This window comes from Vigna angularis, chromosome 8 (assembly GCF_016808095.1).
Source record: "Vigna angularis cultivar LongXiaoDou No.4 chromosome 8, ASM1680809v1, whole genome shotgun sequence".
Lineage (NCBI taxonomy): Eukaryota > Viridiplantae > Streptophyta > Magnoliopsida > Fabales > Fabaceae > Vigna > Vigna angularis.
The window spans coordinates 6979234-7049972 of record NC_068977.1 but is presented as its reverse complement, the minus strand read 5'-3'; the positions used below and the strand labels follow the sequence as shown (position 1 = coordinate 7049972).

General features: G+C 34.8%; 9 protein-coding genes across 13 annotated transcripts; 6 read left to right on the top strand and 3 right to left on the bottom strand.

The window, feature by feature from the left end:
• The first annotated feature begins 8112 nt into the window (after positions 1-8112).
• Positions 8113-9767, top strand: LOC108344518 (receptor-like protein kinase FERONIA). Its single transcript, XM_017582948.2, has one exon. It carries the CDS (start codon positions 8444-8446, stop codon positions 9521-9523), a length of 1080 nt encoding a protein of 359 aa, XP_017438437.1. The 5' UTR covers positions 8113-8443; the 3' UTR covers positions 9524-9767.
• Positions 9768-18002: 8235 nt separating this feature from the next.
• Positions 18003-20343, top strand: LOC108345831 (receptor-like protein kinase FERONIA). Its single transcript, XM_017584622.2, has one exon. It carries the CDS (start codon positions 18160-18162, stop codon positions 20338-20340), a length of 2181 nt encoding a protein of 726 aa, XP_017440111.1. The 5' UTR covers positions 18003-18159; the 3' UTR covers positions 20341-20343.
• Positions 20344-20567: 224 nt separating this feature from the next.
• On the bottom strand, positions 20568-23318 carry LOC108345832 (PI-PLC X domain-containing protein At5g67130). The gene is made up of 8 exons (XM_017584624.2): positions 22820-23318; positions 22605-22727; positions 22145-22282; positions 21930-22028; positions 21528-21831; positions 21144-21367; positions 20947-21033; positions 20568-20857 (listed from the first exon to the last, which is right to left on the bottom strand). Exons 1-8 carry the CDS (start codon positions 22904-22906, stop codon positions 20816-20818), a joined length of 1104 nt encoding a protein of 367 aa, XP_017440113.1. The 5' UTR covers positions 22907-23318; the 3' UTR covers positions 20568-20815.
• Positions 23319-34430: 11112 nt separating this feature from the next.
• Positions 34431-35432, top strand: LOC108344519 (probable receptor-like protein kinase At5g59700). Its single transcript, XM_017582949.1, has one exon. It carries the CDS (start codon positions 34431-34433, stop codon positions 35430-35432), a length of 1002 nt encoding a protein of 333 aa, XP_017438438.1.
• Positions 35433-36008: 576 nt separating this feature from the next.
• Positions 36009-38593, top strand: LOC108345135 (PI-PLC X domain-containing protein At5g67130). Its single transcript, XM_017583709.2, has 8 exons — positions 36009-36238; positions 36331-36453; positions 36829-36966; positions 37083-37181; positions 37320-37623; positions 37711-37934; positions 38041-38127; positions 38209-38593. The coding sequence occupies exons 1-8, from the start codon at positions 36152-36154 to the stop codon at positions 38248-38250; spliced, it is 1104 nt and encodes a 367-aa protein (XP_017439198.1). The 5' UTR covers positions 36009-36151; the 3' UTR covers positions 38251-38593.
• A 2510-nt stretch (positions 38594-41103) lies between these two features.
• On the bottom strand, positions 41104-44211 carry LOC108344701 (uncharacterized). Of its 2 annotated transcripts, XM_017583155.2 has the most exons (3): positions 43926-44211; positions 43595-43803; positions 41104-42294 (listed from the first exon to the last, which is right to left on the bottom strand). In XM_017583155.2, exons 1-3 carry the CDS (start codon positions 44109-44111, stop codon positions 42198-42200), a joined length of 492 nt encoding a protein of 163 aa, XP_017438644.1. In that variant the 5' UTR covers positions 44112-44211; the 3' UTR covers positions 41104-42197. The 2 variants fall into 2 exon arrangements, with proteins under 2 accessions (XP_017438644.1, XP_017438646.1); XM_017583157.2 differs by lacking the exon at positions 41104-42294 and having other exon boundaries at positions 43291-43803; positions 43926-44208.
• A 1682-nt stretch (positions 44212-45893) lies between these two features.
• On the bottom strand, positions 45894-48979 carry LOC108345538 (receptor-like protein kinase FERONIA). The gene has a single exon (XM_017584127.2). It carries the CDS (start codon positions 48798-48800, stop codon positions 46125-46127), a length of 2676 nt encoding a protein of 891 aa, XP_017439616.2. The 5' UTR covers positions 48801-48979; the 3' UTR covers positions 45894-46124.
• A 4068-nt stretch (positions 48980-53047) lies between these two features.
• Positions 53048-60077, top strand: LOC108345537 (uncharacterized). Of its 4 annotated transcripts, none has more exons than XM_017584125.2 (9): positions 53048-53287; positions 53484-53553; positions 53729-53836; positions 54057-54502; positions 54909-55094; positions 56414-56521; positions 56840-57043; positions 57132-58963; positions 59472-60077. In XM_017584125.2, the coding sequence occupies exons 3-9, from the start codon at positions 53761-53763 to the stop codon at positions 60019-60021; spliced, it is 3402 nt and encodes a 1133-aa protein (XP_017439614.2). In that variant the 5' UTR covers positions 53048-53287; positions 53484-53553; positions 53729-53760; the 3' UTR covers positions 60022-60077. The 4 variants fall into 4 exon arrangements, with proteins under 4 accessions (XP_017439614.2, XP_017439611.2, XP_017439613.2 ...); XM_017584122.2 differs by having other exon boundaries at positions 53476-53553; XM_017584124.2 differs by having other exon boundaries at positions 53048-53291.
• Positions 60078-66805: 6728 nt separating this feature from the next.
• LOC108345119 (polygalacturonase QRT3) lies at positions 66806-69310 on the top strand. Its single transcript, XM_017583690.2, has 3 exons — positions 66806-67109; positions 67262-67498; positions 68105-69310. The coding sequence occupies exons 1-3, from the start codon at positions 66888-66890 to the stop codon at positions 69104-69106; spliced, it is 1461 nt and encodes a 486-aa protein (XP_017439179.1). The 5' UTR covers positions 66806-66887; the 3' UTR covers positions 69107-69310.
• The last annotated feature ends 1429 nt before the right edge of the window (positions 69311-70739 follow it).

Below are 70739 nucleotides of genomic sequence, written 5' to 3'. Positions count from 1 at the left end.
ACAGCCTAAGACAAGCGCAAAAATGCCTAAAAGTCACTTCTTTTTCCAATGGTGACCCATGTTCACCTGACTGAGTACCTGTGATGGACTTTTTGTACAAAATCCAATTTTCTCTCGGGTAATCGTTTACAATGTCCTCGTAATCGATTACATACTACAATAATTCGTCCATGGGGTACAGGGAATTTAAGGCGTCTCCAGTCTTACGGGAAATGAACCACAAATACACCACTGGTAGACAACATAACATCTTTCCCTCTTTAAGTTCGTAACAATGATTAAGGGTCCCATAAACTTCAGCCAGGACGGGACATGGGTATATTGCCCGATTTAGTTGTATAGAGCTTTGGCCTCAAGACTTGCATTTAATATTTTCCCAAATTCTTCCCCTCTGACAAACTCACCAAATTCTTATACCCCTTGACTCAAATTCCATGTTAATTTCCATTTTTAGCTTAAGGGCCTTAATCACAACTTTATAATTTTTGACTAGAATCCACAAAATGTGACAAGACTATGAAGAAAAACAATGAGCGAAGAAAAAGGAAAAAGCAAAAGAAAGAAAGAGAAAAAAAAAAAAAGACAAAGATATATGATGATATGTACACGGTGCGTGATTTTTATTAAGCAAACATGAGGGTTATAAGAATACACATTTCTCCCTTTTGTGCCTTATCAAAGGTTGGATGACTGAAGTTCTAAGGCCAAATATATGCACTCACAAGGATAGCTTCCTAATGCTTAAATTAAGGCCACCAGAGCTATGGCTCTTTTCACCGTTTCTCCACAACAGTCAGAGTAATCAACTAGATGTGGAGACACAAATGAAGAGAACAGACTCTGGCTGGGGTTCTCACGATAGCCAAACAGGAAGTATGTCCCAAATGACACCGCTACACAACCCCTCTATTTCTAAGTTGCGCTCAGACCCGGGTATAGGGCCCCACTCATGATATGCATAATGTTTGTGTGTGAAGGGAGAATGCAATCGTACACCCCAAACCCTCACCTGCAAAACAACCAGAAAAAATCCCAGGCAGATATAACATGTTTTCTACCCTAGGGTTCAATATAATCAAAACAAACTCACATACAATTATGACAAATATCAAATAAGGACAAAGAAAGAGGGAAGAGAAACACAAAGAAAAACCACATTGAATTCGCACATCTAATTAAATGGCCTGACTCTCTGGCCGTCCCCAGTGGAGTCGCCATCTGTCGCAACCGGAATCGCGACGGGACGACGATCCAATAAAAAAAGAGTAGATAAATTGTTTTGAAAAGAGATTTTGGAGTCGCCACCATAGTTTATTCTGGAAAACTACGGAAAAACCATAAAATGATAAGGCATGGTCAAATTGAACCAGATTCTTGGTTCGGGAGTCGGTTACGTGTAGGGAAGGTATTAGCACCCTACAACGCCTGCCCTAAGGCAGTACCTTTAACTAAATGTGCGAATGTGGATGTGGTTTTCAAAGTATTTAACTTCCCCTTAAAATAAAATGCTAAAGAAAACAAACAATATTTTTTAGCTTTTTTGGGCCCGACAAGGATTGCCCTTGCTCCTACGTATTCTCATGCAGAATGAGAAATCAGGGTTCCGTAGTTCATTTAGAAAACTGCTTAAGAAACTTGTTTGAGAATTGTTTGAGAAATTGTTTTGGATAAATTTTGGATTTTTGGGAGAATGAGCCTGACAAGGACTGGCCTTGCTCCTACGTATCTCCACTTTTGATGGAGAATCAAGGATCACGTAGTTCTGCAACGATATTGTTTGTAGTTTGAAAAGTAGATGTTTTTTAGTTTTTGAAGATTTTATATATTTTTGTTATTTTTATTTAGGAAAGAGAAAAGGTTTTTGGCACAAGGACGATGCGTGCGATCACACATGTGCCTAAACCTTTAAAACGTATTTTTGGTATTTTGAAGAAAGAGAAAAGGTTTTTGGCACAAGGACGATGCGTGTGATCACACATGTGCCTAAACCTTTGAAACATATTTTTTTTGCGTTTTGGATGAAAGAGAAAAGGTTTTTGGCACAAGGACGATGCGTGCGATCACACATGTGCCTAAACCTTTGAAACATATTTTTGGGATTTTGAAGAAGGAGAAAAGGTTTTTGGCACAAGGACGATGCGTGCGATCACACATGTGCCTAAACCTTTAAAACATATTTTTTGGTATTTTTGAATAAAGACAAAAGGTTTTTGGCACAAGGACGATGCGTGCGATCACACATGCGCCTAAACCTTTAAAACGTATTTTTGGGATTTTTAATTCTAGAAAGAGAAAAGGTTTTTTGGCACAAGGACGATGCGTGCGATCACACATGTGCCTAAACCTTTGAAACGTATTTTTGGGATTTTGTCAAATTCATTATTATTATTATTTTATTTATTTATTTTTTGTGATTTTGAGAAAAATTATATTATAAAAGCAAACATGTCAATAAAATTTAAGAAAACTATTTTTATGAATTTACAATTTTTATTTAAGAAAGACAATATTTACAAAATGAGAACAATATCAAAGCTTTAAAGATTATTTTTGATTTTTATTTTATGAAAATGAACGTGCCAGGGCCCAAACTCTTCTTCATGTCAGAAACGGGCCGAGAGACGCGTTAGGCTTGGTCGAATAAGGTGGCTGGTGTCGGGTTTGGTTGAGAAGCAGTGAGCTGGTTGGTTAATGGCGTTGAAGACTGCAAGGTTCGAATGGGAGATATCCCGGCGAGGTCACTGTGTCGGGGCGCAGCCGCATGGGGGGGGGGGGGGGGGGGGGGCCCGTGGTAGTGAGCCAGTGGAGGGAGCACGGTGGTCGGAGGTGAAGTTTGAAATGAAAGCATGGAGAATAGTCGTTGATGGTGGCAGGGAAGTTGAAGTAGAAGGTTGGTGTGAAGAGATGGTGACGGGAAGGTGGCCGGCGTGGTCTCAGTAGGTGGCTTGAGTTGCAGTGGCGCCAGGAGGAGTGGGGAAGCAAAGGGGGTGACCCTCGAGTGGTGGAGTGGTGTATCAGAGGTTAGAGGAAGAAGATGGTCCGGTGAGGTCGATGGTGTAGTTGGACGGAGGAAAGGCTTTCGAAGATGATGGTAACGATGTTAGTAGGGGAGGCGACAGCATCTCACGATGAGACGCTCATGGTGGTGCCCGCGATGGAAGGGTGGCGCCGAAAGCAGAAAGGTGGCGCCATGGTGGCAGGAAGCTTTGGGTTCTTAGTAACTCACGGTGGTTTGAGCGAGGGGATAGGCGGCTAGGTTTGGAACTGGGTATTGGCGTGGAGGAGAAGATGGATCTGCGGTTTGTATAGGGAACGGTGAGGGAAGAGAAGCGCATCGAGGGTGAGGTTTGGAACGCGGCAGCAACGAGAGTTTCACCATTTGCGGAAAAGAAGGAGAGGCGAGCTTCACATGGCGGTGGTCTCGGTGGTGGCTTTTCTACGTTCACAGTGATGAGGTTGATGATCAGAGAGTGAATGGGTGAATGGGATTCCTGGATTTATTGTTTGCAGGAGGGGATGCATGAATGATGTAGTGGTTGCTGGTGAGCGTGATGAAGCCGGTGGCAACGGTTTGCCTCGCTCACAGTGGCTTGCGGCAGTTGAAGGTGATGAAGTGAATATAAAGATGGTGGAAGCAGTTTGAGGAGATGATGGAGTCATGCAGAGGGAAGTGAGATTGGGGTCCGTTTTGCTTCATGAAAATGCTTGCTTTATGACAAATGCGTCTGCTATTCTAGTTTGCTTTTATTTGCATTTCTTTGCGTGCTTTATGGGTGCAGTTTTGATTAACAGAGAAAAGGCAAACAAATTTAACCATATACATTGCTTGAACATCAATCATTCATCTCTACGCATGCATAAGGAAAACATATCTATGAGGAGCATGACCAAAGAGCTTAGGTAAACAATAACTTACCTTTTCAGCTTCAAGATGCCCTTCCTTTCTTTGCTCTTTAGTGGTGATCACCCTCTTTTCTGTCTCGGGTTCTTTTTTCTCTTTTTTCGTAGCTTCTCCCCCTTTGGTGCTCTATCCTTTTTGCAGCCCCCCTCTATTCACGAACGACTATTTGCTTTTGTAATGGTGAAACGATCATGGAGTGTCGGCTGCCCCTCATGATGAATGATCATGCCCACTAAAATGGTGTGCCTATGATGCATTGAGTAAGTGGTGTGTGCCCAAGACCTCCACTCAGAATCCGCTTGCAGACAAAGGACCTCCATGTAGAATAAGATTGGAGACAAAACAGTAGGTGGTGGAGATTTCTTTTTTATTTTAAAATTATTTTATAATTTTGTATTTTGATTTTTAGTTTATTTGAATAAAATAAAATAAAATAAAAACAAAACAAAATAAAATAAAGATAAAATTAAATTAAATCAAAACGAAATTTATTATATTTTTATTTGCTCTTTTTTTTTTATAAAATACATTAAAAATAAAGATAAAACAAAAATGAAGATAAAAACATACAAAGTTTGATACATTGATTTTTTTAATTTTATTACAATTACCCGGACAAAATTGGGTGTTGACAGCATGGCTTCCAGCAACTAGTACCCTTGAAGCCCTTTTAGGAAGAGGGAGAACCGGTTGAACAACAGTGGGGAAGGATGAATGCTTTCAGCAACAGTGAGGAAGGACGAACGGTCACTATTTGGACGAACGACCTCATAGAGGACGAACGTCTGATCCCTTTTTTTTATTTTTTTATTATTTATTATTTTTTTCTTTTTATATACACATTTTTTTTAATTTTTCCTTTTATGAGGATAAAATAATAAAACAAATTATTTAGTCAATCCGGACGAAATTGAGTGTTGACAGTAAGCAACTAAACTCTCATATAATTTGTATTATTTATATTTATATGTCTTTCCATTCAGTATCAATTTTGTTTTTATGCTCATTATTTATTGTGGTTTGATCACTTATAGCTTGATATTTAGTTATTGAAAAATATTTTTATAATTAAGAATTGAAGCAAAATACCTAATGAAGCTTATGTCTAGGAATAAAGTTTGACTCATTAGTTGTCTTAATCCTTGTTGTGAAAGTAAATGAAACATCGCGAAACTCTAGAAATATGGGAAGCGGGGGGGGGGGGGGGGGGGTTGAGGGGTGGAATGTTGAATAGATATTCAAACTTTTTCGCAAGTAATTATTTTTGTAGTGGTTAGACAGTTTGTATAAGTGTTAAACACTTAATTTTTTCAAAAAGCATTTAGGAAAACTTTTGAAAACAGCAAGGAATAAGGCAAGCTTATTTTTATATTAATTCGCTTCAAAATGAGGTGCGTTCAGTTCTACCTTAAGCACTCTTAAGGGGTCAAAGATTACAACGAATTTTACCACTCCTAGTTTACAAACTATCCCAACTAGATAAACGAATTTCACCATTCTTGGTATACAACTAGTCCAACTGACTAGACTTCATTGAGTTAAACAAACAAGCATTTTGATTCACTTCTGTACTATGAAAATGTTTTCGAAGAACAAGTACATATTCAAAGCTCTCGTAGAGAGGATAAAAGATTTAATACAATCAAGTATGAAAACTTGTACTAAACTTTTCTTTTCAAAAGAAGATGCTAGATGATGAAAGCTTAGAAATAGAACAATAATGTAATGAATTATTAGAGTGTTATTCTTGTTTTCTTCTCTTCATGCTAACTTATTTATATATCCTTCTTCAAAAAATATGTGTTACTTAGACCTTTGAATTTATTGTAGAGGTGTAGCATTTTTGTACGAGGTCAGAAGCTATATTGTGTCTTGTAGAGACAACTATGTTTTATGTACGAAAGACAAGCAAAAGGTATGAAGGAAATATTCCTAGAATATTTTCTCATATCTTAATATTCTTCTGATTCTAATGCAGATTAATAAAGTTGTTGTACTGAATTGTTCTGCATAGAAAAGGAGAGCATAACACACTAGACAAAGAAATACTAATACTTACATGCTTTAAAGTGTTAGACGATCCTAAGCATTTAGACATTATACATGTGTAAGTGTTTAAGCACTACCTGTTTAAGTAACTTATAGCATTTAAGATATGATTAGTACAAAATAGTTAACGTTTTTCATTTTTATCCTAGATGGTTTAGCATTGTTAAATGTTATTTCATTTATAAGCTTTGTTAAACTTCAAAGCAAGGTATCTTAGACGATCTTGTCTTAATAGTAATTTCTTTTATTTGTGCTCAAGGAATTGACTCTTAATAAGGAATTGACTCTTAATAAGGAATTTACTCTTAATAGTACTTTTTTTAATTAGTGCTTAAGGGTATGCATATACAAGTAATCACAAAAGCTTTAAATAAGGATTTTGATCTTCACCAAAAAAAGGAAAGATTGTTAGCAACAAGGTTGAATTAAAGCCATAGAGATTTTAAGGATGAAGTGGTTGAAGACAAGAATTTGTTGCTCAATGCATTGATCAAATTAAAGCTTTTATAATTCTTAATTAGTAGTAGTGTAATAGGCTTACAATAGAAAGATGCACAACCATGTTCAAAGAAAAGCATTTGTTTTTTCAGAGACACACTTCAATAATCGATTATCACTTGGGATAATTGATTATCTCATTTAAAATAAAAAATGGCAAGACTTGCAAATAATCGATTATCACTTGGGATAATTGATTATCTTAAAAAAAATAATTTTGAAAAGATTTGTCAATAATTGATTATCACTTGGGATAATGGATGATAAATGGCAATTTTGAAAAGACTCTTTATCTTTTGACCTAATTTTGAACTAAGTCTATACATACCTTGTTTTTTAACACTTTAAATGTTACTTAGTATGTATGAGAACTCAAGTTTTTTTTTTAACTTAAGAACTCTCTATTCATTAAGTGTGAGCTTGTGAACCTTGTGTGAGTACAAGGAAGTGTTTAGTGTGTCTAAATGAGAACATATTTGTCATTGCAAGCTTAAGTTGCTCATCTTTTTATCTGTCAAAAGAAAGTGTTAATCATTTTTTGTGTGTCCAAAAGTGGTGAACTTTAAACCTTTACCTTACTATTTTATTGTAATTTTGATTATTTTATAATTATTGGTTAGTCACTTTTTTAGAGAGATTAACAGTTGGATGTAAGATTTATCTAAATTAGTATAAAATCACTTATGTAAGCTTTTCTTTCCGTACACTCTTTTATTTACTTGTTATTATCTAAAATACTTCTTTGTATTGTTAAGCTATTTCCTAAAAAAAGAAAGATTTTATAAAGAGCCATTGTGTTTATCAAGAAAGTCAATTCACCCCCTCTTGGTTATTGTCTGCCCACGAACATTTCGCTATTTATTTCCAAGAATAGATAAGATGCCTAAACAACTGAATATGTCAAAGATGAGCAAGGAAATCTCAGATAGTCCGGAGATTAGTAAGGAAAGCTCAGATTGCACAAAGAATGGCATGCAAAGCTCAGATTGTTCAGGGAGGTGTTTGAACAACTCACATAACTCAAAATAACGTATGAAGAGCTTAGTAGAGCATGTATAAAACTTGGTAGAGTATGTTGTTGCCAGAGTACCTTAGTGCATCAAGTGAAAGACTTAGATATCTCGGTGGTGAAAGGGCTAAGCTAGAGATAAAGATTAGTGGTGGAAGGGTCAAGTTGGAGATGTTGATTTATGGTGGAAGGGTCAAGCTGGAGTCGAAAAATCCGTGGTGGAAGGGTCAAGCTGGAGTTGGAGATTCGTGATGGAAATACCAAGTTGGAGTTGAAGATTCGTGGTGGAAGGGTCAAGCTGGAGTTGCAGATGCATGATAAAAGTATTGAGCTAGATCTGGATATCCCGATGGAAAGGTCGAGCTGAAGTTGAAGATCTACGGTGAAAGGGCCAAGCGGAAACTAAAATTCATGGTGGAAGAGTCGAGCTGTATTGATCTCATGGTAAATCATGCGCTCTCACACTTTATTACCATATCTTTTTTCTAACATTTATCCTCTTACCTCATTATGTAATTGAAACTCATACATGTCACTTTTTGTCCATCGTTGTAAAAAAGAAACATCTATGTTATTAAAAATTGAAATCTTAATATGTAAGCATCGTTAGACTAAGTGTTCATATATGATATCGAGAGTTGTTAATTTATTCATGTTTTCAAGTTTGCTCTCAAATAACGAACCTTCCTGTCTTCGCTGCTTCTTATCAACTACTACAAGCTTGTATTGAAGTCAATACTGATAACCAAAAAAATAATAGAAATAAATGAGAACAGGAAGTGTTCACAATAAGAATTTACCCACGCGTAGTCTCTCAGGTTCACGTTAGTTAACAATGAGGTTCAGCAGTATCTCACTCCCATAAAATTCTTCTTCCTTTACCTCTTTATATTCTTTACTCACCTACCTCCAAGCGTCACTCCTGTGAACAATTTCACAATCAGTTGCGGCACCACCACCGGAACACCTTACAACGGTGAAAGAACATGGGCAGGAGGGTATTCTTCTCCTTCTCGCTTCCTTGTTTCGTCTTTCTTGTGAGGGCAAGATCCAAGTCCAATCCATGGCCACTAAAGCTGCCAACCAACACGCTCATCCGACGCTTCTCCATCATCACGATCAAAGCCGTCACCAACAATTTCGACGACGCTTCCCTCGTCGGCTTCGGGGGATTCGGCCACGTGTACAGGGGCTTAATCCGCGGAATTTTCATCCCAGTGGCTCATAAGCACTTAATACAGGGTTCGAATGGCGCTGAAAAGTTCTCGAAGGTGGCTCTCAAGCGCCACAAACCGGGTTCAAAGCAGGGCGTTGAAGAATTTCTGAACGAGATCAAAATGCTCTCGCAGCTCCGCCATCGCAATCTCGTTCGACTCATCGGTTACTGCAAAACCGAGAAGGAGATGATCTTGGTCTATAAATTCATGGCACGTGGCAACCTCCGTGACCATCTCTACAACAGCGACAAACCTTCCTTGCCATGGAAGCGACGCTTGCAGATCTGTATCGACGTTGCGCACGCGCTGCATTATCTTCACTGCTGCGCCAATAAATTCTCGATAATCCACAGCGATGTGAAAACCACGAACATCTTGTTGGACGAGGAGTGGGTGGCCAAGGTATCGGACTTTGGACTTTCCAAAATTGGGCCCATGGGAGAGTCGAAGGTCAATGTCTGCCCCACCGCTGTGAAGGGTAGCTTTGGATATATAGATCCAGAATATCATAGACGACAACATTTGACGGAAAAGTCTGACGTGTACTCTTTCGGGGTAGTGTTATTCGAGGTACTGTGCGCTCGCCCGCCTCTCATTCGCACGACGGATCCGAGACAAGAATCACTCGGTAATTGGGTTAGGTACTGTTACGAAAATGGAACCATGGCAGAGATAATGGACCCCACGTTGAGTGGAAAGATTGCGCCTAATTGCTTTAGAATGTTTTGCGATACTGGGGTGAGTTGTTTATCAGAAATTGGGACACAGAGACCGTCTATGAACGACGTCGTTCAGATGCTAGGGTATGCCCTACTACTACAAGAAAAGGCAGAAATTAGTGTGTATTAAAGTGTAATGCAAATTCTAGAAAAATGTAGAAGCTCCTTAGATAGAAGAATTAACATGTAATACAAGTTCTAGAATATTATAGAAAAACCTAAGATAGGAAGAAAAATCAAGAATATTCTACATAGGTAAAAATCTAGAACATTCCACATAAGTTGTGGCTAGTATGTTCTAGAATAATCTATGGGTCTATAAATACCCATGAACTCTACCATTTGCAAGATGTAGCCAACATCTATCATTTGTATGAACCAACATCTACTACAACTAAAGACAACTACAACACTTCTTCCAACTACTACTTCTACATTCAACTATCTCTACATTTTCTCTATCCCATCAACTACTCCTTTCACAACCTTAAAATACTAACAGTGGTACCAGAGCTACGTTCGGTCATCTACTGGACGTAGATAAAATTTTCAACTACCTCAAACAAAACTATAACTCATTCTACTACTCCCAAATATATTCTCAACAATGGCTACTACTAATCAAACATCATCAATTCCAGTACCTATTTTCAAAGGAGAAAGTTATGATTTTTGGAGTGTCAAAATGAAGACATTCTTCCGCTCTCAAGATTTATGGGATATCATAGAAGAGGGATTCACTATTCCAGAAGACACATCTACTCTTACTGCAGCTCAAAAGAAGGAGTTGAAAGAAAACAAGCAGAAGGATTCAAGGGCTTTATTTGTTCTTCAACAAGCAGTTGATGACACAATTTTTCCAAGGATAATTGGTGCCACAAGTGCAAAACAAGCTTGGAACACAATACAAGAGGAGTTTCAAGGAAGTGACGAGGTACGCAATATTAAACTTCATTCTCTAAGACGAGAGTTTGAATTATTAAGAATGAAAGAATCTGAGACCATTAAAGACTACTATTCTAGAATAAAAGAAATAGTTAGTCAGATGAGAGCCTATGGGGAAAATATTCTTGACAAAAAGATCGTTGAGAAAATTTTAATTTCTATTCCCCAAAAGTATGATGCAATCGCAACCGCGATTGAACAAACAAAAGATTTGGCTACATTGTCAATCACACAACTAATGGGCTCTCTTGAAGCTTATGAACAAAGATTGAAAAGGCATGAAGAAGACTCGGTTGAAAATGCCTTTCAATCAAAACTAAAATTACGGTCTCAGAATAAAGAATATGAAGGAGATAAAAGTAGAGAAGAAATTTCTAGAAATAAAGAAAATCCTAGAAGCTTCTCTATGACTCGTCAAGAAAAATATCCTCCATGTGGCATATGTAAAAAGACAAGTCACTTGGAAAAAGATTATTGGCATCATGGAAAACCTCAATGCCACTATTGCAAGAAATTTGGTCACATAGAAAAGTATTGTCGTAACAAAAATAAGCATCAAGCAAACTTTGCGGAAGAAGATAATCAAGATAAACTCTTATTCTACGCCAATCAAGAATCTCCTAGTAGAGAAGGAAGTTGGTACTTGGATAGTGGATGCAGCAATCACATGGCGAAAGATCAAAGCATCTTCAAAGACATTGATAAATCTGTCAATGTCAAAGTTCGGCTAGGAAATGGCACCACAGTGGAGTCACGAGGCAAAGGAACTGTCATGGTGGAGACAAAGAAAGGTACGAAATTCATCAAGGATGTTTTACTAGTTTCAAATCTTAAAGAAAATCTTTTAAGTATTGGCCAAATGATGGAGAATGGATATTCTCTTCATTTTGAGAAAGATACATGCAAAATTTATGACAGTAAAATGATAGAAATTGGCCAAGTAAAAATGGAGAAGAAAAATAGAAGCTTTCCTATAAGCTTCAAACCTGGAACTAATATTGCCATGAAGGTAGAAGTTGATGACTCATGGCTTTGGCATAGGAGATTTGGCCACTTCAACACACATGCCTTAAAACTTCTATATATGAAAAACATGATGAGAGATCTTCCATGCTTGAAGGAGAATAATGAATCATGTGAAGGATGTCTCCTCGGAAAACAACATCGATTACCATTCTCGACAGACAAAGCATGGAGAGCAAAAGACTTATTGGAGTTGATTCATACCGATGTTTGTGGACCGATGAGAACACCTTCACATCATAACAACAGGTATTTCATCCTCTTCATTGATGACTTCTCTAGAATGACATGGGTCTATTTCTTAAAGGCAAAGTCAGAAGTTTTTGGAGTATTCAAGAAATTCAAGGCCCTTGTTGAGAAGCAAAGTGGAAAACAGCTAAAAATACTTAGAAGTGATCGTGGCAAGGAGTACACATCTCGCGAGTTTGACAAATTCTATGAAGATGAAGGCATAGAGCGACAACTTACAGTCGCATATACTCCACAACAAAATGGCGTGTCAGAGAGAAAGAATCGCACAGTTATGGAGATGGCAAGATCAATGCTGAAAGAGAAAAGTATGCCTAACACTTTTTGGGCTGAAGCAGTCTACACTGCAGTTTATATTCTAAACAGATGTCCAACTAAAGCAGTCCAAGACAAGACTCCTATTGAAGCTTGGAGTGGGAGAAAGCCATCGGCTAAACACCTACGAGTATTTGGGTCTATTTGCTACATACATGTTCCTGATCAAAGGAGGCACAAGCTTGAAGACAAAAGTATACGAGGAATATTCTTGGGATATAACACACAATCAAAAGGCTATCGAGTCTACAACCTACAAACGAAAAAGCTCATCATCAGTCGAGATGTTGAAGTTGATGAAAATGCTTCTTGGAATTGGGAAGAAGAAAAAGTTGTTAAAAGCAACATTTTACTTCCAGTGCAACAATCTCAAGAAGAAACTCAAGAAGAGGTAGAAAATTCAGGTATGCTTTCTCCACCTCCACAACAAGATTCTTCACCTGAATCTAGTCCAAGAAGAGTAAGATCTTTGGTAGACATATATGAAACTTGCAATATGGCCATGATTGAGCCTAACTGTTATGAAGAAGCATCAAAGCAAGAAGTATGGGTCAAGGCTATGGAAGAAGAGATTAAAATGATTGAGAAGAATAACACTTGGGAACTCGTAAATTGCCCTCATGGAAAAGACATCATTGGAGTCAAATGGATATATAAAACAAAGCTCAATCCTGATGGAACTATACAAAAGCATAAAGCAAGATTGGTTGCCAAAGGCTACTCACAGCAACCAGGAATAGACTACAATGAGACATTTCCTCCAGTTGCTCGCTTAGATACAATTAGAGTTTTAATAGCTCTTGCAGCACAAAAAGGATGGAACATCTATCAACTGGATGTCAAGTCAGCCTTTCTAAATGGGGTGCTCGAAGAAGAGATTTATGTTGAACAACCACAGGGCTTCATCAACGAAGGCAATGAAGGCAAAGTACTAAGACTTAAAAAAGCATTATATGGCCTGAAGCAAGCTCCTCGAGCATGGTATAGCAAGATTGATAAATACTTCATCGATCAAGGATTCAGGAGGAGCAAGAGTGAGCCAACACTATATATTAAGGCACAAGGTCAGTACCATCTCATTGTCTCTATATATGTCGATGATCTTATCTATACAGGAAACAATATAGAGATGATGAAAGAATTTAAAGAAGACATGATGAAGACATTTGAAATGACCGACCTTGGCTTGATGAACTATTTCCTCGGTATAGAGGTGAAACAAGAAAAGGAAGGTATATTTATCTCTCAAAAGAAATATATTGAAGCTCTATTAAAGAAGTTCAAGATGAATGGTTGTAAACCTGTCACTACTCCACTGGTGGTAAACGAAAAGCTACAAAAAGATGATGGAGCACAAGAGGTAGATGCATCATGCTACAGAAGCTTAATTGGAAGTCTTCTCTATCTCACAGCCACACGACCAGACATTATGTATGCTACAAGTCTTCTATCAAGATTCATGCAAAACCCAAGTCAGATTCATTATGGAGTAGGAAAAAGAATTTTAAGATATCTACAAGGCACAAAGGAGTTTGGTATATGGTACAAAACCGTGACTAACTCAAGGATGATTGGCTACACAGATAGTGATTGGGCAGGATCAGTGGACGACATGAAGAGTACGTCAGGATATGCTTTCTCACTAGGATCGGGTATTTTATCTTGGGCATCAAAGAAGCAAGCAACCGTGGCACAATCAACAGCAGAAGCAGAGTATGTAGCAGTTGCTGAAACCATAAGTCAAGCAATATGGCTACGAAGAATACTTGAAGAAATGGGTGAACCACAAGTTGGACCAACTATTATCTATTGCGACAACAAATCGGCAATAGCAATAGCAAAAAATCCAGTCCATCATCAAAGAACAAAACACATAGCCATTAAATATCACTTCATTCGAGATGAAGAGACAACTAAACAAATACGACTCGAGTACTGTCCAACAGAAGACCAAATTGCAGATATATTTACGAAGGCATTACCAAGACCAAGATTTGAACTACTGCGCACAATGCTTGGAGTTACCGAATTTGCATTAAGGAGGAGTATTAAAGTGTAATGCAAATTCTAGAAGAATGTAGAAGCTCCTTAGATAGAAGAATTGACATGTAATACAAGTTCTAGAATATTATAGAAAAACCTAAGATAGAAAGAAAAATCAAGAATATTCTACATAGGTAAAAATCTAGAACATTCCACATAAGTTGTGGCTAGTATGTTCTAGAATAATCTATGGGTCTATAAATACCCATGAACTCTACCATTTGCAAGATGTAGCCAACATCTATCATTTGTATGAACCAACATCTACTACAACTAAAGACAACTACAACACTTCTTCCAACTACTACTTCTACATTCAACTATCTCTACATTTTCTCTATCCCATCAACTACTCTTTTCACAACCTTCAAATACTAACAGTGCGGCACATTCTAGTGACAAAATTTCATTTTTCTAGTTAGGCGAATTGAATTATTGAAGGGTTGAATAAGCATTATTGAATTGAATTACTTCTTAATTTCTAAGATCAATTGTTTATGAGTCGTTTCAAACGACTTGTTTAGGAGTGTAAATGAACATCTTTTTTATATGGCCCATCATGTGAATACAAGGGTTAAAGTATCATCTTTTAAATTTTTACATGTTTAAGTTCAGTGGATTATCTTATTTTTCTATGGAAAAGAAATATAAAATATATTAAAATGTAATAGGATTTGAAATCTGTAACAAGTTTAAGTATGTTTTCTTAACTACTAGTTATGCTTAAAGCATTAAAATTATTTATTTTTCTTTAATACACTTTCAAGTGTAAAAAACTAAATTGTATAAATAATTTAAAAATGGATGGAATAAATAAAATATTTAGTTATCAAGTGAGGAAAAAACTTTTATTTTCAATTCTATAAATTTTAGAGTTTATCAATTAAAATATCATTTCACAAATTTTTTTATTTGTTCACCAATTTTTTTAAATTATAAATCGAGCTTTATAAAGTCTTTTTTAATGATTTATGATTTATAAAGTCTTTTTTATTTCATAATCATCTAATTTTGGTTCTTATAACATGAGTCATATTTAATTAAGTGTAAAACTCATTGAAGTTAATAAGAATCTTTTTGAAGATGAAATTGTTTTGACATTTAGTTTTGAGAACAATATTGTTTCGATCGAATCCGTGAGGATCCTGTTAAAACACACAAGTTTGTCGAAGACCGGACGGACGATCACGAACGGTAAAGGCTGGCGGACGAACAATGAAGCTGCTACGGTCCGGGCAGACGCCTTCTCTCCAGCTGATGGTAGATCGAGCGGCTTTGGCGCAGGGGACACTAGAAGCTGACGCAAACCAGACGGTCATTGCTGAATCCCACGACCTGAAGAAGGCCGGGCATGTGTGTGGCGGACGGCATAGTGACGGGCTGACGCTGCTCCACGCTCTAGATTGGAGGTCGGGCGGGCTTTTCCCTATGCGCTCCTAGTGGCAGTCCTCCTACTCCAAGCCGGGCGGTCGGGTACCTGTCAAAGGCACTCCGACGCTCAAGTCAGTAATATGACAGAGCAGTTTGTGATGCATGTATATATTGCATCGTAAGGAATATGGTCCAGAACTCATACCTGGAACCTTTATTTATACTGATTGTAATGGGCTTTTACCTTTAGTGGGCCTGATAACGGCCTTTTTACCTTTAGTGGGCCTGATAACGGACCAATCACACCTTAATAAGTCATTAGCGTTTAACCGTGTAGTTGACCAAGCGCGGGTCGGTTGGGAAGGATGGTCGGCCAGGGATGTCAACCTGGGTGGGCGGCCATCTGGTTCTGCTGTCCAGTCACACTGGACGCTCGGTCCTGATTGCCCACCTGGGTGGACATTTGGTTTATGAAAGGCCGACCTTGGAGGGTCACTCGGTCCATGTGCGGCCGGGCAGCGTTAACTTGGACGCTCGGTTTCGGTGCTCGACCCGGGTGGATGTTCGGTTCATGAGTAGGGAGTACCGGTCGGTACATAATGTTAGTTTGGACGCCCGGTCTTGATTGTGACCTTGGTGGGCGGCATTGTGTTAACCGCTCGCTCGGTCTATGTGCCGAGAGGACCGGTCGGTAATCCAATAACACCTTGGTGGGCAGTATTGTAACGCGGGCGGCCGGTCCGTTTGGTGATCCTAATGACGTGGATGTCCTTCCATACGGCGTCAGGTCCTGCTGGTACAAATATTAATGTCATTTTTAAGAAAAGTGAAAAGGTAAATGATTAGTCATGGAGTTCATAATAAGTTATCATAATAAGATTAAATTTAAGTTTTTATAACTCAAAACTCTATAAAGTTTTATAAAGAGAACATAATTTTCTTTCTAAATTTACATATCTTCCTTCATTGAGTTTTTTAAATTTGCTGATAATATTTTTAGTTAAATTCATAATTAAAATGAGCATCAAATTTTTCACAAAATCTGACCGAAATACTTATTATAAATTAAATGAAGATGAGTGACAAGAAGAAGAGAAAAAGGAAAAAGGAAAAAGAGGAGGAAGAGATGTTGACGGGTGGAAATGACAATAATGTCAATGTTGGCATTAATGATGGTGGAGGAAGTATATGAATAGTCAAAGGTGGTGAATAAACAATGACAACAGGGGACCAATAATTTGATAAAAGAAATCATATTGATTCATAAAGAAATTTGATCAAATTAATAACATACATAATAACGCACTATTATATGCAAGATTTTTTATGTCAACTGAATGAGGCTTACTATGACAATAATTTTGACATCATAGTTGTGGACGATATATAAAATGTGCGTTGTTTATGATGTGCGAAAAGTCTAATATAGTAAGTTGAATTTAGTATGTTAGGTGTACAAATATCTGACATAGTAAGTCAAGTTTCCATCACTATCTATCTCCTTCACTTTCTCACTTCAAACTGAAAGAGAGAGATTCTTCTAAAATTTTCATATATACGGGGATTGAGAGTTGTCACTCCACTCCTCGCAACTTTCTTTTACTCTCAATACAACGAACCTTCCTACCTTTTTATCTGCTTCTAAGCATCTACTACATATAGTAAAAAAAGTTGTTATTTTTTAATATATTTAATGTTATATTTTACTATTTATGAACATGTGCTTTATAAAAAACAAGTTTACCTAACTAAAATTTCATAAATTTTCATTGTACATACATACACATAATTTTAAGAGTTTTGGACATCCTTAGGTAAGGTAGATAAAACGCCTTTTTGCCCCTCCCACTGCTAGCTTGCTACATCCTAGATAAAGTTTTACCAAACTCCATAATGGACATCAAATGTTCTTATTGGAATTAAGAGCGTCCGCCTTCCAACAAGTGGCAAAATCTAAATGGCTTGAATATTCCTAATGAGTGCTCTTGAGTGATAAAACATATATGAGTAAGAAGATCCATATTGGGGTCCTGAATGTTGAAACACAGAGGAAGATCCACATGAAAAATAGGCAGAAAAAACTCTGTGATACTTAAGTAGAAGAGTTTGGATCTATATATGAGTGTATAAGTGAGAATGAAAGTGTGTGTCATTCCTTAAAAGAATCACATGTATTTATAGAGTTTATAAACCCTTACAAAATTAGTCACAAAATCAAGAATATTAATAATAACACAAATTTATCATATAACTTAGGTTGAATATGATAATAAAAGATAATATAAACCAATTAAATACATCATATATTTTGTTTTGTTGATACATGATACTAAGGAATATTTGAAATATAATTAAATTATCATTTGAACATATATTACGATAATTTAACCAACAATATCTTTAGATATTATTAAATCAAATTATATTAAATGAGTTTTGTTAAATCAAATTCTTTAATATATTTGTTAACTAGATAGGTACACCTTATTATCCTAAATTATTTTATATTTAAAATAAAAAAGTTACATAATATTTAATAAAATTAGAATATTTTTACTTAGGTGATTATTTTAAATATTTTATTTTTTAAGTGAAAGAAATATTAAGCACTACTACTAGTGTTATATAGCATTTAATAAAAACTGAAATGTTAGTGTATCTGCATAATTAGACTAGATTTCCATATATGAGGATTGAGACGAAATTCCTTTCAGGTTTCGCTCAGTACAACGATCCTTCCTTTGTTTTGTGTGCTTCTCAGCAGTTACTACAAGCTTATAGTAAACGAGAACATCGAGCCAATACGACTTAACCCTAATAATGAGGTTCAACAGTGTGACCCCCTTCAAATTCTTCCTCCACCTCTTTACACTCTTTACGCACCTCCAAGCTCACACCACAGTTAACAATTTCACAATCAGTTGCGGCGCCACTGGAACATCCTACGACGGTGAAAGAACATGGACAGGGGACACAGGTTCAATGTTCTTCTCTAATCAAGACAACACCGTTTCCGCTAACCCAACACCACCACAACCTAATTCCACCCTTCAAGTACCCTACAACACGGCACGTGTGTCTCGTTCCCAGTTCAATTATTCCTTCCCGGTAACCCCAGGCTCCTATTTCCTTCGCCTCTTCTTCTACCCAGCTTCTTACCCTTCCTTTCCCCGTACACAAGCATCCTTCACCGTTCATTGCAACCAGTTCACTCTCTACAGTTTCAACGCCGACGCAGAAGACTCGGAAACCGTCTTCAGAGAGTACGTGCTCAACGTTCACAACAGTGAGACACTCAACCTCAGCTTCACTCCCTCACAACCTAACTCCCACGCTCTCATCAACGGAATCGAGGTATTTTCTATCCCAAGCGATCTCTATTACAGAACAGCGTGTATCAGGAAGAGATCATCTAAGTTGACTTGGGACTTCCCCGTTGACTCTGGCTTCTACTACTTGGTTAGCCTCCACTTTTGTAAACTTGACCAGAACATTACTAACATCGCTGACAGGGTGTTCTGCATTTACATAGGGAGCGACCTGGCTGACGATCACGCTGAGGTTATGAGATGGAGCAACCAAGGTAAAGGTCTCGCTGTGCAGAGAAATTTCGTCCTTTTGATTCCCAAAAAGGATACTCAGGAAAAGGTTAGTCTCTCGCTCCAATTGCATCCTTATTTCAATTCGAGCAATCTGTGCTTGAACGGTGTCGAGATCTTCAAAATCAGAGACTCCAACAACCTCGCCAGACCGAACGTGCAGAACGGTCTTGCGGTCGGAAAGAGAAGGAACGTCTTATCAATCGTAAACGGAACGAATTACACCACAAAACAGAAAATTATCATAGCAGGGGTGGTATTCGTCTTGGTCTCGTTTGTTGGTTTCGCCGTCGTTTGGTGCGTATTATCCAAGTTCAATTTACGCTCGTTCTCAACCAATGTATACCAACTGCCAACCAATGCACACGAATTGTCAACCAACACGCTCATCTGCCGGCGTTTATCCCTCGTCGAGATCAAAGCCGCCACCAAAAACTTTGACGACGCTGCCGTGGTCGGCGTCGGGGGATTTGGCCACGTGTACAGGGGCACCATCCGAAGAATTTTCATGCCGGTGGCACTTAAGCATTTCAGACCGGGTTCAAATGGCCCTACAAAGTTCCTGGACGAGATGGAGGTGGCTATCAAGCGCCACAAACCGGGTTCAAAGCAGGGCGCAGAAGAGTTTCTGAACGAGATCGAGTTGCTCTCGCAGCTCCGCCATCGCAATCTCGTTCCACTCATCGGTTACTGCAACAGCAAGGAGGAGCTGATCCTGGTCTATAGTTTCATGGCTCGTGGCAACCTCCGCGACCATCTCTACAACAGCGAGAAACCTCCGTTGCCATGGAAGCGACGCTTGCAGATTTGTATCGACGCAGCGCAGGCGCTTCATTATCTCCACTGTTGCGCCAAAACATACACGATCATCCACAGCGACGTGAAAACCACGAACATCTTGTTGGATGAGGAGTGGGTGGCTAAGGTTTCGGACTTTGGGCTTTCCAGAATTGGACCCATAGTTGAGTCCAAGGCTCATGTCTGCGACACCGCCATGAAGGGTAGCTTTGGGTATATAGATCCAGAATATTATAAACGGCAATATTTGACGGAAAAGTCTGACGTGTACTCTTTCGGGGTAGTGTTGTTTGAGGTACTTTGCGCTCGTCCGCCGCTGATCCGCTTCGCGGAGCCAATACAAGAGTCGCTTTGTAATTGGGTTAGGTACTGTTACCAAAAAGGAACCATGGCACAGATATTGGACCCCAGCTTGAATGGGAAGATCGCGCCCAAATGCTTTAGAATGTTTTGCAAGATTGGGGTGAGTTGTTTGTCGGAAATTGGGACGCTTAGACCGTCCATGAATGATGTGGTTGGGAACCTTAAGTATGCTCTGCAACTACAAGAAATTGCAGATATTAGCGAGGCGTATTCTAATACCAAAAACCCATTGTCTGGTTAGGCAGATTGAATTACTTCATTTCTTGGATCAACGATTTTGATGAGACGAGTTTAATACGATGGTTCTAACAAACGCAGATATTTTATTGTTGTTTTAGGAAGGTTTGAGCTTTTACAACCATTCTTTTTACGGTTGATTTCTTTATGTTGTTTTAACAAGCTGAACTTGTACAATCCTTTGCATTTAAGGACAATGATTAAAAAAAGGGGTTCTTCAGCCGAACAAGCTTGTGAAATATGTATCTTCATCTTGAAACATCCAAGGTTTCCTACAAATGTCACTTCCACCTTAAAAGATATTCTTTTCTGGTAACTAGTATTACACATTTGTAGTTGTGAACCAAACATATAATCTGGTAAAACTGGCTGGCTGCATAAAATAGTATATGTATTGTATCGAACCAGACATAAGGGGATGAAAACAAGTTACTACAGTTAAAAAGACTCTAAATCTAGACAATTGAGGAAGCTTGTTGCTATGCTTTCTTTGCTGAGCAAGCTTGTGAAGTAGATCCAGGCTGAAAATGAAAAGAATCATAATTCAATGGTTGGACAGTTAGTAATAACTTCATGTTTCTTTCTAGAAAGTAAGAGTGAAAATCTTTACCACACAGGCATGAACATCATTACAACCGCACAAGAGCTTCCCATTGAGAGTATCCACAGCTTTAAAGGAACCTCCTCCTTCACTTCTCTGCACAATGATCCCCAAATTATAATTGGTATTGGCATGAATGAATAAAACAGTGTATGCTTCAACAACAAAAATTAGTAGTGAAAATAAAAAATATGGCAAAGTTCTACCTTGTAATAGTCAACAGCAACATAATTAGCCCACCTGTTGCCAGCAGCAACATAACAGGTTTGTAGCATGTCAATGAGACCTCCAGAGTTATCTTCACATGTGATTGCCTTAAGTGGAGCAGACCGAAAATAGTTTACCAACACCAAGGACTTGCTCTTGTCATTAAGAGGAGCAGATTCTGCTCTACTTGGACAGCTTCCTGCTTTTCTTCCACCATCCCCATCTGATGAATTTAAGAACATCAAAAATGAAAACAGACAATGTAAGGAAGAATAAATGTATACCATAATGCACACTCTACCTTTTGGTATTTTTCCTTTAATTAACCAGTGCCTATTACACAATAAAGAACAGAGAAGCTTTAGAAGTTGGTGTGATCTTACACTGATTTTCAACCATGTAATTCCACTGGTATGCAATGCCTTCACTTTGTTCTTTAGCCCTGACGGATGTGAACACTAGTAATCTTTGATTTTTTGTAACCATATCACTCACTAGAGGCCAGTTTCCTCCTTTCTTTGGCATTCTAGTCACAGGAAACCAAAACTTCATCAAACCAGCGTCCGTGAAGACTTTTGTCAATCCTTTTGGCGTTTTAACATAATCTTCCAATATGAGCGTGACAATTTCTGTTGGATTGGCTGATAGAAAAGCTGCAATTTCCTTCAGTGTATCTATAGCTGGTTCCTACTCGTTGATTATAAAGTTAGGGTCTTTGTGTAGAGGAACTTGTTGGTCATTAGTGTTTGTAAAGAAACAGAAGTGGGAAGATGAATTTTACATACAAAAGCTGTGAAGTCATAGCACTGGCCTTGAAATGAATGACACAACCACACCGCTCCATTAAAATCATATGTATCTAGCATTAGTGCTCTAACTCCATTCTACAAATGAAGCATTGACGGAAGAAAATAGTGAGTTTAAGCTCTTGTAAGAGGCAGAACATCAGGAAAATTAGAAGAAGCTAAGCATAGCAATAGTGAATTACATAATAATATACCTTTAGCTGCTGGGTTACACTGTCTTCTTGGTTAGTGATGGTAGCTCGAGGCACTTTTGTGTGTGATGGTTCTCCATCAATGGCAAATGCGTTATGCGTTGTCAAAAATGCATATTTGTTGAAGGGTAGGGAGTTATTCTAAACAGAAAAAAACAATCAATAAACAACAGATTAAGATTAAACACCTCTAAAGGCTGAATTTAAAGATTCGGAAACAAAAGAACAGAGAATGTGCACTGGCATTTGGTATCCAAACTGAAAAACTGCAACTTTCTGATTTTTATTTTTTTTTACATTTTTCCAAAAGAGGCAGTTAATGTTCAGATAATATAAAATAATGAAACTGGAATCAGTTTCTGGCCTACCCCACCAGAATCTGAATCACCCCAAGTGTCTCAGAATTTATATAACTTGGTGATAGCATGTTAAGAACTTTGACATTTAGGAATTGGGATCTTACAATGAGCTTGAATTGATCTGTGATGGAAGATCTCACACACCTAGAGCCTAAATACCCAAATGGGCAAGAAAAGCAGTAGAGTCCGGCTTCACAATCACCATTAGACGAGCACTCATCATCTAGCTGATCAAAGATTCGGAAAGAATATGATAAAAAAGTTGAAAACAGAGAAATTAAAGGCATAATTCAAAGCAAATGAGGTAGGGTACACAAACCTTGCAGTTTCCATTAGAGCAAGCAGCATCAACACGATAACACAGCAGAAGCATGACAGCCAAAAGCATGAACACACGAAAACCCATTTGTACAATGACTTGTGGGATTCGTGAAAGGAATTGAAATGGGTGAATGAGCAAAGATAATCACAAAAAAGGTGTCAAATTTATAGTGAAAAAAACATGCAATGGTGGATTTTCTGTTTTGGGTGAGGAAGAAAAAGGAACTCCCGGATAGAAAGGGAAAGAGGGTATGTTGCATTCATTAATAATTGGAGACAAATCAATTCAAGACAATAGTTTTAGTGCTAGACTAATGAGAGTGTGAAAGGTTTGTTAACTTTTCAGTTTTCATACCTATCGCCGAACTATAAAGAACAACACCAACGGTTGAAGTGCTATTTTTGAATTTTTAATAATTAATTTGGACTTTGGAGGACAGAAAGTATAAGATATTTTGGTAAGCAAAGAGCATTTTCTCTAGGTTGGTGGTTGAATACATTTATATAAGCATTGGTTTTGTCAAATATAAAGGTTGTGGTTACTGGTTCTTCATCCATTATCGATGCTGGTATAATTAATACAGTGCACAGCTTTATAAAGAAGGAAATAAATATAAATTTACCCATGTCTCTATATATATATTGAGTAGCTTTACGGACAAAAGATAACTTATAATATAATAATTAAATAAACATTTTGTCTTTTGTATTGGTTTGAGTTCCACTCTCTTTTTCTTTTCTTTTTTAGTTCCGACTTTAATTATACAACAATCATATTCATATCAATCAATTCAAGATTTATGGATTATTCATACGTGTATACAAAAAAGAAAAATTGATGATCCATGACTAAAAAGCAAAGCATATTCTTGGCATTTGTGTTTATTCCTAGAGGCTATTGTTACAAAGGGAGATAATCCTCTTTTTATTGATTTGAATATATATAAATATATATATATATATACATATTTTAATTTATGATAAATATTATTCCATATTCCTAGCAAAATATATATAATTTTTAAATATTTGACCATTTTTATTAATTATTTTTAAAATGTATTACTAAGTATAGTAAAATAAAATTAAAAAAATAAAAATATTAATTGATACGAGAAAGGTAATAAAAATTTTTAAAAATTAGAATCCTGTAAACAAAAAATTTAATTAAGTAATATATTTATTATTTAGTATAAATAAAGTAATTAAAAAATAATATAAATTTAAAACTAATATATTATTCATCGTATACTAATAAATTTTATCATTCTTTACATATAGAATGATAAATATATAATCATAAATATATAAATATATTTTATCATTCTTTATATTGAATAATTTTCTTGAAATAATATTAATAAAAAAATTAATTATGTTTTAAAGTAATATAACAAATGTTATTCATAATATGTTAAAACTAAAAAAAGATATTATAAGGGATTATTTATTTATTTATACAAAAAATATATATATCGCTTGATTGAATAATACAATTAAAAATAATTTAATGATTTAATTAAATGACTAGGATGACCGAGACGGGTATTGGAATGACTAGAAACATTCAGGTTCATTTGTTGAGGCTAAGATATAAAAAAAATGTAATAATTCTTTATAGTACATTAGCTTAGCTGACGTTAGATTTTTTAAAATATTTTATTATATTCTATTGTTATAAAGAATTAATATATATTTTTTATGCTTTAGCATATACAGTAGCGATGCAACTTAGCGTCCGCATTTAGCCGACGATATTTTATGTAGCTTCCATGTCTTTATTCTATATCTCTTTTTTTAATGCAAGACCGATACTAATCCTTCATTAACGACGACTTATGTCTTCTTACATCCACTTTTACCGATACTATACTTTAACTTTCTTATTTATATTGACAATTATAAAAAAGAAATATTGCATTACTAAAACCTTATTATTTGTATTAGGATTATGTTTAGAATTTGTTTATAAAATTAAAAATAGAAAAGTTCAAATTAAATTTTCTTATATTTTAAATTTTAACTCCTGTATAGTGTCAGACCTTATAAATTTAAACCAAACCCCACTTGTCTAATCACATTTAATGCTTCCAAAACCCTGCTCAGACCATTTAAAACGCACTCCCAAAACTCTGCAAACTGATGCCAGGTGTCAAGAGCGGAAAGTTCGAAAATCAGTAGTAGAAGACAGGTGTCTGTATGAGAGTGCACATTCGTTCTGCCTTGGGAAGAAAAAATGATTTTCTGAAACACTTCTTCCCACTCTCTCTGCATGCACCCTTCATCTTCCAACAATCTGATCTTCCATTTTCTCCTCCTTCTCTCTAGAAAACCTTTTCTTCTCTCTACTGTAACTCACTACTCCCTTCTCCGATCCCATTTCAGAAACCATAGAAGAAGTCCCGGCGTCGTGAGCTTCATTCTGAACCGAACAGCTTCAGAATCTGAAACTGGTAAGTCGCTCGCCCCTAGTTGTTGTTCGTATGAACATGCAAACCAAGCCTGGTTGCATGCATTCGCTTTGTCTGAATCAAATCTTGGTTCTGTAACTTGTTCTAGTTTGAAAGAGTGAGTGATCTTGAGGGTAGAAGTTGTAGTTGGGCGAACCAAGAACAACACGTTAGGACGTTTTCACTCACGAATCCAGGTAAGGGAAGCTTATTCAATTTAATTCGTATGTTTGTATTATACTGTATGGACGTTCTGTGTGTTGCCTGAAGTATGATTTGTATTATTTGATTTTTGATATATGATTATGATTATGAGTTGATGTATGAGAAGTATGAAATGTACTATGATTTGAATATTTGAAAGTATGAAAGTTTATGCTGAGAAATGAGTTTAATGTAAATGAAATTGTGAATATGAATTTCCTATGATAATGAACGTTCGTCATTGAACGGTACTTGACCGTTCAATGTTGTCACTAAACTTCTTTGAAATTGAATTCATTCATCTGGAAGGAATTCTAGTTGAGGACGAACGTCCTCTTATATTAGTGCTACGTTTGAGCGTTCGGCCAAACGTAGACGCCTTGAGTGTTAAGTGAGGAGTTGAGGAACCTGAAAATACACATTCGGACACTTAGTCATTCTTAAAAAAAACCTAACTTATCATCTCGTCTTATATAAATTTCCATTCTATTATTAATTTGAATCAGCGATGGGTCTCGACCCAAAGCGTACGTTATGAGTGATGCTCGGTCTTATACCGAACGCTCGTCCTGGCCTTTAAATTTCAAAATGGTTGGAAATAGCGTTCGTCCAAACTTTCAGTAAATACGTTTACCGCGTTCGGTCATTGACTGGCAGTCGGTTTCTATAATTGCATTGTTCTCGGTGTGGTTGTTCACTCGTCTTGTGGTGTTTCTATCCATCTGGATTCGGCTTAGAGCCTTGGTAATTAACTTATTCTGAATATTGATCGGATCTTCCTAGAGTCAGTTCATTCAACTGATTCAAGTGGTAATGACGTTCGTCAAATAATATGTGTCGGTTTTGTTCTATTCTAAAACGAGGATTCCTCGGTCTCGTTTTTCTTACGTTCGTCATTGTTATGAAGCGGGTTAAACGCTCGTCATTTTATGAAATTGGAATTGAAGATGAAGATCTTATTAAAGTGGAAAATTATAAAGAATGAACAGTATATGAGATGAATTGATGATTGTGGATTTTGAACGAGCGTTCCAGGGAGGAACGACTCTTGGATGAAAGTTGAGAATTGTAAAGTATGAATGTGGACAAAGTGTAGCTGGCGATTCATCCTGATGCTCCGTGAGTGCTCATCCTCAAGTAGAGGGGAGTATGTCATGTGTGGGAACGGCAGGAGGTCCTAGTCCATAAATGTAACTTGGACGGAACGGACTAACCTCGGGTGGTAGCTGATGAAAATTCCAGTTACTAGATCACCGGGTGCACGAACGTCGTAGCTACACAGAATTCATACGGTCCGGACAGTTAGTCTAGTATCAGGAATTAATTGAGTTAAAGAATTCGATTGAATTATATGTTGTGAATTATTGGATATGTTTGATGTGCCATGAAATGCATGTTATTACTTGAATTAAATTCAATAAGCTTACCCTTCGTTTTTCCTTGTGTTGTCTCGTCCTTGTACGTCTGTCCTTGTCTTGCAATGATCATCCGTGTGGATGTGAGCAGATGGAGAGGCGTTGCTTGAGGAGACGCTTGAAGAAGGAATCTTAGAGGAAGAAAATCTCGTCGATGTTGAAGTGAAGGTCGAATAGTAGCAAGTTCGGTTATCTGTTTAGTTTAGTCATATTAGCGTGCTGGATTAGAGCGACCCCTTCCCTTTTTGATTAATTTGACCGTTCGGTATTTCTATTTTGTAAATCGTTCCGTCAAGTATGCTTAGATTGAACATCTTTATTTGTATTAGCTTATGTAAGACCGTTCGGCTACGAGCGTGCTTTATTTCTTTAAGTGTAAGACTGATTTGATATATTAATATATGTGAATATTCTATTTTATATGATTTATTATTGTATTTATGGGATGTTACATATATAGAAATTAATTTTAGTTTTTAGAAAATTTTATTTTACCGTTTGTCTTTCTTTTCTTTTTTCAAACTTTTTATAGAAACAATATGTTATAAATTTTCAATCCACATAACTGGATTGAATCATGTGGACAACATTTCGATAGAAAGAAATTTAAGTTATAAAATTTTCAATTTACGTAACTGGTTGGAATTCATGTGGACAACATTTCAACACTGATAGCTAGAGATGTGAAAAACGTTGATACCACTCACCTAAATATATCTTTTTAAACATATCTTATCTTAAATATCCATTTAAAATATAATTATTTAAAATAAATAAAAATACAAAAACTAATTTGTAAAAGTTGTTATATATAATTTATTTAAAGCTTATTTTTAACTTAAGCTAATTTTGTAAAGAAGTTTTTTTTATATTTCTTTTTTAAAAAATAATTTACAAACATTTCTTAAAATAATCCTTTATTTACATGAGAGAAGTAATTCAAACCAATATGTGCAATAAACATGTCAAGCATACATGATTAATCTTATTTGTATAGTGTACCATTTATAAGTTATCTCCACTGATTAATATATTAGAAAACCTTTAAAAGTAAATACAAAATTTTAATTTCTTTCATTCCACTAATTTCTTAGACTAATCCAACTCATTGAAGATATAATAATAGACTTTGAGAAAAAAAATGACCATAAAACAAGCCACACATGCATCCAAATTCCGAATTAGACTATTAATTAGATATATGTATCAGCCCTTTTCAACTTTCAGCTATGTATAGATCAGGGTTCAAGACACGTGGCAACCATGCATAACATTTGTACACTGTTATATTCAACTAATATTTAACTTTTACGCGAAAACCAATAATGAAAAGATTTTACCCAAATACACTTGGTGGTAGTAGCTAAGTGCTTCTCAAAACAACGAATATTTTCGTTAATATTATTTTTCATTTAGATGTATTCATTTCTTAAAAAATAAACAATTTTTTTTATTAAGTATGTTTTTAGCTCTTAAATTTTAGTTTAGAATTTATAAAATTTTAATATTAATCACAAATTCTAAAAGTAAATAAATATAATCTATTAAATACATTTCATATTAATATTTGTGTTGTTTATACTATTTAATATATTTTTATTTTAATGTTAGTTATGTCAAAAAAATTTAATATATTCCGATTAAAAAATTATAATCATTTATTTTTAAGATTTAATGTAACATCCTAAAAATACAGTATAAAACCATATACGAGAATCATCACATATTAATAATACTACAAATCAGTTCAATATTCAACTAAGTATGATTACGACCGAACGACCTTACATACAACCAGGGAATTTAAAAACGTACGCTAGCTACTAGTAAAACCGAACATTTTACAAAATGCGCTAATACCACAAGGTCTTTACAAAAGATAAAGCCAACATCAGACCGAATGTTCTCAAGGTTCATCCTTCACTCCCGCCGCATCTTCCAATACCTCTTCCAGTAGTTCTTCTCCTTCTGCTCACATCCACACGGATGATCATTGCAACAGGACAATGATAGAATGCACGACACAGATAAAAATGATAATCAGGGTAAGCTTATGTAATTTTAATTTATTCAATAACAACATACAACATTCATAATTAAACCAACAACACCCAATTCATCCTTCATACATCAATGCATGCAAATAACGACCACTTAACTCTAACTGTCCGGACTGTATGAATCCTGTGTAGCTACAACGTTCGTGCACCCGGGTGATGTAGTAACTAGGATACCCTCAACAACTGCCACCCGAAGTTGATCCGTTCCGTCCAAGTTAACCTTATGGACTAGGACCTCCTGCCATTCCCACACATGACTTACTCCTCTCTACATGAGAACGAGTAATCATGGAATATCAGGATGACCGTCCGTTAAGCTTTGCCCACATTCATACTTTACCAATCAATAACCACTTCCTGAGATATTCCTCCCTGGAATACTCGTTCATAATCACGCTATTTCATTCACATCACATTTCAAACTCCATTAAATCAATCATTAATACATTCAACTGGAATAACACTTCTTAAAAACTAACATGACTGAGCGTCACTTATTAACTTAAATAAATAGACCACTAAGAGTTCAAAACGGACGTCACGAAGCCTAGGCCGAGTACTAAGACTCTAGGCCAAACACCTTTTAAAGACCAACATTGTTTGACGCACGATACTAATACTGATGAGAAACTATGAGTAACGAACACTATCGAGTTTGAATGAAGAATCTGATTCTAAACACGGTAATAATATATATTATAGAAAACAAGACCCAGTGCTTGGTTTAAGACCGAGCCCTGTAGAAACCGAACACTATTGAACGAGCACTAGTCCAAGACCAAGTGCTTATTAGGAACGAGCACTACTGAGACTGAACGCTTGGTCCAAGACTGATCACTAATAAACTCACATAACACGAATGAATATAAATCTATACAATTGAGCCACCACTTATTCTGCATGAAAAAGAACAATAACGTCTACGACCTTAAGTAGTATATAACACATTAACTAAACTGTTTAGGAAGTCTAAAGAAGAACTACACTTAGGCCGAACACTCATATATACATATCTACTATTATAACACGCTCTTCATTAACGAAATCCTTTCTGGAAGAAAAACTTAATATAAACGGACGCTTAATGAAAACTGAACGATGAATACAAACCTCGGTCACAGTTTATCTTTCCTATATAATACTATAGAAAAACTCTTAAACACTATCCCTAATGCACAATAATTCAAGTAAGACCATGCACTCCCAAGAAGAACCGAACGCTCGCAATGACGCTCGACCATACTATCACCTTTGCTCAGAATACTACGGTTCGAAGATTACACTCTATCCCAACTCAGTTCACAGCGTATATCATACGTCCATCCACACATCCAAACAAGAAGTACAAGCATATTTCATACTCATCAAATAATCAAACAACGTATCATGCAAGCATACAATTATTCAACACAACAATCTAAATCAAATTATATAAGCTTTCCTTACCTCTATACGAAACCAAACGTTCAACTATGCAGAATTAGAGCTCCCTACTACCAAAGACTTAACGTCCGACGACCACATTTTAGGAATATTGAACCACACAGAAAACCAGAAACGTTTAGAATTATACTATCCCCTCAGGCGACCAGAAATAGAGAGTTACATGTGAGATTAAACGAACGTACTAAAGAGAAGGAAACTCACCAGCTCAGAATTACAAACCGATCGATTCAAAAAGAAGCTCTTGACGCCGAGAGTGTTCACACGGTGCCAGAGAAGTGATTTGAAGAAGAAAAGGTAAGGTTCTCTTAGGGAGAAGGAGGAGATTTTAGAGAGAAGGAGGAGAAAAGAGTTTCAGCAGTTTGGAGAAGAAGAAAGGCGTGCAAAGAAGTGGCACGATATTTGAAATTTGGCCTTAAATACTGCAATCGCCCAAAACGAATGGCCACTCTCCTGCAGCCAAGGTTGTCAAACTCGAGAGTTTACGTAAACTCGTGAGAGTCCAGTAAACTCGACTAGTAAACTCGACTCGTAAACTCGTAAGAGTTTACTTTGTATGAAAAAAATATAAATAACATTCTAATCCAAATAAGATAACAAAATTATATAAATTGAAATACATAAATTCATAGAAATATTGTTCATAAAGATATAATGTAAAATATAAATTGAAATGTCAAAGTCTCTATGCCTAATCCTCTAATAATGGCATCATACTATAATGTAAAATAAAAGGAATGATGTTGTAAAGTGGTGCAGTGCCCGTAACATACTATTATGTTGCAGTTGGAAAACAAAACAATATTTAAAATACGTGTTGTTGTTGCATACCAATGAACCCCACATAAAATTATTAAAAAAATATTTGCTGTAGTACAGTGCCCGTAACATCAACTTTACTTAAAATCAATAAAATATTATAAGTTGCAGTGTCCGTGAACTCAACTTTACTTAAAATCAATAAAATATTACAAGTTGCAGTGCCCGTGACGTGAACCCAAAGTATTGCAGTGCCATAAAAATGTTTAAAAAATATGTTGTTGGCCCGTGACATCAACTCAACTTAAAATCAATAAAAAAAATCATGTTGCAGTGCCTGTGAGTGCCAGAAAGTGTTTAAAATATATGTGAGGGAGGCAAGGTCGAACGTGATAGAGGGTTTGCACTTACAGAACGATGAGAACGAAGGTGCGATAGAGGCAAGGTCGAACGTTGAGATCGACGGCGCGACGGAGGCTGAGTTCGAAAGTCGAGATCGACGACGTGGCGGACTGCGAACCTGATGGACGAGAAAGCGACGAAAGGCGAGATCGAACGAGATAGAATGCGAGAGTGCGAGAAAGAAGATGAACAGTGAGTGAATCTTTTATAAATCCTAATCTGATGCGTCCTAAACGTAGCCGTTTTGCATTTTCAAATTTTTTTTCCAAACTCGCAAAATCGGAACCAAAATCGCGATTTTAGGCGAGTTTAGCGAGTCAACAACCGAGTCTACCGATCCTACTCTAAAAACGAGTTTGCTTACGAGTTAACTCGAAAGCATTGTCTGAACTCGTAAACTCGATCGAGTTAACGAGTTAACTCGCGTTTTCGATAACCATGCCTGCAGCCACCTGTTCTCCACTAACTGAGACGCTCACTCTCTTCTTGGCACATGGATCCCACTATTTGGGGTTTTTGGGTGTGTTTTAATGGGGTCTGACATTTGAGAATTAAAATGTAATAAATTTTTCATATTCAAATCAATTTCAATTTTACATTAAAATTCAAAAATCAAAAATATATTAATCTATTTTCTTTTTCTAATTAAAAAGATATTTTAAAAAAATAATGTGACACATTTTGGATTTTCATAATTCCACGAAACCAACTATGATAACTTGGGCTGGCGGTAAAAACTTAATGAGTTTAAGAAATATTTGGATAAAAAAACTGAAATTAGTTTATTGAACTTCCTTTCTAATAATTTATATAAAAATATTTTGTTATTTTTGTATAAGATAATTTTAGCTTTTAAGAAAATGTGATTTCATTCTATTTTCTTAATTTTTTCCTACAGTTGTATTACAAATTTGCATCGTTAATGAAGCGCGTAATTTTAATTTTATTTCTTTTTATTGTATTTAATTTATGTTTTACTTTCTATACATACATTTAAATTTTGTTCTGATTTTTCTACGTTATTTTATTTCTATTTTATTTTCTTTAATTGTACTATGTTTGTTCAACTGACATGTTAAAGAAATTGATGATGTAGGATAAATATGGTATGCAAATTCGTGGAACTAGTTTGCGGGATACCATAAAATAAGATAAAAGCATAAATAAGATAAAGAGTAAGGTAAATATAAAATTTATCTAATGTTTGATGTATATTATGATTAATAAAAAGTGGATAATGATAGGTTGTAATGATAATAGTAATAATTATAATAACTAAGATGATGAAAAAAATATGTAATAATAATAATAATAATTTTATCAATAAAATATATATAAATAGTAGTACAATTTGGGTGTCCTAACCCAAATACAACAATTTTACATAATTCTTCTATACATAATATTCTCTTAATATTCCAAACAACTTTAGATTACAATAATTATAATATGTTCTTGCCATTTTTATGTTAAAAAATATATATATTTAGATTAGAAACAACAATACATGATCGACCAAATCATCATAATACATGTTCATACAATAAAAGTCAAATACATCTAAATACGATGACCAAAATATCCTCGAACATACACCTTATATTTGAGATAATAATAATATTGAAAGTAGTTATAATGGAACTGCAATCGTAGACAATAATTACATCTTAACGCTAATTCTAATGACAATTGTTCAATTGTTAGGATAAGGTGATATGATTATAATGATGACAGAAGATGATGATGATAATGATAAGAGTGATGTGAAAACGTGGAAATATAGTGAGAAATTTTTTGGAAACAAGTGGCTGCGGTTGTTGTAATAACCATGTGGAGGTGGTGATTGCGGTTCCTACCATAACAATAATAATGGAAGCTGTGCATCGATATAGGGATTTAATAAAAAATCTGATACAAGTGACGATGAAAACAACAATAATTTTAACAAGAGTAGTGATAACACCAATAAAAACATAATGACGGAGGAACTAAGATAAAAAGAGAGTTAATTATCCTACTTTATCCTTAACATAAGAAAAAAACAAATCATGTCACATAGTAATTAATTATAGCTGACTTTAATAATGCAGTTATTATCAGTTTCAAAGTCTATGCCTTCTGCTTCAAAGTCTATATCTTTTGTAATTATTTTATTTTTAAAATATATTTTGGAGGATTAAAAGAGATAAATGTATTTAAATTATTTTTTATCTTAAATTTTAAGTTATATAAAATTATTTAGTGTATTGAAATAAGTCTTCAATCGAAACTTAAGAGAGGGAAAGTTAATTTTAAAACTTTTTTTTCCATGTCATTAGGATAAATTACTTAATTTGAAGTATTATTTATTTTAAAATTTTGAATTCACGGTCTCGAAAGTTTTTTTTTTCAAAAATCAAAATAATGGGATAAAAAAACACATACTTAAGTTATAATTAAAGAATAATAATACTTTTGACACAATTTTTTATTTTCACACTAAAATGATACTTTGTGGATTCTATTAATAGTTTTATTCAATTAGTCATATTAAACCATTTTATAAATAAATGATATGACACATGTCAAATGAATATATTTGATATATAGGCGTGTCAAAGATACTCATTCTCGTACTTAAAAGGTTCAATGTTACTTTGGGATCAGTGTACATTTCCACAAGACTTGGCTTTGTGCGTGGTAATTCTTCCAATGGCAGATGACAAATTGCAGCAATCAATGGCAATCACATTCAAGATCACAAGTTTTCAAGTCAAGCCCACAAATTTGACCATAGTTTGAATCAATCCATCCATTCATAGCAGCGAGAACCATGCATCTTGTAAGTAGCATTCAGTTATATATTCTTCACACGCAGGATTCCATTCCACCCAAAAATGGCTCCTTTTTGCTCTCTTCCATTTTTCACCACCACAAAATCCAAAACCACGAGCGAATGTAATCCAATAGAACAGCTCTGTCACCGCTTCTCTCTTGCTGAGCTTCAAGCAGCCACAAATGGGTTCATGCCGAGTTTAATTGTCAATGGAGAAGGTCAATGTCAGGTCTACAAAGCCCACCTCAAAGGCCATGGAGACGTAGCCATCAAGCACTTCAAGACTAGAAGCCCAGATCGTGATATAGAATTCAGGGTCGAAGTCAAGATTCTGTGTCAACTACACCACCCAAATGTTGTTCCTTTGGTTGGTTTCTGTGATCACAAACATGACAAGTTTGTTGTGTATGATTATGTCTCCAATGGAAGCCTCCATGATTGTTTGCATGGCACCAACAATAACAGTGTTGTTCCCTTGTCATGGATACAAAGACTTAACATCTGCATCGGGGTGGCTCGTGGACTGCACTACATTTACTTCGAAACCAAGATACCCATCATACACCGTGCTGTGAAATCAAGCAACGTTCTTTTGGACCATAATTTGGTGCCTAAAGTGGCAGATTTTGGACTTTGCAAGAAGCACCCACAAGAGGAGTCAAGGCCAAAGCCACCAAGAGTTGAGTTGAGGGAGAACTTGGAGGTTAGTTTGGAATACATGGAGCCGGAGTATTTTATGACTGGAAGGTTATCAAACAAATCAGATGTGTACTCTTTTGGGGTGGTAATGTTAGAGATTTTGTGTAGGAAGAAAGCTTGTTTTTTAACCCCAGGTGGAGAATGTGAGTACCTTGCTAAGTGGGCCTTTGATGATGAAAGGAAGGGGGTTCTTGAGAAGATTGTTGACCCATCTCTCATTGGAAAAATAGCACCTGCTTGTTGGAAAGTGTTCATTGAGATTGTTCAGAGATGTTTGGCATCAGTTGAAGAGAGGCCAACGATGGGTGAAGTGGTAGTGATTCTTGAAAATGCATTTTTGTTGCAAGAGAGAGCAGATGTGTGAAGGAGTATGATGAGCCTAGAACTGAGACACAAATGACAATAGCTGAGTGGCAATGGCATTAAGAAGAGAATACAGTTATTGTTGTATTTTTCATGTTTCTTTTCAATTTTTGTAATATTGGTTTGGCAATGGCAATGGCATTTGGAAGATGAAAAACTCTAAAATTAACTCTATTTTAATAGTGGTTACTTCCTTTTTCTCTTGTTAATATTAGTCCATACGAGCCTTTAGCGAAAGTTGTCTTGAAAACAACAATATGCATGTACATTTTACTTATGAGCGTATTTGATTTAAAAGGATAATCTTTCCTGCGTTTTTGTTTGTAACTTACATGTACAGGAAAAAGCTATATATTTTGTTCTACCGTAGTAGCATCAACAACAGTTGTTGAACCAGAATCTTGTATTGTCAACACCAAGATCTAGCACTCAAATAAAAATCCAAAACAACCCTTCAACTGTTGGTGTTGCTTTCTAAAAGTAGAAGATAACTATGAAAAGATGGGGACACTTTCAGATTCACATTAGTGAAATACTAAGCTGTCTTTATTTCCAATAATTAATGCAGCATAAATACATAACCTCTTACCCTTCAGTTGTTCATAAGAATTGAGAAAGCCATGAGTCGCTTCCCTCTTTTCATTTTTAACATATATTAGATCATTTGTGATTATCTTTTCGTTATCACCCTTTTAGACACCCAACTTTGTCACAGAACAAATGGGTTCTCTTCCGTGCTTTCTTTTGGTAATTATTCTTCCCTTGTGTTATTGTGTTGATGCTGCTTGCTTCAATGGAAAATGCAAGGTTTGTATAGCCTACCACCTATTGTTTGAATCATGCCTTTAACTTTTCAGTTTCAAAATTAGTATTATATTTGTTTTTCAATCTTTGATCAGCTAAATGATGAGTGCTCGTCCAATGGTGATTGTGGAACCGGACTCTATTGTTTCTCATGTCCACGTGGGTTTTCAGGCTCTAGGTGTGTGAGATCTTCTGTCACAGATCAATTCAAGCTCATAGTAAGATTCTCATTTCTCCTTGGTCTTTGCCTTATTTCTCAAGAAACTGTCACAACACAGGCCTAGAGATTTTTGAAATGCCATCATCGAGCGACATAATATAAAGTACTTGAACACTTGGCAGGGTTTTGGTTCTGGTGATGTATAGAAACTAGTTCCATCATTTTACATGAACTGAATATTAACTGCTATTGTTTGAAAAAATCAGGAAAATTTTTCAAGACTTTGTATTATTATATTTATTTTTGGATACCAAAAGAGAAATATAAGTTATAATATGAGATATGTACAGTGTCTTTAGACAGAAAAGGAAATTTAGGACTGTTTCTTCTTAATCAAATTTTTAACTGCTGTTTTTTTTTTCTTTTGGTATAGAATAATTCTCTTCCATTCAACAAGTATGCCTTTTTGACAACGCACAATTCTTTTGCTATTGATGGAGAACCATCTAACAGAAGAGTACATCAAGTCACCATCATTAATCAAGAAGACAGTGTAACCCAGCAGCTAAAAGTATGTTACTCGTTACTACTAGCCTTATCTTCTATTAACTTTTATGATGTTCTGTTTCACTACTTCCCAGGATGTTTAAGGGTCACTATTTTCTGCCATCAATGTTTCATCTGTAGAATGGAGTTCGGGGACTAATGCTAGATGCGTATGATTTTGATGGAGATGTATGGTTATGTCATTCATTTGGAGGCCACTGCCATGACATCACAGCTTTTGTATGTAAAATTCATCTTCCCAGTAGTGTTTTTTTTGGCCTAGGATTTTCCTAACTCTTTTCTCTACAAAAATACAAACATTTATGACTAACACTAATTCAGCTACACAAAGATCCTAACTTTGTATTCTATAAGTAGGAACCAGCTATAGATACACTTAAGGAAGTTGCAGCTTTTCTATCTGCCAACCCAGAGGAAATTGTCACACTCATACTGGAGGATTATGTTAAAACACCCAAAGGATTGACAAGAGTCTTCACCGAAGCTGGTTTGATGAAGTTTTGGTTTCCTGTGACGAGAATGCCAAAAAAAGGAGGAGACTGGCCTCTTGTGAGTGATATGGTTGCTAAAAATCAAAGGCTAATTGTGTTCACTTCAAGAAAATCTAAAGAACAAAGTGAAGGCATTGCATACCAGTGGAATTACATGGTTGAAAATCAGTGTAAGATATCACCAACCATTAAATCTTTCGTGTTCTTCACGCAGAGTACATTTTTATTCCATTTTGGTGTGATCTTAATTTCCGCAGATGGAGATGGAGGAAGAAAAGCAGGAAGTTGTCCAAATAGAAAAGAATCTTCTCCTCTTGATGACATGAGCAAGTCCTTAGTGTTAATAAACTATTTTCGCACTATTCCACTTAAGCCAATCACATGTAAAGATAACTCTGGAGGTCTCGTTGACATGCTCAAAACCTGTCATGGTGCTGCTGGCAACAGGTGGGCTAATTATGTTGCTGTTGACTATTACAAGGTAGAACTCTGGCACGTTTTCTCTTTTGCTACTAATTTTGTTGCTGAAGCATAAACCTTTGACTCATTCGTTCTAATATTAGCTATGTTTGAGGATCATTGTGCAGAGAAGTGAAGGAGGAGGATCCTTTAAAGCTTTGGATAAACTCAATGGGAAGCTCTTGTGTGGTTGTGATGATGTCCATGCCTGTGTGGTGAGGAAATTTTCACACTTTCTTTCTTGAACACAAAGTTAGTAAATAACTCATCGGATTTTGATTCTTTTTCATTTTCAGCCAGGATCTACTTCACAAGCTTGCTCAGCCCAGAAAGCATAGCAAGTAGCAACGAGGTTCTTGTAATGTTTGAGTCTCTTTTAAGTGTAATTAATTGCCTTCATTACCACGCTTCCTGGTTATCGTACAAGTACTATTGTATGCCAGTGCTACCGGCTTATGAGTTTGATTACCAAAATCTGTTAAACGTGCTTCGGTGTGCTTTGGTATTGTCATTATCTGTATTGATAAAGAGAAAGAAAACAAAGTAGACAACGGTGCAGTATGTCCCATGCATTTAATTTTCTTACTTTGAGAGTGTTTAGGCATGTTATGCAGAACTGATCGTTTGGCAAGTTTATGCTTTTAAATGTAATATATATGGCATTTAAGAATGCTTGTCTTAGACACGATTTTTATCATAGTTTTAACTTTTATAACTCCAGACATGTCGCCTTTAATTTGCTTGTGTTGATCAACGGTGTTTTAGTAAACATTTCTTTTAAACGCTACATTTAGTATACGATGTTTCATTTGTACGTTAAACTTTAAAATAGAAATTGCTAGATAGTCCAATCTTTCTAGACCATTTTGTCTTAACAATCTCCCCCTTTTGCGACAAGTCTTGCCTTGTTTCTTGTCACCAAGCCATCTTTGTCTAGCTTGTTACGAATAATCCACTTAACTTCAATGATGTGCTTGCCTTGGGATAGCTTCACTAACTTCCAAACATCGTTCTTCTGGAACTGGTCAAGTTATTCTTGCATGGCCTTGACCCAGGAGTCATCTCCCAAAGCTTTATTGACGTTAGATGGTTCAACTTGGGAGATGAGAGCTGTTGGCTTTTGATATAATTCCCTCGTCGCTCTCAAAGTCAAATTTTCCTACATTATCTTTGATATTGAAAATGAAACATTGCCATCCGAAAGATGAAAATATGAAATGTTGGGTTTCCTATTCTTCCAAAATTCATATAGAGTTTTGTATAAGATAGGCCTTGTATAAATTCTATTATGAAGATAGCAAGTTATGTTCTCTCCTTCAGCCGAGAAGTGCTTGGGACTATTAAAATCATTTAATATAGATTTGGCTATTTCAAGTAAAGATATATTTTTCCTCTCAACAATCGCATTTTGTTGTGGTGTCCATAGAGTTGAGAAGTTGTGATTAATACCATAGTTTTCACAAAATTTTTAAAAAATGTTCATTTTCAAACTTTCTCTCATGATCACTTCTGATTGAAACAATCTTATAGCCTTTTTCATTTTCTATCTTCTTAGAGAGTTTATAGAAGGAATCAATACTTCATCCTTATGGAGTAAGAACAAAACTCATGTCCAGCAAATGCTTCATCCTTGTTAGTACGTATTGTTATTCTATTATTTTTATTATATATTTATATAAAGTTTTATCTTTTTATATTAATGTATATTCATATTTATTAATTCATTAATATATATTAAAATATTTGTTTATATGTTTTTTAAAAATAAATTTCATGGAAATCGAGACATTAGTATCTTCATTTAATTAATTTCAATTCCGAGAATGTTAAATGTATTTAAATTATGAGAATGTTAAATGTATTTAAATTTGAATTAAATTAAATGTATTTTGATTACGAGATTGAAAAATCTCTTATAATTCTATGTTTCACATCATTGTACATTTCATTTCGTAAGCCCTTGAGAATTTTTTCCCTCCTATTTGATCGTTATAAATGGAGTTACCCTCCATGATATATGCAAGACATACAAGAGGAGAGATTTGTATCATCCATCTTCAAATTCAGGTTTACTCCATTTTTCTTTCATATTTTTCTTATATTTTTGTTTACAATTATCTTCTTCCTTTTCAAACTTTTAATTTCACACAATATTTATTCTAACCTACAAAATTGTTTACTTTGTCAGTTTTAAATTATGTCTCATTGGTTATAAATGTATTATAAAAATAATTTTTTTTAAGTTTTTAATACTGCATATAAGTCAGTTTGTGTATTTTAAGAAATTCTGTTACATCTAATAGATGTGATTTTAAAAGCATTATTATGTGACTTTATCTATTATTTATGTTTCATTCCATTATTTCCCTAAAAAAATTACATTTTTCATTATATTTTTTGGTTATTGTTGAATATAGTGAAGACTTAATTTTTGTTTTCGTCTTCGTCAAAGAACTTCCAGAGAAATGGTTTTTGGTAGATGCCAGAGGTAATAAAACTGTGGTCATCTACAACAGAGATGTCAACCACCCTCGGATTATCGAAGGTTGGTTAGTCCTAGGAGAAATCTATAACATAACAGGAAATCATTTTGGTCTTGTTCCTTTGAGTTTATTTACAGGAAATCATTTTGGTCTTGTTCCTTTGAGTGAATTTGAGAGGATTTGAAAATAAATTTTTTTATGATTTATTTGAGTGAATTTAGAGGTAAATGAAGGTGGATTTGGAAATAAATTTTTTTAATTTATCACGTCAATACAATTCTATACTAATTCTCACAAATTTTATTTTCAAATTCACTCTCATTTACCTCCAAATTCACTCAAATAAACGACAAAAAAAATTATCTTCAAATCCTCTCAAATCCCCTCAAATTCACTCTCTCAAATCCACTCAAAAAAACAGGGCCTTTATATTTAGGTAGGGCCTTTATATTTAGGTACGACGACAATGTTATTTCCAAATAACAGTTGAACTAGGTGAATGTACGAACTTAAATTTGGAAAAGTTCCACATTGCAGTTGCTCTGCAAAACACCATTTCTGTTTTCAGACTTACGCTCATTTATTCTCAATGCAGAGGAAGCCACTTTATTTTTCTGACTTCCTAACTTTATAATTTTAAAAACAACTTCATTTCGTTTTGATTTGTCTATTTCTTTATGTTAATTTTCTCATGACCTTCTAACTAACTTTGCGAATCGCAAATGGAGGTTCACATATCTCCAACTCAATGGTATGGAATTCAAAGTTAAATGCAAAATTCTCATTACGAATTCTTCGATGAGGTCTGCCAAGAATTGATTTGGTTGGAAACGACTGCGCATAAACTGAAGGAAGGGGATGTCATTGTGTTTCATGCTGAGAAGTTATTCAAGGATGTCTGTATTTTTTGGAAGAATACCATTCAACACCTCAAGGAGGACATTCTGGGTATTACAGAACATATCGAAGGATGGTAGCGAATTTGTATTGGAGAGGCATGAAAAGAACAGTCCAAGAGTATGTGCGTTCTTGTGACACGTGCCAATGCCAAAAATATCTTGCCGCATCTCCACAAGGGCTTTTGCAGCCACTACCTATTCCAGAGAAAGTATGTGATGACATCACGATAGATTTCATCTCGGGACTGCCAGGATCTAAAGGGTATGAAGCTATATTTGTCATAGTGGACAGACTTTCTACTGAGGTGTTTGTGAAGGAGATTGTGAGGTTACATGGTGTTCTTCTCTTAATTTTCAGTGATAGAGACCCTATTTTCATGAGTCAATTCTGGAAAGAATTTTTCAGATTGCAAGGCACTACTCTCAGCATGAGTTCGGCTTACCATGATGATCAATCAGAAAGCAATTTTGACATAGGAGATTGGGTGTTTCTGAAACTGAGACCTCACAGGCTGAAATCTGTTCTTTCTAGAATTAATGCCAAGCTTTCTGCAAGATATTATGGAGCTTTTGAAATCATCGGTCGCATAGGAACTGTGGCTTACCGCTTGAAATTACCAGAGACAACTCGGATTCATGCGTGTTTCATGTGTCCTTGCTAAAAAAAGCAGTAGGAAACTACAAGGTGCAGTCTGAATTACCTACAGGCTTGGGTGGGGATGGTGTTGATACACGGGTTCCAATTACAGTTTTGGCTTCTCGAGTGGTGGTAAAACATGGTGAACGAGTCAAACAGTGGTTGAAACAGTGGGCTGCAAAAACCAATCGAAGAAACAACTTGGGAAGATGTAGTGGTCATACGGAGCCAATATCCTGACTTGAATCTTGAGGACAAGATTGCTATTAGTGGAAGGGGTAATGATGGGGATCAAGAACGAAGTTTTGGGCCGGAAGAAAGGATAGTCCAAGAGGCAACCACAAAGCCCAAAGAGTGGATTGTCTACAAAAGAAAAGGGAAAAGATCAGATATAGGAAAAGAGAATATTGAGCTGGCAAAATTAGTTATAGAGAGAGTAGAATCCCATTATTTAAGTAGTATGAGAAGATGAGGAGGGGGTTTTCGTTGACATTGTCATGGAGGGACTGAGTAGCTTTTATGCTTCTCTGTAAGGTGCTGGGCTCTGGGGTATTATTTACCCTTTCTAGTGCATTTTGTTTCAATTTTTAAGTGATAAATAATACATCCTCCATTTCTACTCCATTTTTGCATTATTTTTTTATTTCCATTTTACTTTGTTGTTATGGTCTGCATCAGAAACTTTATCAACTCTCCCTAACTGGGTTGGATGTACAAGACATTTTTAATAAATTAGAGAATACAAACTCTATGTTTCTTCTCCAACATAAATTCAACTACCTTAATGCAAGGGATATACGTGTTTATGTACTCCAAATGATAAGAAGCAAGGGAAATAACACTATGCATTCTAATAAGCATAAGGGTCAAAGTTAGCATCTGGACTTTTAAGGCCGAATGCTTATAACCGTTTTCAATCCCTAAAACACAATTATGGTCATCGTTAGGCCTTTGAAACCACGAGTTTGTTGTTTCCTCTCTCAACGATGAATTTTATCTAACTTGTACATACTGTCAGGGTAAACAAAATTTATACGCCAATCAATATATAATCTTCCTAAGTATAATTCCAAAGATAGTTATTGTAAAAAACATCTCACTTATCATGCAAGGCAGTGAGTGAATGAATGACTGTAAAAACTCTTTACACTCAGTGCATACACTATTTATTTACTCTTTCTAATCGAGTGGAAATTATCAGATCTTTTGCAAATTCTTGCATCTGTACCTATAAAAGATACAACCAGAGAACTTCTACAACATCTCGGGTCACTGTTCATGCCTCATATCGGAAGTTCACACAATGAATTGCTAACTTATGGCTTAGAGGTTTGAAGAAAACAATCAAACACTGCATAATTGACAACCTAACAATATTTTTTCATTCATTGATGGGCATAATACCGAAAATATTCATCTGACACAGTACAAATAAAAAGAGCAAATGAAAACAAGTATATCATGTAAGTTATTTGCTAAAAGAGGGAGCGAAATCACATTATATCAAAGGACAACAACACAATAACCAAACCCGTCTCAACAGGTTGCCACTCAAACTCACTCATGACATAATCGCGAAAAATTGCAGATTAAGCGAACACAAAAGTTCAACTTTCAAAAATCTAAGTTGGGTCTTAAAAAGATAAGCATGTGGAAGACCTACTTCTTAGAAGGCTTCCCTTTCTTTTGAGAACCTTTCCCCTTTGTGTTATCCATCGAAGAATCCATGTTTTTGTCCTTCACATTAATGGCACCCTGGCTGAACTCCGGAGACAGTATCTTGGCAATCTCAGGAAAACCAACAGTGTTTCTTCCACGCAACAAATTTTGCAAATTCTGCTCCCAAATCTTGTCCTTCTTAATACCAGGACTCTGCACAGCAAACATATCATGTCAATAATACCCTAAATTTAACCTTACGAACTAGGAAGCACGGTTATCTAATCAAGTGTAAAATAAGATTGGGAGTGAAGAGTGAGGTAAGGTGAGAGAACCCGGAAATTGTAGAGTTTGATAAACTTCGAGAGAATGAGGGCAATTTCGGAACGAGAATGCCTAGGGATGCCAAGGAAGTTGCAGAGTTCACTGGAAGATTTGCGGATTTTGGTGTTGCCGGTTCCTGTGATATCTGCCACCGCTTTCGCCACCGTGGACATGCTCCTCCGACCCAACGAACCCATTTTCGCAACGTGCTATGGTTGCTACCACTGCGTTCTTGTACAAATCAACACCAGTTAATGAATACCGTCAAAAACAAAGAGGGCAGACACAGAGAGTTTTGTTAAGAGGAGTATTTAATTGAATTTTAATAGTTTTTTTTTAGATAAGAGCATCATAAAATTTGAAAAGATTTTTCATAATGTAATTCTTTTTGAAAAAATTATGATTAGCATTTGTGTAATTTAAATTTAAAAGAATTAATAAATTTTGAAAATATTTTATAAAAAAAAATCACAAATTTTTCGATTCTTTATTATTTTTACCGTACCAACTATTCTTACTTATTACTAAAAGTGACATGAATATATAAGTATAAATTTTATATATATATATATATATATATATATATATATATATAAAGAGGTTCTTTATTCATAGTCATCCAGCATAAAAATACTCGACCAATACATTTTATTTTGTAAAGTTTTGTTAACACGAATACCAAATTTCGTAAAAACAACTATATTGACAAAATATTGTTCTAAAAGTGTTTTTTGAATGCTAATGAATTAGATTTTTCTCTTGCGTCATCTCTCGTTTATTTTTTCTTGTTCTTTTTCTTAGTTTCTTTTCTTTCCAAATCTTGTTTTGTTTCTTGTTTTCTTTCTTCCATGGTAGAAGAAGTAAGTCAAACACATGCTGTAGATAATTGCATGTATATTCATCCCAACGAAAACTCTACAACCTGTCTTGTTTCACCCGTTCTTGATAACAACATGGAAACAGTTCGAGAAAATGCTTGTGAGATGCAGGAAAAGGAATGGCTGCGGGATTTGATGTGTTGCACAATTTCAGTGACTCTGGAGACTTCATACTTTCATAGCATCAATATCGAACACTTCTGAAGCTGCTACAAAAATCTAAAGTGATAACAACATTGATTCAATAAATACTCAAATTAATTTTGTCGGCTCTATCAACAACTATGTAAATGGTAAGCATGGAGGTAAAATTTTCTCCATTAATGGTTTTGACGAAAATAAAGGTGGTTGGATTTTTGAATCTGGTGCAACAGGTCATCTTGCTGCTTGGATAATTTTTGTTTTGTAATCTTATTACGCCTATCACTGTTAAGCTCCCTAATGGAAAATGTGTTAAAGCTACCCACAAAAGAGTTGTTAAAATTAACAGAAAACTATTTCTTCAAGATGTTTTATACATACCTGATTTTGATTACAACTTGATTTCTATATCTCAATTGGTTTCCAGTCATAACATTGAACTTGTCTTTTATACAGAGTCTCAAAAAGAGTGATAAAACAAGTATTTCTATACAAAGAGTGTTTATTTTCTGCTAAGTGTTCAAAAGTTAACGAATTCTAATAAGTGGATATATTGAGAAAGAGGTGAGTAAGGTTATGAGTTAAACAAGGTAACAAAAAGAATCAAAGAAATTATTTCTAAAGAGATGGAGAGGTAGAAGTTGCATACTAGTTATACCACTACAAAAGTGGAGGTCAGGTCACAAATAATGTAGGAAGTTATGCAGAATAGACTACTTTCTGGACGTGTATCTTTGCACATAGAACAAGTGGACTGGTGATATGACTAAGGAACAAGCTTCTTGAACCTGTTGAGTCTTTTAAATTTTACTGCTTGCTTTGTCCCATGCTTCCTGGTTACAATATAATCATACAAACACTATTTTATGCAGACACAGAATTACCATTATGTTTGATTCGCGTTTCATAACTACAAACTCGTAAGGTATACGTGCAGGTGAAATTAAGATACTTAGCGGATAACAAAAATGTTGAAATTGACATAAATCATCGGAGAGAAAAATTGTTACAACAATTAAACACGTAATCTTGAAATCTGTTTACTTTGCAACCTGTCTTCATTCACAAGAGAGATAGAAAGCAACTTGATTCCTGTACAGAGACATGAAACATCAGAAATATGAAACTAAACACATAAATTTTGAGCTTTAGCAGTAGTAGTAGGTGTTCTCATCTACTTGATTGATTCCCTCAACGTGGCTTTGGGTCAACAATTTCAGAGAAAACAGTCCCAGACACTAATCTATCACTCTCTTTATAGCTGCTACTAAGCTCTTCGCTGCTGGTACTCACACTCACCACACTTCCACTACTCTTGTTAAAATCCGAAACCTGACCCACACTCGTTCCACTGCTAAACAAATCTTCCATACCTTCCTCTCTTCTTTCATTAACCCCCTCACCGCCAATCACGTTATCATTATCCCGCTGTTCCGCACTCTCTTGTAACTGCAACGCAAACTCCAGCATCCAAACGACGTCGTTCATCGACGGCCTCTGCGTTCCATCGTCCAACAAACAACTCACCCCAATCTCGCAGAACTTCCTCAAGCACTCTGGTGCGATCCTCCCCTTCAATGCGGGGTCAACAATCTGCGCAATGGTCCCATTTTGGTAACAGTGTCTCGCCCAATCAGCCAGTGACACCTGTTTCTTCTCCGCGGTGCGGATCAGAGGCGGACGAGCACACAGTAACTCAAACAACACCACGCCGAAAGAGTACACGTCAGACTTTTCCGTCAATTGCTGTCGTTTATAATACTCTGGGTCTAAATACCCTATGCTGCCCTTCACCACGGTGCTCACATGGGCCTTTGACATGCCTGTGGGCCCAATTCGGGAAAGCCCGAAATCCGAGACCTTGGCCACCCACTTATCATCCAACAAGATGTTTGTGGTCTTCACGTCGCGGTGGATGATCGTGTGCTTCGCGCCAGTGTGCAGATAGTGCAGCCCACGCGCGGCGCCAATGCAGATCTTCAGGCGCTCCTTCCAAGGGATAGCGGGGTTGTCCGTGTTGTAGAGATGGTCGCGTAGGGTGCCACGTGCCATGAAGTCGTAGATGAGGATCATCTCGTTCATCTCGTTGCAGTATCCGATTAGGGACACGAGATGAAGATGGCGGAGCTGCGAGAGCATCTCGATCTCGTTCATGAACTCGTGCGCGCCCTGCTGTGAACCCGGTTTGAGTCGCTTGATGGCCACTGGGGTGGAACCGCCGTCGATGTAGCCCTTATACACATGGCCAAATCCCCCGGCGCCGACGATGAAAACGTCGTCGAAGTTGTTGGTGGCGGCTTTGATCTCCGTCAGGGAGAAGTGGCGGCAGAGATCGGACGGTAGAGAGGAGTTCGTAGTGGTTGACTTGGTCGTTGTAAAGGAAAGTGGACCCCATTTGGAAGTCGCAGAAGACTTTGACTTGTTGTAATCTTTTGGCTTTGTGGTTCTCTTGCGTCTGAAAAACACGACAAGGAAAACGATTAGCGAGATCAAAACGATGCCTGACACCACCCCTGCTATGGCGCCAATAATCGTCGTTGCGCTTCCACTGCTGGTCTTTCCGTTTTGATCGGGAATGTTGTTCTGCGGAGTCTGAACGGGGTCCGGGTTGGGTCCAGCTAGGTTGTTTGAGCCAGCTTCACTGATTTTGAAGATCTCTAGACCGTTCAGGAAGGTATCTGGGTATCTCGAATCAACATTGCTTTCGCGAGGGTGCATTTGAAGCGAAAGATTAAACTTTTTCTGAGTACCATTTTTGGGAATTAAAACGCCGTAGTTTCTATGCACAGCTAGACCTTTTTGTTTCTGACTCCAAACCATTACATCTGCACGCTCATCAGCCACCTGACTCGCTATGTAAATGGAGAATCGCCTGTCACCGATGGCATGAATATTGGGATCAAGCTCGCAAAAGTGGAGCCTGAGAACGTAAGTGAAGCCATAATCAACGGGGAACTCCCAAGTGAGGTTGCTCATTCTGTTCAGAGTGGCGTTTGTGCCCATGCTACGCGCTGTTCTGAACAGTTCCTTTGGTGCCAAGTAATCGGGATTGACGATTATGTTCATTTTCCCATCCGTGTTAGCTGGTATATCATCATTCTTTGGATTGAGTTTGATAAAGTATGGTTCTTCGGCAGCCCAATCCCTGAACAAACCGCTGTCGTTATATGGCGAGATTTCTTGTCCTCCGGCTTTGATTCTATACTCAGTCTGAAGAGCAGAGCTGGTTCCAACGCTGTACAGCGTGCTACTTTCGATGAACGTGAAGCCTGTGTCATTTGCTGGTGTGTAATATAAATCGGTTGGCATGGAAAGTACCTCGATTCCATTGATGAAAGCGTAAGAGTTTGGATGCGAGGGAGTGAAGGTGAGGATAAGCCTCTCACCGTCGTTGACGTTGACCACGTATTCCTTGAAGATAGTGTCCGTGGCTTGAGCGTCGGCGTTAAGAGAGGCGTTGAAATCGTTAAGGAGAGTAAATCGGTTGGATTGAACGGAGAAGGATGCGTGGGTGCGGGGAAATGAAGGGTAGTCTGTAGGGTAGAAGAAGAGGCGAAGGAATTTGGTACCTGGGGAGACAGGGAAGGAGTAATTGAATTGGGAACGGGACAATCGTGCAGTGGAGAAGGGGACTTGATTGGTTGAAGGAGATTGTGTTGAGGCCTTGTCTGAAACGGTGGAGTCTTGGGAAGATAAGTACTTTGTGTCGATGTCGCCGGTCCAGGTTCTTTGACCGTCGGAGGACTTCCCGGTGGTGCCGCAATTGATGGTGAAAACTTCCTCTGAGGTGTAGGCTTGGAGGCGTGTGGAGAAGTGTAGTAGGAGGAGGAAGAAGAGTTTTAAGAAGGTGAAAGTGAAGATGGTCATGGTTTGCAGTGAGAAGAGAAAAAAAGAACAAAGTCACTGAAACTATGAAGACTTAGTACTTATTATCTTGATTGATGTCTCGGGGTAGTTACTAGGAAGCACGGGAGATAGTGTTGCTAGTGGAAGACGATTGCGACGACTACTGGTGAAATATGATTCTTGCTTTGGTTGCAGTTATCTCTTTTTGACCAATTCAACTTTGATACACAAAGTTCCACGGTTTTGTTATAAAATTGAAAATCTTATACAACCTTACTTGAAAGAAAGGGAAAACAAAACAAAGATTAGGGTACGATAATCTCAGCTTTGTCTTCTCTATACAATTAGCAAGCTTTTGTTCACATGCTTAAAGAATAATCCCTTTCTTTCTAGAATTTCTTTTGGATTTTTGCTAATCAGTTTCATTAGAAAATTAAAATATCATTGACAATTATCAAAAGGAAAATTTAAAAAATCATGAAAGACGCGTTTCTAGGCATCTTAAAAAAATTCCTTTAACAGGGCAATTAAAGATAAATTCCAACTTCAAAGATGTATTAGTCAAATTATCTCATTTTTCTATTTTTATAATTTTCTATTCATATAAAATATTGTTTAAAAGAACGGTAAAATGTTACGTTCCTTTCATGCAGATGTTTTTTTACATCATTCATCATGCATGTAGATGTGATTCATAATCATTCTAAACAATAGCGCAATTTGTCCGTGTTAATTAATTATGTCCTGTTATTTCTGTCAAAAAGATTAATACTGAGATATTATTTTTAGATTAGAAATAATAATGTGTGGTAACATATATGACATCATTGTTTTGTCTTCTGATATATTACTTATCTTGCGATGCCTAAGTGAAGGGTGGATATCATTTGGACAGTGTTGTACTCTAGTGATAGTGGCACCAATAAAACATTACAATAATTGAATGTTCTATTCAAATATGGACTTTTTCACTTGTTGTTCTTCACAAGACTCCATGGTGGAATCCATTTTCTTCGTCATGTCACTTCAAGATTTCTAAAATCATAGTTTTTCACAAAAATTTTATTCCAGATATGAATTTTTCTAAGCACAACAAGCATGTCAAAGAAGTAACCAAGATTAAATAACCTATTAAAAGGGACACTAATTGCTGAATTTGACCATTGAAATACATGACAAGTACTTATACAATATATATATATATATATATATATATATATATATATATATATATATATATATATATATATATTAAAATGGATAGATTTGAAATAAGTTATATAATAAAAGGAAGTTAGGTTCTAAAACACTTTTTTTTTGTTATTTATTTTATTTGATTACTTATTCAGTTTCTTGTTGTCAACACCCGGGTAAAAGTAAATCAATAAAAATAAAAATAATAAGAGAATAATAATTAATGATGAATAAAAAGGGATAAAATAATAACTTTAATACCAAACACAATATTTTTGAAATGTTAGTTTAATATGGTAATAATTTGAATTAATATTATGCTAATAATTATAAAAAATAATTAAAATAGTATATTAATATAGTTTGTTGCGTCAGTTGCTTTTAAAGAGGAAAATATGATTTTTCTAACAATAAAGTGTGTATAAATACGCACTCTGTCATAGGGGAAGAAGAAAAGATGGAGGGAAACACTATGAAATAATGGAGATAGAGAAAGGTATGAGAGAGTATAGAGAAAAGTAAATTATCACGCTAGAGGAACTCTGCCAACAGAAACTACAAGGAAGATTTATGGAGTATTGAAAGTTGAGAATTGCAATTTGAAGGTTTTTTTCTAAAGGTTTTATTTTTTTATACACAAATGATGTTCTTTTAAAAATCATGATTTTTGAAGTATAAGTACGCGTGAACCTATGGTCGGTTTCTTTCCTCTTTCCCACCGTTCTTAAAAATAAAAAAATACAAAATCTTTAAAATAAAAAAAAATATCAATCTTGTTAAACCAAATCTTTTTTTCGTGTTCACTTTTCAAGAATCTAAATCAATCTATAATAATTTTTTTTACACAAACTCACAAACCTTTTTCTAGATAAAGAACTACATGATCCCTGATTGTCCATTATAAATGGATGTACGTAAGACCAAGGTCAATTCTTGTTGGGTTCATAAAAAAAAATTTGTTTGTTTCTTAATAGCTTTTTTTATTTATTTTATTTATTGTTTTAAGGAAATTTAAACATTTTTAAAAAAACCATGTTAGCTTTATACATTTAATTAAAGGTACTGCGGGCAGGCGCGATGGGGTGCTAATACCTTCCTTACGCGTAACCGATTCCCGAACCATAAAATCTACTTTTCGCAGACCATGTCTTATTTTTTTGGTTTTTTCATAGCTTTTCCATAATAAATTATGGTGGCGACTCCACAAATCTTTTTCTCAAACCCGTTTTGTTTTTCGGATCCCTGTCCCGTCGCGATCCCGGTTGCGACACTTGTAAAATGCAATGTATGGGGACTAAAAGAAATGCTTTTTAAATGTAATTAAGAACTAAAAAGATGAAATTGTTCAACTATAGCAACCAACGTTTAACCTTTTTATGAAGTAATTTAACATTGTTATTTTTCTAAAAGGAGTTGTTTATAAATCACGACTTCAATTACAAAATTAAAAGTCGTCGTCATCTTTGATATAATTTTTTTTTATATTAAACAAAGTAATATTTTAAAATTCAGGCTTTTTACGAAATTATGCTTTAAGATACTATTTACATATTTCATAATTTATTTTAAATTATTTACGTTTTTAAACTAAAAAATACTGGGTTAAATGTTTCTTTCATTTCTAAATTATTTTTAAAAATTATATTTCGTATCTAAATTAAGTTATATATCTATTTAATTTTTGTAATTTATGAAAATAATGAAATATATTCTTATAGCAAACAGAAATATTTTCGGAATGAGAATCAGAATTTTATACAGTGGACTAATTTAACTTTCACACATAATTTATGATGAGGTTTCACTTTTATAAAGTTAAAAAATGAAATAAATATATAATTCAATTTTAAAAAAATTACTTTCACAAATAATTTAAGAACGAAAAATATATTTAATTTTAGTAAAATTACATCATCTCAAAAATTGATTAAAAAAATATTTTTCCTTTTTATGAGTAAATTTTATCAAGTAAAGATCGAGTTTTAAATAATACTAAACTCAATTGACTTAAATAGGAACAAAATTGCTTTTTTATTCACAAAAAAAAAAATTAAAACTTTAAACGTCTATTTCGATTGAAAAATGGCTCGAATAAGTTAAAAATCCATAGCCTGTGGTACTAAACAACCATTTTTGCTAATTTGTTTATTTCTTCAAATCTGACTTTTTGTTAGCTTATAAAGTTTAATTGTATTTATATCTATACTGCGTCTTCAAAGTTGAATTTAATTATTTTCTAAATTTATATAATATATATATATATATATATATATATATATATATTATTACCTTCGGAGTTTTTATCAGTACATCATCCATACATGGTACAAGAATCATATGTTAAGTAAGTGACAAATGCTATGAGATAAAAAAAGAGATACAGAAGAGGTTAATATACCTTACGTTGTTATATATCTTCTGTATTGTACTGTCCGGTTCTTCCGATAGATAAATCGAGTGAGTAGTTAATTTAATGTCGTCTATCCAAATCAACGTCGGAACTAACGTTGCCCGAGATTACGACAGTCCTCTAATGTCGTCCATCTAAATTGACCATCTGGATTGTCCAAGTCGACCATTCTGAAACAAGAAAGACAAGTCAGCAAAGGTTAATCTCTTTATCCGAGCATATTCATACCTAATCATTTTCCATTGTGTGACCTCTCGTGACTATGTCGCCAGATCAGCCCTTGGTCAAAACCATCCCTGCATTGTTGTGGCGTGTTGCAGAAGGGTAAGCATTGTTGTGGCGGGAAAGACTAAAAACTTATGTATTTACCCATCCATTACTATAATATAATAATAATAATAATATTACTAAGGCCAAAAATAAACTCAATTAACAAATTGAGTATAATAGCAGCTATAATTAACAAATTGAGTATAATAGCAGCTATATAATGTGGTAATGATCTTTTTGATATATCTTTGATATATTTAGTATTGATTATATGATAAAAACTTATTTATCTGTTATTATATATGTTATCCATAGACCTATAAAATCCATATATACATGACAACACTCGAAATATATTTATCTAACAATCTTCTTTACTTATATATTATTCGTATATATATAATTGAATGTATTTAATCATTTTCTCTCTCTTTGTTCCCCTCCTTTCCTTTTTCTCTCCGATACACAGCGCACATGCCATAGCCACCGTCCTGCGCAATGGAGTTCAGTAACCTCGCGAAACAACCACCTGATGGAGTTCCGCCACGAGCAGTAGTTATAACAACTGTTCGACGCAGCCGTTCAGGTAGCTGACAGTCCCTGCCTACCAGATTTCGCCCAAAAATCAACAATAGTAGGTCTCTTCCTCAATTTTTTTCATTGAAAAAAGAGCAGTCAAATTTTTTATTGGAACTATATCTTAGACTATTGTGATTTTATCATGTGGTTGCTTTACTCTTCTTCATTCTGAGTTCACTCCTTAGACATTTATTCACTATATATGAATTCCAAAACCCAATTGCATGTGTTGTTTCATGAAAGTTTAACAGGATAGGTTATAGAAGGATTATCATCTGTTGCTGCCTCTTCATACTATTTCCTTCCAGCTTAAATTATCAGGTATGGATTGAATGTGACATCATTTAGGAGGGGGATAATAGCTTTATGGGAAAATTTTAGGATCAATTTGCAAATTATTTTAATGTTTTAGATTTTCAAAATTGTTAATGGGAAATTTTCAATTAAAACTTCTTGAAACAACGATTATTCTGAGTTTGCAATTTGTCTTCTGTAGTTAGAACCGTTGCCTGGAGAAGAGAATTAGCCATGGAACCAACTTGTGGTGCTCGTGCCATGGAATGGAGCATTCAACTTGAAATGGGCCTCCGTTCTGCAAAACCTGGTTATTTAATTATTTTCTTTCATACTTTTTTTTTTCCATCATTATATTCTCTTTTATTCCTTTGAAATTTGGGCTATACTAACAATGGTGACTATTCAAATAATGCGTCATTCTCTGTGTATTATCGCTCCATACAAAGCCTTAAAGTTAAAATTGTTATAGTATTTTGTGTTCATTTGTTTGCTTTGTTTTTATGATTTTTGAAATTCATCACTGTCAGGTGCTCCTGTCAAAGCCATATTGGAAATGGAGCCTCGCCTTTGGCAATGGAGTAGAGAACCTGAATCTGGCGTTGCTCCCTATGCTATGTTTGGTCTTGTTCCAGGCGAAGATAGAATATTTGCCAATGCTATCCTCTTGCGCCTTGCTGATGCCTTTAGGGGAGGTGACATAGAGACCAGACTTTCGGTTGTTAGGGTTTTCTTGTCTGAACGGAAACATCGCAATAAGGAGAAGAAAAATCAATGCAAAGGGTTGCTGTCACAGGCCAGAGTAGCTAATCACTTAGAGTTGTTAACGAGAGTAAAATCTGTTTTTGATAGTGGGGATTTGGAGTCGAAGGCACTGGCTTTGGTTTTGTTAGGTTGTTGGGCTGATTTTCTGAAAGACAATGCTCAGATTCGATACTTGATATTTTCTAGCCTTGTTTCTGCTCATGACTGTGAGGTAAAATAACTGCCTTAGTGTTACTTTTTTTTAGATGTCTGATTCCATTCATATTAACACCTCTTGGTTGGATATGCTTACTTTGATTTTCTACCTGTTTACCTAAATCATGTTTTCCAATGTCTCAAATTTTTCTGTTAAATAATATTGCAAGTGAGGAACTGCAATCTTAATTTGATTTACATGACTCTACATGGATTGATTGATACATGACAGTGAATGCTTGATTGGATATCATTTTTCCTCTTCATTTAATAAAGTGTGGAGGGTGAATGCCTTGGAATTTTCTCCAAATTTTCTTTAATTCTGAATTATAACTTGTTTACCTGACCTTATTTGAAGACACTTTTATTGTAATTAATTTTCTGTATCAATACATCTGAAATGTTGTGTTGAGATTTCACAGGTTAGAGCATCTTTGTATGCCACTGGGTGCCTTTGTGAGGTATCAGATGATTTTGCATCTGTTTCAGTGGAGATGTTATTTAATATAATGAGTTCATCTTCAGTGTCTTTGCAAGTAAAGTTGGCTGCTGCCCGTGTTTTGGCAAAATGCAAATCCTCTTATTCAGTTTCACATAAAGCGTACAAGGTATTTGAAAATTTTATATGCTATGACATCTATAATATTGTGTGATGTGACTTCCTGCTGGCTTCTGTTAATGTGTATTTCTAATAACCGAAATTTTTTGGTTTCTAGATATATCTATGTTGTCTTCCTTTACTTTTTCTTCCTTTACCTTTTACTCAGGACGTAATTAACAAGATACCAAGTGGAAACAGGGTGGCTCAGAGGAATTATGAAGAAAATACCTAGATTTTTTTTTTGGTTGGAGTGAAGTTCTAATTTTTTGAAATTGGCTCATCTAGTTTATTGTAAATATTTCCTGACATTGTGCCTCAACTAGCTGTAATATACTTTCATAACACTAAGCGTACATCAAAGTGTGTGAAGATTGCTTCAGTAAAATCTTATTAGGATTCCTAAACCGTCAAACTTGACTATACTATAGGCATTTCCAGCATGTGATGGTTAGTTTCAGTAGAACGTCTAGTCTCATAGCTTCTGCAGTGATTAGTATTGACTAGATCAGTTGCCTAAGTGACGTTTCAACTGAAGCAGAAAATAGTGTTCATGTATTTTCACATGTTTAGGTGCATTTCACAGTAGTTGGTTAAAATAATTGTACACCATATACAGGAACCTGTAAGGGTAGTTAAACTAATTGAGAGTTGAGTTCAATTATAAAAACAGAAAACTATTGGAGTTGAGTGAGAGTTCATTGAAAGAGAAACTTCATGTTGTAATCTCTATGCATAGTAAATTCTCTCATGGACATAGATTGAAGTTTATTAACACTTTAACCCAACCATGTTTTTTGTGTGTGATTCTTTCTTCTTCCTTCTTTTATCTTCTGTTGTTTATTTTTGTGGCTTCTCTCTGTTATAATATTATGGTTTCTGTGGTAGACTGTTCTGCATTGAATTTGCTTGAGTTATCCACAACAAAGTGAAATGAGAGCACCTGTTACACTGATTTATAATGCATTATCCATTTCAATTTAATCAAGAGTCTAGGACTACTACTAGTGGGTTATGGAACAATGTATTCTGGTGTGTTGCTCCCGAATTGCCATAGAACAATTTAGTTAGAGAATTGAATTTTTGTTCAAACCATTACTGTGACTTTATAAGAAAATAAAAAACAGAACTAATTCTTACAGTACAGTGCTGATATATTTAATTGCCCAATGAGCTCCCCTCCCTGAACCATGGTTCAGTCTCCAAACTTAATAGCATAACAATTGTTAAGTTTAACCAACCTAAAGAAATTTGTTACTTTTTCTTTTGTCTGATTGCTATTCAAACAATCATATTTGGTTTTCTGATGTGATGATTGATCTGATGCAGACAGGTATGGAGTTGGTACTAAATTCGTCAGATGAAGATTTTATGGTTGCTATGTTGTACTCGCTCTCAAAACTGGCTTGCATTTTAATTCCTTTAACCTCTTATCAGGTGTGTATCTGTCCTACTATATGATTTTGAGCATCCTAGTTGAGCAGGATCCTTGCTTTTATGTCTGTTTGAAATATTGTGTGACCATTTGCCAAGTGTTTTGTTCCTTCAACTGCATGTGATTGTTTTAATAGTTATCCATAATATGAAGTTCACGAAACTCATTGCTAATTTGAAAAATGGATAGTAAACTATTCTTGTGATAAAATAAAGCATCACACAGCCAGCTTTAGCATACATAGATGATGGTCCCAATTCAAATATATACATTGTACGGTGTTTTCCTTGTGTAATATTTTTTAAGTCATTTGGATTCAGGTGGACTTTCTTCTTTTGTTTCTCAATCGAGAAAGAACTTCACATGTAAAAGAAACAGCATTAAGATGCTTGCATTTTTTATTCAGAAGAGGATTGTGTGAGAACTCAGATAATTCAGGTATAATTCATGGGCTGTTTTCCATAATGGAGGAACCTGAAATTTCAATGCCCATGCAATATAAAGCTCTAAGGGTCTTGCACAAGGTTTGAGCTCAGTACTTCGCAAAATGAGACTCTCGTTTGATTTCTTATGATATATGAACTTGTTTGACATGCATTAAGTCATTTGTAGGTCCTTCTTTCTATTCCGCCTTCTTCACTTCACATGGAACTTCGTGAGTTTATGAGGCTTCAAACTATTATTGAAAACACAAGTCAATATCCAGGCTTGAGGAAGAGCTGCTTGGCCATTTGTATTCTAGCAGATTTGTGTTGTAGGACAAAGGACAGAGCAGCAATTGAGAATGTTTTTGGTTGTTCTTCCCTTCCATCGCGTGTTATCTCTTTAATCAAAGATCATATCAAACTTTTGTTGATGCCATTGTTGGAAGATTCTCAAAATGATTTGAGAATTTGTCAGGAGCTCCAGGGTCTGCTAAAGATTCTTTTAACTGTTGTTGAAAGTCATCCTTCTCTTGGTTGTTTGGTACTTGATAACATAAAAGAAGTGATTGAATATTATCTTGTGACTGTTGCATCTACTGATCGTGCAGTACGATCAACTCATCTAGCTGTAAATTTTAAAGGGAAAAAGCAAAATTCCTTTATTTTTAAATTTCTTTCCAAAATATACAGATTTCTTGTGGCATGCCTTGACAACCTTTATGTAGTTGGTGCTATCGACACTGAAGTGTTAAGTAAAGTGAATATTTTGGCCGAAATTGTATGCCAGTGTAGTTTAATTGATTGCTATACATACTTATTGTACCATTTGCTATTGCACAGTCAGCCTATTTGTGATGGCTTAGTCCATGAGAATGATGAAACACATCCGGCTAGTTGTCTTATTAAATGCACAACGTTTGTAAACAAAGTCTTGACAGGAACAAATGGCTGGACTGCTTACAAGGTTGGTGCTCATGCAGCGTGTCAGGGTGAATGGTCGCTGGCTACTATTATATTCAGGACATTAATACAGAAAGTGAAGTCTGTTTCTTGCTGTAGCTGGTTAAATGCATTGTTTCATTATTCTAATTCTGAAGAAAAATTCCAACTTCCTAAGCAGCCAAAACAGGGAACCACATCAATAATAGAGTTGGTGGGGACTATTGAATTTCCTTTATCATGTGATTACAAGGATGATACATGTGCAAGACTGGCCAGGAATATTTATGATTGTAATTACTATGATCAGCTTACTCAGTCTCATATGGAATTGTGCTCCTCCTTGAAAATTTTGGAAGCCTCTGCAACAAGTTCTCAAGAATTTTGTTTCCAGAGGTGGTTTTTATCATTAAGAGCTAGAGTGTTGGAAAATTTAGTGTGTGTGGTTAAAACTTTGAGGGAAGTTTTATTGAACGTGGATCAGAATTTAAATCAGGTAGAGACCGAGAGTAATGATAAGCTTAAATTCCTGAAGTCTTATCAAGATTTTAATCAAATTTCTTTACAACTGTTCAGACTAGCAGAAGAATTTAATCTACTTAGAGCATCTTTCATTGGGATGGACAGTGAAAGTTCTGAAGTCCTTGCAGCTCATAGTCTGAGTTCTTCAGTATTAGCATTTGTAACTGCTTTTGGAGTAGCTAATATAGACCAAGATTCTCAGAGAATTTTTATTGGTGTCAAAACCTCTAGTAATTTACAGGCTTTGACAATACAAAATTTACAGAGGCTATTTTGGTGTGTGGATAATAGAACCAGAGCGAGTTTCTCTTTGCTGTTGAATTATTTTGACCTAAACGAGAATTGTTTATCTCCAGGATCCGGTTACCGAACTTGTAGCATTAGGTATAAAGACAGAGAGGTGGTCAATGTTTGTAATTATGCTGTCTCTAGTGCTGTATGCTTGCTTCAGAAAACTGCATCTGAGTTTACCAAGAATGCTTTGTCACTAGTTTCTAGTACTTTGATAAAATTGATGCACATTCATCTTGGGATTCCAAAGTACTTCTTCAAAGTAAGGTATGTGTATCATTTATTCACTGTTGTCAGTGAAAACTTTTTAATGAAAGTTTAAATGTATGTGTATTTTTTATTATAGTGTGATTTTATTGTATTGATTGTCACATGGACTATTATTTTCCCCTTTAGCATTGTCCCTTATCTTCTTTTTTATGTGAAATGAATTATATAATTATAAACTATTGTCGATAGGAATTGATTAGTCTGCTTTTGCGTTTGATTTATCAGAGTCTCAAGAAATGGTTTCCCAATTTTGTTAGTATTTTATGTTGAATTGGTTTTCTTTTATTGTTTAAGATATGCTCTCTTTGTTGTGAACCTTTACACGTTTAGTGCTCTCTGACTTTATGACGTAGCTGCCTTATACGCAAATCTAGAACTGCTGTAGTCCATAAAGTTCTTAATTTGATCAAAGCCATGACCAAGAGTTGGCAATTTGGTGTTTGTTTGTGTTTCCTAACTCTTAAAAATACGGTGTTGAAATATCTGTTTTGCATTATTTGTGCAGACCATTCATTGGAGCAGAACTTTTTCTCCACAATGAGGACTCTGTTAATGGGGTTGAAATATCCGTTACGCATGGCTCCCACATCACATTGAATATTTGTCTTCAATTAAAGAATGTGCCACTAAACCTGCTGGTTAAGTCAACTAAGTGTTACTGCATCCTTCATTGCAGTACGTCCTTCCTTGTCCCATGTGGACAAACCTTGGGGCACTCACAGTCTATATCTGAAGCTTGGAAAGATGGTGAGATATTTGAACTGAACCAGAAGTTGGTTTGCCATGTCTTGGATGGTGTGGCAGGAAAGAGAAGAGTTGGTATGCACAGTAGGGCCCATGGTAATAGTGTAGCTGTGGAGACATTCATGGATTTTAGACCTAATGAGAAAGGGCAAGGGTTTTCACATTGCTCACTTGATGTGTCTAACTTTCCTGTAGGTTCTTATAGAATCAAGTGGCATAGCTGTATGGTTGATAGTCAAGATTCATATTGGAGTCTCCTTCCTTTGAACCCAGGACCTGTATTTTTTGTTACAAAATCCAGAATTGGCTAATCTGCTAACAATTTCATAAAGCGTATCCATTAAAATAAACATTATTCATATGAAGTATGCTCACTTTCTGGCCAACTGAATTATTAATCACTATTTTCTGCTTCAATTTAAGCCTATAATTCAATCACGTTGCTGATGATATCAGATGTCTCATTAAGTGCTGTAAACTGAACTTGGGTTCTATAGACTTTGAGACTGATTTTTAAGCTACAGCTTAGCTGCAATTTTGTTTCTTTAGAAGGTCGATCCAATTATTAGATCAGAGATCATTGTACAAAGATTGACTCACTTACTAGGTTAGATATGAACATACAAAGTTCGATCCACGTCGACTCAGTTATTGAACCAGAAATCAACATCCAAAGGCCGATTTGCTATTGGGTCAGCAACCAATTGCCAGAGATCAAGCTGGCTCAATAGACCAATGCCCAAAGGTTTATAATTCTAAAAAGTGGGTTATAGATTTTTAAGTGCGATTTTAGGAAATTATGAAGTGGTTCTTATTATCTTTGTATGGTTTATATTTTATTATCTGAGTATCCTGTAGGTATAGGATGGGTAACATAAATATCAACTTCAGATTTATACGATTTGTAACTGAAATGTTTATAAATAGAAGAATCATTTAAAGGTTGTGACACTTATTATTTAGCTTAAAGTACAATTAATTTTGAATCAGATTGTTCACTTTTTATTTATTTTCTGGTTTAGAGTTTCAAACTCTATCGAAACAATCAACGTTCATCGTGAGACAGGTAAACTCGGAGTTTAACTCTGTCGGAAACTCGTTTAGCTTTCACCAGTATTTTTGAGTTTTGAATTTCGGATTTCGCTTCCTAGAATAAGATTAAATTTTAGCTATTAGATATAGGTTTTAAATTTCACATTTGAGTGTAATTCTAGGGGCATTTGCATCTCAGAAAGCTTAGGAATGTAGCTGAAAACAACTTTTTCATTTTCTTTGTAAAAACTTTTGAATATATGAGAACTAAGATAGACTTTTAAAGCATTTAGGGTTATTAGAAAAAAAAAAGAATCGTATTTGTGCTTGAGTCTTGCATTGGATCTTAGGATCATAATTATTCTCTTTTCAACTGTTCTCTTGAAACTTCTTCAATTAAACTGACTTGTTCCATTCTTTCGTAAGTTTTTCTCTACCATTTTATCATTTATTTTCGTTGAATTACTTAGTTCATATTCTATCTCCTAATTTCATCAAAAAAGATAAAAGAAACACAAATTCTTATCTTAACAAAACTAAATTATATTTAATTTAAGAGCATCTCAACTCAATATTCACAACCTTACTCTCAGGTTCAAATCCAATTTTTAGGATATTTTGAATTTGACAAAACAAGAGCTCAGAAAGAACATTACATGGGAAAATTACATTTTTTATTCTTTGACAATTAAATACGCTGATAGTGGGATTCAAATCAAGAAACAATGTATATATACTTGGTTTAATATAAAATTATAATATTTCTTTTGTAAAACACCAATATATTTATATAAAATTTCACATAATAAAATTTCAAAATTCAATAATAAAAAATTGTACTCATAAAATGAGGCAAAAACGGTGACACACGTCGTTGAAAGTTGAAGTGAAAATTCCTTAGTAACATTGGAAACATTCCCACGTATCTTCCTATATCAGTTGTATTTTATTGAACGTTAGCCAAAACGTGATTCAGCTTTCTGCAATGAGCCTCTAAATTTAAGGACACATTATTCTCGTGCTTTCTCTAAACCAATGTTGTTAGCCATTTTTAACAGTTTTGAAATTATGAAAGACACATAATGAAAAAATTAGAGTTAAAAATTCATACTGCTAAAAATAAAAATAATTTATAATATATAAATAAATAAAAATTTTATTTTATAAACCGATTTGATAAAGTGTTTCCTTTAATTTAATGTATATTGGAACAAAATCTATATAATAAATGATTTGATATATGATTTTTTACTTTAATTATGAGTTCTAGAGTTTAAAAATATGTAATTTTGCAAAACACTTAAAAGTGTTTTAATTTAGTCAGTTGACGTAAGATTGTTTTAATTTAATTGCTAGTTTTAGATTTCAAATATTAGATTTGTAATTCTACATAGTAAAAACTTTGTTTTTCGTAACATGAAAGATGATTGTTGACTCTTACACCTTAAAAAAGACAACCCTTACTGGTATTTTAAGAGTTTAATCTTATGCGTAAAATATCAGCATTAAATATGTTTTAACTTCTTATTTTTTAAATGAAAATTAAAATTAGTTTCCTTTTAAAATTTTAGACCAATTTAGTCTTCCATTTTTAGAATGCTGTGAATTTAATTCATTTAACCCAATTTTGTTAAGTTTATTTGACTTTTCAAACGCGTTTCTAAGCTGAAATTGGAACTGAAATGTGTTAAACGGTATAAAGAATTCAAATGTTATCATAAAACATACTTGAAACGTCAAATAAACCTAACAAAATTTGATTTAAAATATTAAATTCACACATTTCAGAGAACTAAATTAGACTAAAGTTTCGAAGAGAAACTAATTTCAATTTTCACTTAAAATTAAGGGACCAAAAACATATTTAACTAAAATATTTACTTTATGACATCTTATTTATTAATATAAAACTACTAAACAAAACATTATAGATATGATAATCATTTACGCATAGAAAACTAACATATAACTGCTATATTACAGTCATCAAGTAGATTGTCATATAACTATGCTAACATAAACTAGAGTTTTTCAAAACAATAATTACAACTGATCATCAACTTAATCTAAGTCGTTGCATCATTCACATCTTGGATTGGATCAACTATCATATTTTCATCTGCTCACACCATTAAAGTAATCATTACTAACAAAGAATAAACACAAACAGAAAAAGGTAAGATACGATGCAAAAAGAATATTCAAACAACATGCATATAATTATCATCTCACACCATTTATTCAAGAAAATATTATGAAGACTCATATAAGACTCAATTATTCAGATACATGTATTGATATCAAACTCTGGTGAGTTATGCACTTGTGGTGGTGGAAACTTATCCACCCAAGCTATCATACATAAGGTTAGTCTCTCAACCATTTTTGGCTAAGGTAAGCTCCTAGACTAGGACCTCTTGCACCTCTCACCACATACCCCACCCTTCTCTACATGAGATTGGATGGTTATTAGAGCAATAGGATAACTCTCAATATTGAATATTTATATCAATACAAACACTAGTGGAACACCACCATAGAATCTTCCCATGAGATTCATGGAATTATGCCAAACATCATTACAATATCATACATAAATAGACACAATAATACTTTTAAACCTACATAAAGAACATTAAAAATTTATCTCAAACAATCATGGAATAAGAAATTTCAAACATGTGCACTGGCCCGCAGAAGTGGCCCTCAACACTAGACTTTTCGTAGAACGTGGCACTTAGCGATAGTCCCAGCATTCAACGCCAAGCCTTTCACAAAAGGTGGTGCTTAACAATAATCTTGATGCTTAGTGTCATTCATCTCACAAAAAGTCATGCTCAACGACACCCTTCTACCACTCAACGTCCTAGAACTAAAATGTTATAGACTTGTAGTGAAAGATAGCGCTCAACAGTGTCCTGCTATCGCTCAACACAAAAGCATTAACAATTTTAATGCGCTCAGTGGTACAAAATTGACGCTTAACAATCTAGAACTAAAATGCTTCCAAACCTGCACAATGAACTGGCGCTCAACGCTAGGCTGTCACTACTCATTGTATCAAATATTAGCCGATGAATTTCTATGATTTAGGGAAAAAGGAACCTGTTTAATTGATCAATTTGGTATTTCCTTCTTAGTATGTTGGTAGAAAACAACTGTTAATATTAGGGATATACCAACTGATGACTTGGGCCCAAGCCCATCATTTAGGCAAGGACCCATTTACTTGAAGAAATAACAAAGAGCAACTTTAGGAGCATCCAACAAAGTCCATCACGGACCAAAACATCATGAGATGAAGGTAGAAAGCTTGAAGAAAAGGAATCGGGTGGCGCTGAGCGCTCACCCTACACTGCCCGACGCTAGCGGCTTTCATCCACTTCAATCAGCACGTGGTTCATGTGATCAATCACTTGCTTTGCATTTTCCACGTGGTCAATATTGCTTAAAACACAACTGATTAGTGGCCTTGCATTTCTTCTAGAGCAAGGCGGTTAATCTCCTATAAATTCACCCAACCCTCTTTGTAAATCTCACTTTTGAATGAATATGAGTAAGTCTTTGCTGCCTTGAAGCCAGCCCCCTTACGCTGCCCAAAAGTCACCTTCCTTGAGCTTCCCCTTTCTCTCCTCTAGCTTCCTTCCAGGGATGGAAGGTCGCATGAGCTAGCTTTGCCTCCACTGATAGCTCCTTCCTCCACCAACAACCTTCACTTAATTCATTACATCCGCTGCCAAAGGAAATCCAGTGCACAACATGATCTCTACGCACGGTCCAAACCATCATTCTGTTGCTTCATTATCACCCATAGCTGAAACATAACTCATCATCAACTGGCTCAAATGATCAGATCCTAAGTTCTTAATTCAGCACAAGTTCAGCCAAGACAAACAACATGACAAACATCCAAAACAAACCAATTTCAATAGATTAAACATCATCATACAACTCAATCATGCAAATAAAAATTTCAAGATATCCACAACTTAAAAATAATGCAATTAGCTTCCCTTACCTAAAAGATAATCAAACAACTTTAGAACCCTCAAAACACCTTTAGACAAACATGAAGCTCAATCTACCCTATGAGCAACACAAACAATGAGAGCATACCATTAGGACCACTGATCAACAGAGACTAGTAGAGAAAGAATAAACTGACCAAGAAAAGGACAAAAAACTAAATTACTCTATTGAAAAAACTGATTGGACAGAAGTGGAGAACTCACCTTAATGATCATCCTAGCGGTCTCCGATCTTCAAACGAATAAATAAACAATGAGAAAATCTAGAGAGAAGGAAGAAAGTTCTAGAAAAAAAAGTGTTTAGAAAGATGATGTGATTTTAAGATAATGAAAATCGTTATAAGAATTTTATTTATACTTTAGATTTTTATTATTAAAATAATTAAATCTTATTATTTTAAATACTCTATCAATTCTAAAATACGATTTTTTAGGCTCTTACTACTTTTATATAATAAAATTTTAAATTGAATTAAAAATATATTTGGATATACAAATGACATCATAATTAAGATTTATAGTGATAAATATATTTGAAATTGTAAATTATATTTTAGATTTAAAATGAATATCTAAAAGTTTACCATTAATGAAAAGTGTGAATTATCTACTTCCAATAGTGGGTAGAACAATATGTTCAACAAATAATAAATATCCCAATAAAAAGTGATACAATAGACTAAACAAAAAAGAAATTTCGTTAAAATAGATTCTAATAGATAACTCTAATATCATGTTAAGAAGTGAATTTTAAATCTAAATCAATTTCACATGTAAAATGAATTTTACATCAATTTTATATGCTCTAAATGACCTTAGGTAGGACTAATTAAATTTACATGTTAAACACATGTTTAGAAAAACAATTTGGCACAGAGAAACAAACGACAGAAATTTCCTGTTGGGCCATTTTCAACATCAAACATGGCATCTTTGACTGATTTGCAATTCTATGCTGTCTTTTGTTTTCATCCAGAATCAAGCCTGTGCATTAAACAACAAAAGAATTACACATTAAACAAACAAGGTATTCATGTTCTATTCCACTTTTGGATTCTTAAATTTAATTCTAGTTTAAACGAAATCAGATTTGAAAACTTTTCTTTCGGTCAAAATCAATTCTATATATGATAATTACTTCATAAAAAACGATGTTATACAATTTGATTTATTTGACAGAAATATCATTTTTATTAATTTTCTGATAGAATTCTAAAAAAATATTACTTTTTTATAAATAATTTTCTTGCATAAAAGTACAATTTTTAAATGGTTTTACTTAATTATTCAAAAAAAATATTTTTTTTGAAATATATTTATCAAAAATATAAACATGAATTATTTTCACCAACCATTTTTATTCATTTATTCAATTTGATATCATGTTAGGAAAAAAATGGGAATAACCAAAACATATTCTTAGAAAATCAATTTATAACATGACATTTATTTCCGTTTATGTATTGTAATTTAGGGTTATTTAGAATCTGATAATCAATTATTACATTACCAGAAAATATTTTGAAAATATTTTATAATATCTTAAAGGTAATATATTAATAAACTTAGATCTCAGACAATTTCTTATGAATTATTACAAAATCAACCATACTACTAAATAATGGTAACTTCTCCAAGATGTATCTTCATCTCCAAGATATATCATGCTCTATAGCACTAACTTTTTCATCAAATAAATTGTGGACCTTCTGCTCATTAATGTCATCATATAATTCTCGTTCAGTGAAAGTGCTTGTTTCTTTCTATTATAAAAACCTTATCACACTTTGTCAACATCTCACTCAACCAAGGCTCATTGAGACATGTCATTAAGTTGGTGACTTCATGATACCTAACGCACCTAAAAAAACACTTTTCTATGTCAAACTTGCAAAACTCCCAGATTAATTATCTGCTTACTTTTTTTGACACATGAAACAAAACGAAAATTTTACAAGAAAACTTTAAAAGAGAAGCCTTCAAACTAACACCAAAGATTTCATATGATGTCATACTTATCCCCCTTATTTATATCCACTCTCAACCAATCCCTTCTCGTATAACTGCTTCTCCCCAGCCTCATTTTCTATAAAACAAACACACCACTAGAAACCACAATGGCAACCATGTCTCCCATGTTGTTCATTTTTCTAGAGATAACTTGTTTCTTTGTGGCTCATGCTTATGTGGAGAACATGTCTCTAAGGACTCTTTCTGGTGTCACTCATGAAGAAGCACTCCTTGGACTTAAGGCATTCAAGGCCTCTATAACTAGGCGTGACTCCATTACTTCAACACCACCTTCATACTCTCCTACTCCTTCTCCTCTTCCACCACAGGTAATTCAGTCATCAATAGATATCCTTTTGTTTCCTTTCTAAGAAAGTGTCGAAATTTGAAACCCCTTGATGAAGGTACTCATGAACTTGGTCATGCATTTTCTGTGGGAAAATATCAAATGTTTGATGGACTTCTTTTTCGGTTGATGAAGGATCTCAAGAAACCACATGTGTACCTTGTTACATCTTATGGTGCAGATCCAACAGGAAATTCAGACAGCACTGAAGCTCTTCTTGCAGCCATAGAAGATGCAGCCAAAGGCCCAAATGAAGGGTTCTTAATGCAGGACATCAAAGATCTTGGAGGTGCTCAGGTTCATCTTGAGGGTGGAAAGTACCTCATTAGCAAACCACTGCAATTGCCACAGCCAGGGATTGGAAACTTCATGGTAAGAAAAGCATAATTTTCGTGAAAAGTTCAACGGTAACTGGTCTTACATATAAGTGAAATGGTTTAATTTTTGTCAATTTACTAATATAATATCAGAATCATGAATAAGTCTATCCTAAAGAAACTTGTTATTTGTTGGATCAATTGTTCCATCATCATCAGTTTCATATATATATATCTTGGTACGAAGCATTGTGATTTTGTGAGTTAAACTCAAAATCTACTTCTTAACAATTTAATTTATAAACTAAAAGGTTATCATATTAAAAGTTGTATTAGTGTTGATCTTGATCTTTAATTCCTTAATAATATCAAATGGTCTATTGGCACATTAAACTAGAACATAAAAAAATACCAACTTTTGGAAGCTTGGCTTTGGCCAAACTTGAAATAGAAAAATGGTTTTAGGAATGGCTATCCATTTAATATTCAAAAGGAATATAGTCCTTTATCAACCTCTTCTTTTCAGTCAATATTTTATTTTGTTCTTTTCTTAGACTTTTCATATTTCACCAATTCTTAGACACAGTGCTGCAGCAAATCAAGGCATAACTGAAGTTTTGGTCTTAGTTTGATAAAATTTTATCATTGAATGTTATAACAGATACATGGGGGAACTATAAGGGCCTCAAATAATTTTCCAGATGGATATCTCATAGACTTGTCCACCACAGGAGAAAGAAATTCCTACAATTACGAATACATAACTCTAAAGGATCTCTTGCTGGATTCCAACTTCAGAGGAGGGGGCATTTCAGTGAAAAACTCACTCAGAATCAACATAGACAATTGTTACATAGCACATTTCACCAACACTGGAATCTTAGTCCAAGGTGGTCATGAAACCTTCATCAGAAACTGCTTCCTTGGCCAGCACATCACTGCTGGAGGGGACAAACATGAAAGGAACTTCTCAGGCACTGGAATAAGCCTTCAGGGAAATGACAATGCAATAACAGATGTTGTGATTTTCTCTGCTGCCATAGGAATAATGGTCACTGGTCAAGCCAACACCATTTCTGGAGTACATTGCTATAACAAGGCCTCTGGTTTTGGAGGCACTGGAATTTATTTGAAACTTCCTGGTTTGACACAAACTAGGATAGTGAATTCTTACATGGATTACACCAATATAGTTGCAGAAGACCCTGTTCAACTCCATATCTCTAGCAGTTTCTTCCTTGGTGATGCTAACATTGTGTTGAAATCAGTAAAAGGGATTGTGAATGGTCTGAACATTGTTGATAACATGTTCTCTGGCTTAAATCATGGGGTTGATGTGGTCAAGTTGGACCAATCAAATGGTCCCTTTAATCAAATTGATCAAGTTTTTGTGGCTAGGAATGTTGTGAAGGGTATGAACTTAAAGGCCACAGTTGCAAAGATGACTATGCAAGGGAATGGAACCTCATGGACAGCTGATTTTAGCAAACTTTTGCTTTTTCCTAACCTTATCAAGCATGTTGTGTATACTTTGATCGTTAATGGCAGCACCTTCCCAAATCATGCTCTCAGAAATGCGTCTCATAATCGGGTTGTGATTGAAACAAATGAGGCCGTGACTGCAAATGTTTTTGTAGCTGTGGATCAAAGTATTGCAAGTTAGAGATGTTCTGATTGAAGAGGGAATTGTGCATACGCGTGATTACGAATTCACGAATTCTTTCTTTCTTTCTTTCGGCAACATTAAAGGCAACTTTGTGACCATACTACAAATTTTGAGACCGTATGTTTCAAATTTGTTGAATACATTGAAATGTAAATAAAGGAACGATGGTCGGAGATTATAGGTTAATTAAAATTAGTACGATATTTTAACAATTTTTACTGTGTCACTATTTTATTGATCCATAAATTAATCACGAACTACACAATTGTATTAAAAAAGTTGTTAAAAAAATTATTAAAAATATATTTTCTTAATTAAAAATAACACCAATTTATTATAATAAAACATATATATATATATATAATTTATTTTATAAATTAATTTTATAAAATTAAATTAAGTTTAAATTGATATAATAAAATAATATTAAACCTTGTTTAAAATCAATTTTAATCATATTTATTATTTTTTAACTCGTCGTATCAATATTATACTCAGTTTCATAGTGTATAATATATAAAAAATATTATATTTAATTATATAATTTATAATATATAAGTGATTATAAATTTTATTTTACATAAATATTATGAAATTAAATTATTTAATTTTCTTTATATATTTTAGAAAATAAAATTTTATATTAGTTTGGATAAACCACTTCCACACGTAAAATGAATATTTTGAAATTACATAGATATTACTAATAGAATCACTTAAATAATAAATAAAAGATAAAATTTAACCACTTGATTATTTTTAGTATTAAGTTACAATACTACACATAATAATATATAATCAATGCAAACAAAACTTGCTTCTATTTTGAAGGTTTTAACCTACACAATTATTTTAGATGACTTTTGTTTAAAAATGCTAACATAATATTGATATGTTGTAAATTAATTAATTGGTTATTGCTTATTCTTCATATAAGATTTTGTTTAAAATTATTAATGCACGAGTTTCTTGTACAGCAAACTTTGACGCAGAGTTTTTAACTCATTAGTCCATTTTAGTATGTCGTGTTTGGTTCATCAATTTACCAAAGTCAAAGACAAGAAGAGACGAATTTATCCACTAACTATTTTTTAAATAAAAATTAATTTAAAATATTGAATTTGATTATTATATTACTACGAAATATAGATAAATAATTAAAATAAAATAATTTATTATGTAAATATAATATTAATTAATTAATTAAAATTTAAAAAATATTTATAATATACTTTTAATATATATATATATATATATATATTTGAAAATACAAAAATAAAAATATAGTTGAGGGGTTATTCCGCCAATGTGCTCTTTGGTAAAGATTTTGAGCTTGTTCACCTACGATGGACTAACATACTTCCATTCCAATTGAGTTGCTTCTAAAAAAAGTTAAAAATTAAAAGTAGCTTCTAGAAGAAAATATTCCAGAGTTTATATTGCGTTCTATTTTTCAAAATTATGGTAGTTCTAAATCTGATTTTGTCTTTAGTTAAACCTTTTATGTATTTCTTTACTTCATTGCATTCTTTTCCAGAAACACCACTAAAAGTGAATAGATAAATTAATTTCTCACAAAGAGAAAAAACAACACAAAAAAAAAAATAGAAAAAACTAACAAGAACGGTGA

Excerpts from the sequence above, each read along its gene's own strand:
- LOC108344518 (XM_017582948.2), top strand. The coding sequence starts at position 8,444 with ATGGGCAGGAGGGTATTCTTCTCCTTCTCGCTTCCTTGTTTCGTCTTT.
- LOC108345831 (XM_017584622.2), top strand. The coding sequence starts at position 18,160 with ATGAGGTTCAACAGTGTGACCCCCTTCAAATTCTTCCTCCACCTCTTT.
- LOC108345832 (XM_017584624.2), bottom strand. The coding sequence starts at position 22,906 with ATGGGTTTTCGTGTGTTCATGCTTTTGGCTGTCATGCTTCTGCTGTGT. Across the intron at positions 22,283-22,604 it reads CAGATCAATTCAAGCTCATT|AATAACTCCCTACCCTTCAA; the intron begins GTAAGATCCCAA and ends TTTTCTGTTTAG. Across the intron at positions 21,832-21,929 it reads GCTATGACTTCACAGCTTTT|GAACCAGCTATAGATACACT; the intron begins GTATGTAAAATT and ends ATCAACGAGTAG.
- LOC108344519 (XM_017582949.1), top strand. The coding sequence starts at position 34,431 with ATGGCTCCTTTTTGCTCTCTTCCATTTTTCACCACCACAAAATCCAAA.
- LOC108345135 (XM_017583709.2), top strand. The coding sequence starts at position 36,152 with ATGGGTTCTCTTCCGTGCTTTCTTTTGGTAATTATTCTTCCCTTGTGT. Across the intron at positions 36,454-36,828 it reads CAGATCAATTCAAGCTCATA|AATAATTCTCTTCCATTCAA; the intron begins GTAAGATTCTCA and ends CTTTTGGTATAG. Across the intron at positions 36,967-37,082 it reads GTGTAACCCAGCAGCTAAAA|AATGGAGTTCGGGGACTAAT; the intron begins GTATGTTACTCG and ends TTTCATCTGTAG.
- LOC108344701 (XM_017583155.2), bottom strand. The coding sequence starts at position 44,111 with ATGGGTTCGTTGGGTCGGAGGAGCATGTCCACGGTGGCGAAAGCGGTG. Across the intron at positions 43,804-43,925 it reads TCAAACTCTACAATTTCCGG|AGTCCTGGTATTAAGAAGGA; the intron begins GTTCTCTCACCT and ends TTTGCTGTGCAG. Across the intron at positions 42,295-43,594 it reads AAAGGGAAGCCTTCTAAGAA|ACAATCCACTCTTTGGGCTT; the intron begins GTAGGTCTTCCA and ends TTTCTTTTGTAG.
- LOC108345538 (XM_017584127.2), bottom strand. The coding sequence starts at position 48,800 with ATGACCATCTTCACTTTCACCTTCTTAAAACTCTTCTTCCTCCTCCTA.
- LOC108345537 (XM_017584125.2), top strand. The coding sequence starts at position 53,761 with ATGGAACCAACTTGTGGTGCTCGTGCCATGGAATGGAGCATTCAACTT. Across the intron at positions 55,095-56,413 it reads TTTCACATAAAGCGTACAAG|ACAGGTATGGAGTTGGTACT; the intron begins GTATTTGAAAAT and ends GATCTGATGCAG. Across the intron at positions 58,964-59,471 it reads AAGTACTTCTTCAAAGTAAG|ACCATTCATTGGAGCAGAAC; the intron begins GTATGTGTATCA and ends TTATTTGTGCAG.
- LOC108345119 (XM_017583690.2), top strand. The coding sequence starts at position 66,888 with ATGGCAACCATGTCTCCCATGTTGTTCATTTTTCTAGAGATAACTTGT. Across the intron at positions 67,110-67,261 it reads CTTCTCCTCTTCCACCACAG|GATCTCAAGAAACCACATGT; the intron begins GTAATTCAGTCA and ends CGGTTGATGAAG. Across the intron at positions 67,499-68,104 it reads CAGGGATTGGAAACTTCATG|ATACATGGGGGAACTATAAG; the intron begins GTAAGAAAAGCA and ends ATGTTATAACAG.